Genomic DNA, 63,957 nt, shown 5'->3' on the forward strand with positions numbered 1-63,957 from the left:
GGGCCAGCTTAAAGGGCCAGCCTTAGAGGGCCAGCCTTAAGGGGCCAGCTTAAAGGGCCAGCCTTAAAGGGCCAGCCTTAGAGGGCCAGCTTAAAGGGCCAGCCTTAAAGGGCCAGCTTAAAGGGCCAGCCTTAGATGGCCAGCCTTAAGGGGCCAGCTTAAAGGGCCAGCCTTAAAGGGCCAGCCTTAAAGGGCCAGCTTTAAAGGGCCAGCTTAAAGGGCCAGCCTTAAAGGGCCAGCTTAAAGGGCCAGCCTTAAAGGGCCAGCTTAAAGGGCCAGCCTTAGAGGGCCAGCCCTAAGGGGCCAGCTTAAAGGGCCAGCCTTAAAGGGCCAGCCTTAAAGGGCCAGCCTTAAAGGGCCAGCCTTAGAGGGCCAGCTTAAAGGGCCAGCCTTAAAGGGCCAGCTTAAAAGGCCAGCCTTAGAGGGCCAGCTTAAAGGGCCAGCCTTAAAGGGCCAGCTTAAAGGGCCAGCCTTAGAGGGCCAGCTTAAAGGGCCAGCCTTAAGGGGCCAGCTTAAAGGGCCAGCCTTAAAGGGCAAGCCTTAAAGGGCCAGCCTTAGAGGGCCTGCCTTAAAGGGCAAGCCTTAAAGGGCCAGCCTTAAAAGGCCAGCCTTAAAGGGCCAGCCTTAGAGGGCCAGCCTTAAAGGGCCAGCTTAAAGGGCCAGCCTTAAAGGGCCAGCTTAAAGGGCCAGCTTAAAGGGCCAGCCTTAGATGGCCAGCCTTAAGGGGCCAGCTTAAAGGGCCAGCCTTAAAGGGCCAGCCTTAAAGGGCCAGCCTTAGAGGGCCAGCCTTAAAGGGCCAGCCTTAAAGGGCCAGCCTTAGAGGGCCAGCCTTAAAGGGCCAGCCTTAAAGGGCCAGCCTTAAAGGGCCAGCCTTAGAGGGCCAGCCTTAAAGGGCCAGCTTAAAGGGCCAGCCTTTGAGGTCCAGCCTTAGAGGCCCAGCCTTAAAGGGCCAGCTTAAAGGGCCAGCCTTAGAGGACCAGCTTAAAGGGCCAGCCTTAAGGGGCCAGCTTAAAGGGCCAGCTTTAAAGGGCCAGCTTAAAGGGCCAGCCTTAAAGGGCCAGCCTTAAAGGGCCAGCTTAAAGGGCCAGCCTTAAGGGGCCAGCTTAAAGGGCCAGCCTTAAAGGGCAAGCCTTAAAGGGCCAGCCTTAGAGGGCCAGCTTAAAGGGCCAGCCTTAGAGGGCCTGCTTAAAGGGCCAGCCTTAAGGGGCCAGCTTAAAGGGCCAGCCTTAAAGGGCCAGCCTTAAAGGGCCAGCTTAAAGGGCCAGCCTTAGATGGCCAGCCTTAAAGGGCCAGCTTAAAGGGCCAGCCTTAAAGGGCCAGCTTAAAGGGCCAGCCTTAAAGGGCAAGCCTTAAAGGGCCAGCCTTAAAGGGCCAGCCTTAGAGGGCCAGCTTAAAGGGCCAGCCTTAGAGGGCCAGCTTAAAGGGCCAGCCTTAAGGGGCCAGCTTAAAGGGCCAGCCTTAAAGGGCAAGCCTTAAAGGGCCAGCCTTAAAGGGCCAGCCTTAGAGGGCCAGCTTAAAGGGCCAGCCTTAGAGGGCCAGCTTAAAGGGCCAGCCTTAAGGGGCCAGCTTAAAGGGCCAGCCTTAAAGGGCCAGCCTTAAAAGGCCAGTCTTAAAGGGCCAGCCTTAGAGGGCCAGCCTTAAAGGGCCAGCTTAAAGGGCCAGCCTTAAAGGGCCAGCTTAAAGGGCCAGCCTTAAAGGGCCAGCTTAAAGGGCCAGCCTTAGATGGCCAGCCTTAAGGGGCCAGCTTAAAGGGCCAGCCTTAAAGGGCCAGCCTTAAAGGGCCAGCCTTAGAGGGCCAGCCTTAAAGGGCCAGCCTTAAAGGGCCAGCCTTAAAGGGCCAGCTTAAAGGGCCAGCCTTAGAGGGCCAGCTTAAAGGGCCAGCCTTAAGGGGCCAGCTTAAAGGGCCAGCCTTAAAGGGCAAGCCTTAAAGGGCCAGCCTTAGAGGGCCTGCCTTAAAGGGCAAGCCTTAAAGGGCCAGCCTTAAAGGGCCAGCCTTAGAGGGCCAGCTTAAAGGGCCAGCCTTAGAGGGCCAGCTTAAAGGGCCAGCCTTAAGGGGCCAGCTTAAAGGGCCAGCCTTAAAGGGCCAGCCTTAAAAGGCCAGTCTTAAAGGGCCAGCCTTAGAGGGCCAGCCTTAAAGGGCCAGCTTAAAGGGCCAGCCTTAAAGGGCCAGCTTAAAGGGCCAGCCTTAAAGGGCCAGCTTAAAGGGCCAGCCTTAGATGGCCAGCCTTAAGGGGCCAGCTTAAAGGGCCAGCCTTAAAGGGCCAGCCTTAAAGGGCCAGCCTTAGAGGGCCAGCCTTAAAGGGCCAACCTTAAAGGGCCAGCCTTAGAGGGCCAGCCTTAAAGGGCCAGCTTAAAGGGCCAGCCTTTGAGGTCCAGCCTTAGAGGCCCAGCCTTAAAGGGCCAGCTTAAAGGGCCAGCCTTAGAGGACCAGCTTAAAGGGCCAGCCTTAAGGGGCCAGCTTAAAGGGCCAGCCTTAAAGGGCCAGCCTTAAAGGGCCAGTCTTAAAGGGCCAGCCTTAGAGGACCAGCCTTAAAGGGCCAGCTTAAAGGGCCAGCCTTAAAGGGAAAGCTTAAAGGGCCAGCCTTAAAGGGCCAGCTTAAAGGGCCAGCCTTAGATGGCCAGCCTTAAGGGGCCAGCTTAAAGGGCCAGCCTTAAAGGGCCAGCCTTAAAGGGCCAGCTTAAAGGGCCAGCCTTAAGTGGCCAGCTTAGAGGGCCAGCCTTAAAGGGCCAGCCTTAAAGGGCAAGCCTTAAAGGGCCAGCCTTAGAGGGCCAGCTTAAAGGGCCAGCCTTAGAGGGCCAGCTTAAAGGGCCAGCCTTAAGGGGCCAGCTTAAAGGGCCAGCCTTAAAGGGCCAGCCTTAAAGGGCCAGCTTTAAAGGGCCAGCTTAAAGGGCCAGCCTTAAAGGGCCAGCCTTAAAGGGCCAGCTTAAAGGGCCAGCCTTAAGGGGCCAGCTTAAAGGGCCAGCCTTAAAGGGCAAGCCTTAAAGGGCCAGCCTTAGAGGGCCAGCTTAAAGGGCCAGCCTTAGAGGGCCTGCTTAAAGGGCCAGCCTTAAGAGGCCAGCCTTAAAGGGCCAGCCTTAAAGGGCCAGCCTTAAAGGGCCAGCTTAAAGGGCCAGCCTTAAAGGGCCAGCTTAAAGGGCCAGCCTTATAGGGCCAGCTTAAAGGGCCGGCCTTAAAGGGCCAGCCTTAAAGGGCCAGCTTAAAGGGCCAGCCTTAAAGGGCCAGCTTAAAGGGCCAGCCTTAGAGGGCCAGCCTTAAGGGGCCAGCTTAAAGGGCCAGCCTTAAAGGGCCAGCCTTAGAGGGCCAGCTTAAAGGGCCAGCCTTAAAGGGCCAGCTTAAAGGGCCAGCCTTAGAGGGCCAGCTTTACAGGGCCAGCTTAAAGGGCCAGCCTTAAAGGGCCAGCTTAAAGGGCCAGCCTTAGAGGGCCAGCTTAAAGGGCCAGCCTTAAGGGGCCAGCTTAAAGCGCCAGCCTTAAAGGGCAAGCCTTAAAGGGCCAGCCTTAGAGGGCCAGCCTTAGAGGGCCAGTTTAAAGGGCCAGCCTTAGAGGGCCAGCTTAAAGGGCCAGCCTTAAGGGGCCAGCTGAAAGGGCCAGCCTCAAAGGGCCAGCCTTAAAGGGCCAGCCTTAAAGGGCCAGCTTAAAGGGCCAGCCTTAAAGGGCCAGCTTAAAGGGCCAGCCTTAAAGGGCCAGCCTTAAAGGGCCAGCTTAAAGGGCCAGCCTTAAAGGGCAAGCCTTAAAGGGCCAGCCTTAAAGGGCCAGCCTTAGAGGGCCAGCTTAAAGGGCCAGCCTTAGAGGGCCAGCTTAAAGGGCCAGCCTTAAGGGGCCAGCTTAAAGGGCCAGCCTTAAAGGGCCAGCCTTAAAGGGCCAGTCTTAAAGGGCCAGCCTTAGAGGGCCAGCCTTAAAGGGCCAGCTTAAAGGGCCAGCCTTAAAGGGCCAGCTTAAAGGGCCAGCCTTAAAGGGCCAGCTTAAAGGGCCAGCTTAAAGGGCCAGCTTTATATGGCCAGCCTTAAGGGGCCAGCTTAAAGGGCCAGCCTTAAAGGGCCAGCCTTAAAGGGCCAGCCTTAAAGGGCCAGCCTTAAACGGCCAGCTTAAAGGGCCAGCCTTAAGGGGCCAGCTTAAAGGGCCAACCTTAAAGGGCAAGCCTTAAAGGGCCAGCCTTAGAGGGCCAGCTTAAAGGGCCAGCCTTAGAGGGCCAGCTTAAAGGGCCAGCCTTAAGGGGCCAGCTTAAAGGGCCAGCCTTAAAGGGCCAGCCTTAAAGGGCCAGCCTTAAAGGGCCAGCTTAAAGGGCCAGCCTTAAAGGGCCAGCCTTAAAGGGCCAGCTTAAAGGGCCAGCCTTAAAGGGCCAGCCTTAGAGGGCCAGCTTAAAGGGCCAGCTTTAAAGGGCCAGCCTTAAAGGGCCAGCCTTAAAGGGCCAGCCTTAAAGGGCCAGGTTAAAGGGCCAGCCTTAAAGGGCCAGCTTAAAGGGCCAGCCTTAAAGGGCCAGCCTTAAAGGGCCAGTTTAAAGGGCCGGCCTTAAAGGGCCAGCCTTAAAGGGCCAGCTTAAAGGGCCAGCCTTAAAGGGCCAGCTTAAAGGGCCAGCCTTAGAGGGCCAGCCTTAAGGGGCCAGCTTAAAGGGCCAGCCTTAAAGGGCCAGCCTTAAAGGGCCAGCCTTAGAGGGCCAGCTTAAAGGGCCAGCCTTAAAGGGCCAGCTTAAAGGTCCAGCCTTAGAGGGCCAACCTTAAGGGGCCAGCTTAAAGGGCCAGCCTTAAAGGGCCAGCCTTAAAGGGCCAGCCTTAAAGGGCCAGCCTTAGATGGCCAGCTTAAAGGGCCAGCCTTAGAGGGCCAGCTTAAAGGGCCAGCCTTAGAGGGCCAGCTTAAAGGGCCAGCCTTAAGGGGCCAGCTTAAAGGGCCAGCCTTAAAGGGCCAGCCTTAAAGGGCCAGTCTTAAAGGGCCAGCCTTAGAGGGCCAGCCTTAAAGGGCCAGCTTAAAGGGCCAGCCTTAAAGGGCCAGCTTAAAGGGCCAGCCTTAGATGGCCAGCCTTAAGGGGCCAGCTTAAAGGGCCAGCCTTAAAGGGCCAGCCTTAAAGGGCAAGCTTTAAAGGGCCAGCTTAAAGGGCCAGCCTTAAAGGGCCAGCTTAAAGGGCCAGCCTTAAAGGGCCAGCTTAAAGGGCCAGCCTTAGAGGGCCAGCCCTAAGGGGCCAGCTTAAAGGGCCAGCCTTAAAGGGCCAGCCTTAAAGGGCCAGCCTTAAAGGGCCAGCCTTAGAGGGCCAGCTTAAAGGGCCAGCCTTAAAGGGCCAGCTTAAAAGGCCAGCCTTAGAGGGCCAGCTTAAAGGGCCAGCCTTAAAGGGCCAGCTTAAAGGGCCAGCCTTAGAGGGCCAGCTTAAAGGGCCAGCCTTAAGGGGCCAGCTTAAAGGGCCAGCCTTAAAGGGCAAGCCTTAAAGGGCCAGCCTTAGAGGGCCTGCCTTAAAGGGCCAGCCTTAAAGGGCCAGCTTAAAGGGCCAGCCTTAAAGGGCCAGCTTAAAGGGCCAGCCTTAGATGGCCAGCCTTAAGGGGCCAGCTTAAAGGGCCAGCCTTAAAGGGCCAGCCTTAAAGGGCCAGCCTTAGAGGGCCAGCCTTAAAGGGCCAGCCTTAAAGGGCCAGCCTTAAAGGGCCAGCCTTAGAGGGCCAGCCTTAAAGGGCCAGCTTAAAGGGCCAGCCTTTGAGGTCCAGCCTTAGAGGACCAGCTTAAAGGGCCAGCCTTAAGGGGCCAGCTTAAAGAGCCAGCCTTAAAGGGCCAGCCTTAAAGGGCCAGCCTTAAAGGGCCAGCTTAAAGGGCCAGCCTTAAAGGGCCAGCTTAAAGGGCCAGCCTTAAAGGGCCAGCCTTAAAGGGCCAGCTTAAATGGCCAGCCTTAAAGGGCCAGCTTAAAGGGCCAGCCTTAAAGGGCAAGCCTTAAAGGGCCAGCCTTAAAGGGCCAGCCTTAGAGGGCCAGCTTAAAGGGCCAGCCTTAGAGGGCCAGCTTAAAGGGCCAGCCTTAAGGGGCCAGCTTAAAGGGCCAGCCTTAAAGGGCCAGCCTTAAAAGGCCAGTCTTAAAGGGCCAGCCTTAGAGGGCCAGCCTTAAAGGGCCAGCTTAAAGGGCCAGCCTTAAAGGGCCAGCTTAAAGGGCCAGCCTTAAAGGGCCAGCTTAAAGGGCCAGCCTTAGATGGCCAGCCTTAAGGGGCCAGCTTAAAGGGCCAGCCTTAAAGGGCCAGCCTTAAAGGGCCAGCCTTAGAGGGCCAGCCTTAAAGGGCCAGCCTTAAAGGGCCAGCCTTAAAGGGCCAGCCTTAGGGGGCCAGCCTTAAGGGGCCAGCTTAAAGAGCCAGCCTTAAAGGGCAAGCCTTAAAGGGCCAGCCTTAGAGGGCCAGCTTAAAGGGCCAGCCTTAGAGGGCCAGCTTAAAGGGCCATCCTTAAGGGGCCAGCTTAAAGGGCCAGCCTTAAAGGGCCAGCCTTAAAGGGCCAGCTTTAAAGGGCCAGCTTAAAGGGCCAGCCTTAAAGGGCCAGCCTTAAAGGGCCAGCTTAAAGGGCCAGCCTTAAGGGGCCAGCTTAAAGGGCCAGCCTTAAAGGGCCAGCCTTAGAGGGCCAGCTTAAAGGGCCAGCCTTAGAGGGCCAGCTTAAAGGGCCAGCCTTAAGGGGCCAGCTTAAAGGGCCAGCCTTAAAGGGCCAGCCTTAAAAGGCCAGTCTTAAAGGGCCAGCCTTAGAGGGCCAGCCTTAAAGGGCCAGCTTAAAGGGCCAGCCTTAAAGGGCCAGCTTAAAGGGCCAGCCTTAAAGGGCCAGCTTAAAGGGCCAGCCTTAGATGGCCAGCCTTAAGGGGCCAGCCTTAAAGGGCCAGCCTTAAAGGGCCAGCCTTAAAGGGCCAGCCTTAGAGGGCCAGCCTTAAAGGGCCAGCCTTAAAGGGCCAGCCTTAAAGGGCCAGCCTTAGGGGGCCAGCCTTAAGGGGCCAGCTTAAAGGGCCAGCCTTAAAGGGCAAGCCTTAAAGGGCCAGCCTTAGAGGGCCAGCTTAAAGGGCCAGCCTTAGAGGGCCAGCTTAAAGGGCCAGCCTTAAAGGGCCAGCCTTAAAGGGCCAGCTTTAAAGGGCCAGCTTAAAGGGCCAGCCTTAAAGGGCCAGCCTTAAAGGGCCAGCTTAAAGGGCCAGCCTTAAGGGGCCAGCTTAAAGGGCCAGCCTTAAAGGGCAAGCCTTAAAGGGCCAGCCTTAGAGGGCCAGCTTAAAGGGCCAGCCTTAGAGGGCCTGCTTAAAGGGCCAGCCTTAAGGGGCCAGCTTAAAGGGCCAGCCTTAAAGGGCCAGCCTTAAAGGGCCAGCTTAAAGGGCCAGCCTTAGATGGCCAGCCTTAAAGGGCCAGCTTAAAGGGCCAGCCTTAAAGGGCCAGCTTAAAGGGCCAGCCTTAAAGGGCAAGCCTTAAAGGGCCAGCCTTAAAGGGCCAGCCTTAGAGGGCCAGCTTAAAGGGCCAGCCTTAGAGGGCCAGCTTAAAGGGCCAGCCTTAAGGGGCCAGCTTAAAGGGCCAGCCTTAAAGGGCAAGCCTTAAAGGGCCAGCCTTAAAGGGCCAGCCTTAGAGGGCCAGCTTAAAGGGCCAGCCTTAGAGGGCCAGCTTAAAGGGCCAGCCTTAAGGGGCCAGCTTAAAAGGCCAGCCTTAAAGGGCCAGCCTTAAAAGGCCAGTCTTAAAGGGCCAGCCTTAAAGGGCCAGCTTAAAGGGCCAGCCTTAAAGGGCCAGCTTAAAGGGCCAGCCTTAAAGGGCCAGCTTAAAGGGCCAGCCTTAGATGGCCAGCCTTAAGGGGCCAGCTTAAAGGGCCAGAATTAAAGGGCCAGCCTTAAAGGGCCAGCCTTAGAGGGCCAGCCTTAAAGGGCCAGCCTTAAAGGGCCAGCCTTAAAGGGCCAGCCTTAGGGGGCCAGCCTTAAGGGGCCAGCTTAAAGGGCCAGCCTTAAAGGGCAAGCCTTAAAGGGCCAGCCTTAGAGGGCCAGCTTAAAGGGCCAGCCTTAGAGGGCCAGCTTAAAGGGCCAGCCTTAAGGGGCCAGCTTAAAGGGCCAGCCTTAAAGGGCCAGCCTTAAAGGGCCAGCTTTAAAGGGCCAGCTTAAAGGGCCAGCCTTAAAGGGCCAGCCTTAAAGGGCCAGCTTAAAGGGCCAGCCTTAAGGGGCCAGCTTAAAGGGCCAGCCTTAAAGGGCAAGCCTTAAAGGGCCAGCCTTAAAGGGCCAGCCTTAAAGGGCCAGCCTTAGAGGGCCAGCCTTAAAGGGCCAGCCTTAAAGGGCCAGCCTTAAAGGGCCAGCCTTAGGGGGCCAGCTTTAAAGGGCCAGCTTAAAGGGCCAGCCTTAAAGGGCCAGCCTTAAAGGGCCAGCTTAAAGGGCCAGCCTTAAGGGGCCAGCTTAAAGGGCCAGCCTTAAAGGGCAAGCCTTAAAGGGCCAGCCTTAGAGGGCCAGCTTAAAGGGCCAGCCTTAGAGGGCCTGCTTAAAGGGCCAGCCTTAAGGGGCCAGCTTAAAGGGCCAGCCTTAAAGGGCCAGCCTTAAAGGGCCAGCCTTAGAGGGCCAGCCTTAAAGGGCCAGCTTAAAGGGCCAGCCTTAAAGGGCCAGCTTAAAGGGCCAGCCTTAAAGGGCCAGCTTAAAGGGCCAGCCTTAGATGGCCAGCCTTAAGGGGCCAGCTTAAAGGGCCAGCCTTAAAGGGCCAGCCTTAAAGGGCCAGCCTTAGAGGGCCAGCCTTAAAGGGCCAGCCTTAAAGGGCCAGCCTTAAAGGGCCAGCCTTAGAGGGCCAGCCTTAAAGGGCCAGCTTAAAGGGCCAGCCTTTGAGGTCCAGCCTTAGAGGCCCAGCCTTAAAGGGCCAGCTTAAAGGGCCAGCCTTAGAGGACCAGCTTAAAGGGCCAGCCTTAAGGGGCCAGCTTAAAGAGCCAGCCTTAAAGGGCCAGCCTTAAAGGGCCAGCCTTAAAGGGCCAGCTTAAAGGGCCAGCCTTAAAGGGCCAGCTTAAAGGGCCAGCCTTAAAGGGCCAGCCTTAAAGGGCCAGCTTAAATGGCCAGCCTTAAAGGGCCAGCTTAAAGGGCCAGCCTTAAAGGGCAAGCCTTAAAGAGCCAGCCTTAAAGGGCCAGCCTTAGAGGGCCAGCTTAAAGGGCCAGCCTTAAAGGGCCAGCTTAAAGGGCCAGCCTTAGATGGCCAGCCTTAAGGGGCCAGCTTAAAGGGCCAGCCTTAAAGGGCCAGCCTTAAAGGGCCAGCCTTAGAGGGCCAGCCTTAAAGGGCCAGCCTTAAAGGGCCAGCCTTAAAGGGCCAGCCTTAGGGGGCCAGCCTTAAGGGGCCAGCTTAAAGGGCCAGCCTTAAAGGGCAAGCCTTAAAGGGCCAGCCTTAGAGGGCCAGCTTAAAGGCCAGCCTTAGAGGGCCAGCTTAAAGGGCCAGCCTTAAGGGGCCAGCTTAAAGGGCCAGCCTTAAAGGGCCAGCCTTAAAGGGCCAGCTTTAAAGGGCCAGCTTAAAGGGCCAGCCTTAAAGGGCCAGCCTTAAAGGGCCAGCTTAAAGGGCCAGCCTTAAGGGGCCAGCTTAAAGGGCCAGCCTTAAAGGGCAAGCCTTAAAGGGCCAGCCTTAGAGGGCCAGCTTAAAGGGCCAGCCTTAGAGGGCCTGCTTAAAGGGCCAGCCTTAAGGGGCCAGCTTAAAGGGCCAGCCTTAAAGGGCCAGCCATAAAGGGCCAGCCTTAAAGGGCCAGCTTAAAGGGCCAGCCTTAGATGGCCAGCCTTAAAGGGCCAGCTTAAAGGGCCAGCCTTAAAGGGCCAGCTTAAAGGGCCAGCCTTAAAGGGCAAGCCTTAAAGGGCCAGCCTTAAAGGGCCAGCCTTAGAGGGCCAGCTTAAAGGGCCAGCCTTAAGGGGCCAGCTTAAAGGGCCAGCCTTAAAGGGCAAGCCTTAAAGGGCCAGCCTTAAAGGGCCAGCCTTAAAGGGCCAGCTTAAAGGGCCAGCCTTAAAGGGCCAGCTTAAAGGGCCAGCCTTAAAGGGCAAGCCTTAAAGGGCCAGCTTAAAGGGCCAGCCTTAGAGGGCCAGCTTAAAGGGCCAGCCTTAAGGGGCCAGCTTAAAGGGCCAGCCTTAAAGGGCAAGCCTTAAAGGGCCAGCCTTAAAGGGCCAGCCTTAGAGGGCCAGCTTAAAGGGCCAGCCTTAGAGGGCCAGCTTAAAGGGCCAGCCTTAAGGGGCCAGCTTAAAGGGCCAGCCTTAAAGGGCCAGCCTTAAAAGGCCAGTCTTAAAGGGCCAGCCTTAGAGGGCCAGCCTTAAAGGGCCAGCTTAAAGGGCCAGCCTTAAAGGGCCAGCTTAAAGGGCCAGCCTTAAAGGGCCAGCTTAAAGGGCCAGCCTTAGATGGCCAGTCTTAAGGGGCCAGCTTAAAGGGCCAGCCTTAAAGGGCCAGCCTTAAAGGGCCAGCCTTAGAGGGCCAGCCTTAAAGGGCCAGCCTTAAAGGGCCAGCCTTAAAGGGCCAGCCTTAGGGGGCCAGCCTTAAGGGGCAAGCCTTAAAGGGCCAGCCTTAGAGGGCCAGCTTAAAGGGCCAGCCTTAGAGGGCCAGCTAAAAAGGGCCAGCCTTAAGGGGCCAGCTTAAAGGGCCAGCCTTAAAGGGCCAGCCTTAAAGGGCCAGCTTTAAAGGGCCAGCTTAAAGGGCCAACCTTAAAGGGCCAGCCTTAAAGGGCCAGCCTTAAAGGGCCAGTCTTAAAGGGCCAGCCTTAGAGGGCCAGCCTTAAAGGGCCAGCTTAAAGGGCCAGCCTTAAAGGGCCAGCTTAAAGGGCCAGCCTTAAAGGGCCAGCTTAAAGGGCCAGCTTAAAGGGCCAGCTTTAGATGGCCAGCCTTAAGGGGCCAGCTTAAAGGGCCAGCCTTAAAGGGCCAGCCTTAAAGGGCCAGCCTTAGAGGGCCAGCTTAAAGGGCCAGCCTTAGAGGGCCAGCTTAAAGGGCCAGCCTTAAGGGGCCAGCTTAAAGGGCCAGCCTTAAAGGGCCAGCCTTAAAGGGCCAGCCTTAAAGGGCCAGTTTAAAGGGCCAGCCTTAAAGGGCCAGCCTTAAAGGGCCAGCTTAAAGGGCCAGCCTTAAAGGGCCAGCCTTAGAGGGCCAGCTTAAAGGGCCAGCTTTAAAGGGCCAGCCTTAAAGGGCCAGCCTTAAAGGGCCAGCCTTAAAGGGCCAGCTTAAAGGGCCAGCCTTAAAGGGCCAGCCTTAAAGGGCCAGCTTAAAGGGCCAGCCTTAAAGGGCCAGCCTTAGAGGGCCAGCTTAAAGGGCCAGCTTTAAAGGGCCAGCCTTAAAGGGCCAGCCTTAAAGGGCCAGCCTTAGAGGGCCAGCTTAAAGGGCCAGCCTTAAAGGGCCAGCTTAAAAGGCCAGCCTTAGAGGGCCAGCTTAAAGGGCCAGTCTTAAACGGCCAGCTTAAAGGGCCAGCCTTAAGGGGCCAGCTTAAAGGGCCAGCCTTAAAGGGCAAGCCTTAAAGGGCCAGCCTTAGAGGGCCAGCTTAAAGGGCCAGCCTTAGAGGGCCAGCTTAAAGGGCCAGCCTTAAGGGGCCAGCTTAAAGGGCCAGCCTTAAAGGGCCAGCCTTAAAGGGCCAGCTTAAAGGGCCAGCCTTAAAGGGCCAGCCTTAAAGGGCCAGCTTAAAGGGCCAGCCTTAAAGGGCCAGCCTTAGAGGGCCAGCTTAAAGGGCCAGCTTTAAAGGGCCAGCCTTAAAGGGCCAGCCTTAAAGGGCCAGCCTTAAAGGGCCAGGTTAAAGGGCCAGCCTTAAAGGGCCAGCTTAAAGGGCCAGCCTTAAAGGGCCAGCCTTAAAGGGCCAGTTTAAAGGGCCGGCCTTAAAGGGCCAGCCTTAAAGGGCCAGCTTAAAGGGCCAGCCTTAAAGGGCCAGCTTAAAGGGTCAGCCTTAGAGGGCCAGCCTTAAGGGGCCAGCTTAAAGGGCCAGCCTTAAAGGGCCAGCCTTAGAGGGCCAGCTTAAAGGGCCAGCCTTAAAGGGCCAGCTTAAAGGGCCAGCCTTAGAGGGCCAGCCTTAAGGGGCCAGCTTAAAGGGCCAGCCTTAAAGGGCCAGCCTTAGAGGGCCAGCTTAAAGGGCCAGCCTTAAAGGGCCAGCTTAAAGGGCCAGCCTTAGATGGCCAGCCTTAAGGGGCCAGCTTAAAGGGCCAGCCTTAAAGGGCCAGCCTTAAAGGGCCAGCTTTAAAGGGCCAGCTTAAAGGGCCAGCCTTAAAGGGCCAGCTTAAAGGGCCAGCCTTAAAGGGCCAGCTTAAAGGGCCAGCCTTAGAGGGCCAGCCCTAAGGGGCCAGCTTAAAGGGCCAGCCTTAAAGGGCCAGCCTTAAAGGGCCAGCCTTAAAGGGCCAGCCTTAGAGGGCCAGCTTAAAGGGCCAGCCTTAAAGGGCCAGCTTAAAAGGCCAGCCTTAGAGGGCCAGCTTAAAGGGCCAGCCTTAAAGGGCCAGCTTAAAGGGCCAGCCTTAGAGGGCCAGCTTAAAGGGCCAGCCTTAAGGGGCCAGCTTAAAGGGCCAGCCTTAAAGGGCAAGCCTTAAAGGGCCAGCCTTAGAGGGCCTGCCTTAAAGGGCAAGCCTTAAAGGGCCAGCCTTAAAAGGCCAGCCTTAAAGGGCCAGCCTTAGAGGGCCAGCCTTAAAGGGCCAGCTTAAAGGGCCAGCCTTAAAGGGCCAGCTTAAAGGGCCAGCTTAAAGGGCCAGCCTTAGATGGCCAGCCTTAAGGGGCCAGCTTAAAGGGCCAGCCTTAAAGGGCCAGCCTTAAAGGGCCAGCCTTAGAGGGCCAGCCTTAAAGGGCCAGCCTTAAAGGGCCAGCCTTAGAGGGCCAGCCTTAAAGGGCCAGCCTTAAAGGGCCAGCCTTAAAGGGCCAGCCTTAGAGGGCCAGCCTTAAAGGGCCAGCTTAAAGGGCCAGCCTTTGAGGTCCAGCCTTAGAGGCCCAGCCTTAAAGGGCCAGCTTAAAGGGCCAGCCTTAGAGGACCAGCTTAAAGGGCCAGCCTTAAGGGGCCAGCTTAAAGGGCCAGCTTTAAAGGGCCAGCTTAAAGGGCCAGCCTTAAAGGGCCAGCCTTAAAGGGCCAGCTTAAAGGGCCAGCCTTAAGGGGCCAGCTTAAAGGGCCAGCCTTAAAGGGCAAGCCTTAAAGGGCCAGCCTTAGAGGGCCAGCTTAAAGGGCCAGCCTTAGAGGGCCTGCTTAAAGGGCCAGCCTTAAGGGGCCAGCTTAAAGGGCCAGCCTTAAAGGGCCAGCCTTAAAGGGCCAGCTTAAAGGGCCAGCCTTAGATGGCCAGCCTTAAAGGGCCAGCTTAAAGGGCCAGCCTTAAAGGGCCAGCTTAAAGGGCCAGCCTTAAAGGGCAAGCCTTAAAGGGCCAGCCTTAAAGGGCCAGCCTTAGAGGGCCAGCTTAAAGGGCCAGCCTTAGAGGGCCAGCTTAAAGGGCCAGCCTTAAGGGGCCAGCTTAAAGGGCCAGCCTTAAAGGGCAAGCCTTAAAGGGCCAGCCTTAAAGGGCCAGCCTTAGAGGGCCAGCTTAAAGGGCCAGCCTTAGAGGGCCAGCTTAAAGGGCCAGCCTTAAGGGGCCAGCTTAAAGGGCCAGCCTTAAAGGGCCAGCCTTAAAAGGCCAGTCTTAAAGGGCCAGCCTTAGAGGGCCAGCCTTAAAGGGCCAGCTTAAAGGGCCAGCCTTAAAGGGCCAGCTTAAAGGGCCAGCCTTAAAGGGCCAGCTTAAAGGGCCAGCCTTAGATGGCCAGCCTTAAGGGGCCAGCTTAAAGGGCCAGCCTTAAAGGGCCAGCCTTAAAGGGCCAGCCTTAGAGGGCCAGCCTTAAAGGGCCAGCCTTAAAGGGCCAGCCTTAAAGGGCCAGCCTTAGGGGGCCAGCCTTAAGGGGCCAGCTTAAAGGGCCAGCCTTAAAGGGCAAGCCTTAAAGGGCCAGCCTTAGAGGGCCAGCTTAAAGGGCCAGCCTTAGAGGGCCAGCTTAAAGGGCCAGCCTTAAGGGGCCAGCTTAAAGGGCCAGCCTTAAAGGGCCAGCCTTAAAGGGCCAGCTTTAAAGGGCCAGCTTAAAGGGCCAGCCTTAAAGGGCCAGCCTTAAAGGGCCAGCTTAAAGGGCCAGCCTTAAGGGGCCAGCTTAAAGGGCCAGCCTTAAAGGGCAAGCCTTAAAGGGCCAGCCTTAGAGGGCCAGCTTAAAGGGCCAGCCTTAGAGGGCCTGCTTAAAGGGCCAGCCTTAAGGGGCCAGCTTAAAGGGCCAGCCTTAAAGGGCCAGCCTTAGAGGGCCAGCCTTAAAGGGCCAGCTTAAAGGGCCAGCCTTAGATGGCCAGCCTTAAAGGGCCAGCTTAAAGGGCCAGCCTTAAAGGGCCAGCTTAAAGGGCCAGCCTTAAAGGGCCAGCTTAAAGGGCCAGCCTTAAGGGGCCAGCTTAAAGGGCCAGCCTTAAAGGGCCAGCCTTAAAGGGCCAGCCTTAGAGGGCCAGCCTTAAAGGGCCAGCCTTAAAGGGCCAGCCTTAAAGGGCCAGCCTTAGGGGGCCAGCTTTAAAGGGCCAGCTTAAAGGGCCAGCCTTAAAGGGCCAGCCTTAAAGGGCCAGCTTAAAGGGCCAGCCTTAAGGGGCCAGCTTAAAGGGCCAGCCTTAAAGGGCAAGCCTTAAAGGGCCAGCCTTAGAGGGCCAGCTTAAAGGGCCAGCCTTAGAGGGCCTGCTTAAAGGGCCAGCCTTAAGGGGCCAGCTTAAAGGGCCAGCCTTAAAGGGCCAGCCTTAGAGGGCCAGCCTTAAAGGGCCAGCTTAAAGGGCCAGCCTTAAAGGGCCAGCCTTAAAGGGCCAGCTTAAAGGGCCAGCCTTAAAGGGCCAGCTTAAAGGGCCAGCCTTAGATGGCCAGCCTTAAGGGGCCAGCTTAAAGGGCCAGCCTTAAAGGGCCAGCCTTAAAGGGCCAGCCTTAGAGGGCCAGCCTTAAAGGGCCAGCCTTAAAGGGCCAGCCTTAAAGGGCCAGCCTTAGAGGGCCAGCCTTAAAGGGCCAGCTTAAAGGGCCAGCCTTAAGGGGCCAGCTTAAAGGGCCAGCCTTAAGGGGCCAGCTTAAAGGGCCAGCCTTAAAGGGCCAGCCTTAAAGGGCCAGCCTTAGATGGCCAGCCTTAAGGGGCCAGCTTAAAGGGCCAGCCTTAAAGGGCCAGCCTTAAAGGGCCAGCCTTAAAGGGCCAGCCTTAAAGGGCCAGCCTTAAAGGGCCAGCTTAAAGGGCCAGCCTTAAGGGGCCAGCTTAAAGGGCCAGCCTTAAAGGGCAAGCCTTAAAGGGCCAGCCTTAGAGGGCCAGCTTAAAGGGCCAGCCTTAAGGGGCCAGCTTAAAGGGCCAGCCTTAAAGGGCCAGCCTTAAAGGGCCAGCTTTAAAGGGCCAGCTTAAAGGGCCAGCCTTAAAGGGCCAGCCTTAAAGGGCCAGCTTAAAGGGCCAGCCTTAAGGGGACAGCTTAAAGGGCCAGCCTTAAAGGGCAAGCCTTAAAGGGCCAGCCTTAGAGGGCCAGCTTAAAGGGCCAGCCTCAGAGGGCCTGCTTAAAGGGCCAGCCTTAAGGGGCCAGCTTAAAGGGCCAGCCTTAAAGGGCCAGCCTTAAAGGGCCAGCCTTAAAGGGCCAGCTTAAAGGGCCAGCCTTAAAGGGCCAGCTTAAAGGGCCGGCCTTAAAGGGCCAGCCTTAAAGGGCCAGCTTAAAGGGCCAGCCTTAAAGGGCCAGCTTAAAGGGCCAGCCTTAGAGGGCCAGCCTTAAGGGGCCAGCTTAAAGGGCCAGCCTTAAAGGGCCAGCCTTAGAGGGCCAGCTTAAAGGGCCAGCCTTAAGGGGCCAGCTTAAAGGGCCAGCCTTAGAGGGCCAGCTTTACAGGGCCAGCTTAAAGGGCCAGCCTTAAAGGGCCAGCTTAAAGGGCCAGCCTTAGAGGGCCAGCTTAAAGGGCCAGCCTTAAGGGGCCAGCTTAAAGGGCCAGCCTTAAAGGGCAAGCCTTAAAGGGCCAGCCTTAGAGGGCCAGCCTTAGAGGGCCAGCTTAAAGGGCCAGCCTTAGAGGGCCAGCTTAAAGGGCCAGCCTTAAGGGGCCAGCTTAAAGGGCCAGCCTCAAAGGGCCAGCCTTAAAGGGCCAGCCTTAAAGGGCCAGCTTAAAGGGCCAGCCTTAAAGGGCCAGCTTAAAGGGCCAGCCTTAAAGGGCCAGCCTTAAAGGGCCAGCTTAAAGGGCCAGCCTTAAAGGGCCAGCTTAAAGGGCCAGCCTTAAAGGGGAAGCCTTAAAGGGCCAGCCTTAAAGGGCCAGCCTTAGAGGGCCAGCTTAAAGGGCCAGCCTTAGAGGGCCAGCTTAAAGGGCCAGCCTTAAGGGGCCAGCTTAAAGGGCCAGCCTTAAAGGGCCAGCCTTAAAGGGCCAGTCTTAAAGGGCCAGCCTTAGAGGGCCAGCCTTAAAGGGCCAGCTTAAAGGGCCAGCCTTAAAGGGCCAGCTTAAAGGGCCAGCCTTAAAGGGCCAGCTTAAAGGGCCAGCTTTAGATGGCCAGCCTTAAGGGGCCAGCTTAAAGGGCCAGCCTTAAAGGGCCAGCCTTAAAGGGCCAGCCTTAAAGGGCCAGCTTAAAGGGCCAGCCTTAAGGGGCCAGCTTAAAGGGCCAGCCTTAAAGGGCAAGCCTTAAAGGGCCAGCCTTAAAGGGCCAGCTTAAAGGGCCAGCCTTAGAGGGCCAGCTTAAAGGGCCAGCCTTAAGGGGCCAGCTTAAAGGGCCAGCCTTAAAGAGCCAGCCTTAAAGGGCCAGCCTTAAAGGGCCAGCTTAAAGGGCCAGCCTTAAAGGGCCAGCCTTAAAGGGCCAGCTTAAAGGGCCAGCCTTAAAGGGCCAGCCTTAGAGGGCCAGCTTAAAGGGCCAGCTTTAAAGGGCCAGCCTTAAAGGGCCAGCCTTAAAGGGCCAGCCTTAAAGGGCCAGCTTAAAGGGCCAGCCTTAAAGGGCCAGCTTAAAGGGCCAGCCTTAAAGGGCCAGCCTTAAAGGGCCAGCTTAAAGGGCCAGCCTTAAGGGGCCAGCTTAAAGGGCCAGCCTTAAAGGGCAAGCCTTAAAGGGCCAGCCTTAGAGGGCCAGCTTAAAGGGCCAGCCTTAGAGGGCCAGCTTAAAGGGCCAGCCTTAAGGGGCCAGCTTAAAGGGCCAGCCTTAAAGGGCCAGCTTAAAGGGCCAGCCTTAAAGGGCCAGCCTTAAAGGGCCAGCCTTAGATGGCCAGCCTTAAGGGGCCAGCTTAAAGGGCCAGCCTTAAAGGGCCAGCCTTAAAGGGCCAGCCTTAAAGGGCCAGCCTTAAAGGGCCAGCCTTAAAGGGCCAGCTTAAAGGGCCAGCCTTAAGGGGCCAGCTTAAAGGGCCAGCCTTAAAGGGCAAGCCTTAAAGGGCCAGCCTTAGAGGGCCAGCTTAAAGGGCCAGCCTTAAGGGGCCAGCTTAAAGGGCCAGCCTTAAAGGGCCAGCCTTAAAGGGCCAGCTTTAAAGGGCCAGCTTAAAGGGCCAGCCTTAAAGGGCCAGCCTTAAAGGGCCAGCTTAAAGGGCCAGCCTTAAGGGGCCAGCTTAAAGGGCCAGCCTTAAAGGGCAAGCCTTAAAGGGCCAGCCTTAGAGGGCCAGCTTAAAGGGCCAGCCTCAGAGGGCCTGCTTAAAGGGCCAGCCTTAAGGGGCCAGCTTAAAGGGCCAGCCTTAAAGGGCCAGCCTTAAAGGGCCAGCCTTAAAGGGCCAGCTTAAAGGGCCAGCCTTAAAGGGCCAGCTTAAAGGGCCGGCCTTAAAGGGCCAGCCTTAAAGGGCCAGCTTAAAGGGCCAGCCTTAAAGGGCCAGCTTAAAGGGCCAGCCTTAGAGGGCCAGCCTTAAGGGGCCAGCTTAAAGGGCCAGCCTTAAAGGGCCAGCCTTAGAGGGCCAGCTTAAAGGGCCAGCCTTAAGGGGCCAGCTTAAAGGGCCAGCCTTAGAGGGCCAGCTTTACAGGGCCAGCTTAAAGGGCCAGCCTTAAAGGGCCAGCTTAAAGGGCCAGCCTTAGAGGGCCAGCTTAAAGGGCCAGCCTTAAGGGGCCAGCTTAAAGGGCCAGCCTTAAAGGGCAAGCCTTAAAGGGCCAGCCTTAGAGGGCCAGCCTTAGAGGGCCAGCTTAAAGGGCCAGCCTTAGAGGGCCAGCTTAAAGGGCCAGCCTTAAGGGGCCAGCTTAAAGGGCCAGCCTCAAAGGGCCAGCCTTAAAGGGCCAGCCTTAAAGGGCCAGCTTAAAGGGCCAGCCTTAAAGGGCCAGCTTAAAGGGCCAGCCTTAAAGGGCCAGCCTTAAAGGGCCAGCTTAAAGGGCCAGCCTTAAAGGGCCAGCTTAAAGGGCCAGCCTTAAAGGGCAAGCCTTAAAGGGCCAGCCTTAAAGGGCCAGCCTTAGAGGGCCAGCTTAAAGGGCCAGCCTTAGAGGGCCAGCTTAAAGGACCAGCCTTAAGGGGCCAGCTTAAAGGGCCAGCCTTAAAGGGCCAGCCTTAAAGGGCCAGTCTTAAAGGGCCAGCCTTAGAGGGCCAGCCTTAAAGGGCCAGCTTAAAGGGCCAGCCTTAAAGGGCCAGCTTAAAGGGCCAGCCTTAAAGGGCCAGCTTAAAGGGCCAGCTTTAGATGGCCAGCCTTAAGGGGCCAGCTTAAAGGGCCAGCCTTAAAGGGCCAGCCTTAAAGGGCCAGCCTTAAAGGGCCAGCTTAAAGGGCCAGCCTTAAGGGGCCAGCTTAAAGGGCCAGCCTTAAAGGGCAAGCCTTAAAGGGCCAGCCTTAAAGGGCCAGCTTAAAGGGCCAGCCTTAGAGGGCCAGCTTAAAGGGCCAGCCTTAAGGGGCCAGCTTAAAGGGCCAGCCTTAAAGAGCCAGCCTTAAAGGGCCAGCCTTAAAGGGCCAGCTTAAAGGGCCAGCCTTAAAGGGCCAGCCTTAAAGGGCCAGCTTAAAGGGCCAGCCTTAAAGGGCCAGCCTTAGAGGGCCAGCTTAAAGGGCCAGCTTTAAAGGGCCAGCCTTAAAGGGCCAGCCTTAAAGGGCCAGCCTTAAAGGGCCAGCTTAAAGGGCCAGCCTTAAAGGGCCAGCTTAAAGGGCCAGCCTTAAAGGGCCAGCCTTAAAGGGCCAGCTTAAAGGGCCAGCCTTAAGGGGCCAGCTTAAAGGGCCAGCCTTAAAGGGCAAGCCTTAAAGGGCCAGCCTTAGAGGGCCAGCTTAAAGGGCCAGCCTTAGAGGGCCAGCTTAAAGGGCCAGCCTTAAGGGGCCAGCTTAAAGGGCCAGCCTTAAAGGGCCAGCTTAAAGGGCCAGCCTTAAAGGGCCAGCTTAAAGGGCCAGCCTTAGATGGCCAGCCTTAAAGGGCCAGCTTAAAGGGCCAGCCTTAAAGGGCCAGCTTAAAGGGCCAGCCTTAAAGGGCAAGCCTTAAAGGGCCAGCCTTAAAGGGCCAGCCTTAGAGGGCCAGCTTAAAGGGCCAGCCTTAGAGGGCCAGCTTAAAGGGCCGGCCTTAAGGGGCCAGCTTAAAGGGCCAGCCTTAAAGGGCCAGCCTTAAAAGGCCAGCTTAAAGGGCCAGCCTTAAGGGGCCAGCTTAAAGGGCCAGCCTTAAAGGGCCAGCCTTAAAGGGCCAGCTTAAAGGGCCAGCCTTAAAGGGCCAGCTTAAAGGGCCGGCCTTAAAGGGCCAGCCTTAAAGGGCCAGCTTAAAGGGCCAGCCTTAAAGGGCCAGCTTAAAGGGCCAGCCTTAGAGGGCCAGCCTTAAGGGGCCAGCTTAAAGGGCCAGCCTTAAAGGGCCAGCCTTAGAGGGCCAGCTTAAAGGGCCAGCCTTAAGGGGCCAGCTTAAAGGGCCAGCCTTAGAGGGCCAGCTTTACAGGGCCAGCTTAAAGGGCCAGCCTTAAAGGGCCAGCTTAAAGGGCCAGCCTTAGAGGGCCAGATTAAAGGGCCAGCCTTAAGGGGCCAGCTTAAAGGGCCAGCCTTAAAGGGCAAGCCTTAAAGGGCCAGCCTTAGAGGGCCAGCCTTAGAGGGCCAGCTTAAAGGGCCAGCCTTAGAGGGCCAGCTTAAAGGGCCAGCCTTAAGGGGCCAGCTTAAAGGGCCAGCCTCAAAGGGCCAGCCTTAAAGGGCCAGCCTTAAAGGGCCAGCTTAAAGGGCCAGCCTTAAAGGGCCAGCTTAAAGGGCCAGCCTTAAAGGGCCAGCCTTAAAGGGCCAGCTTAAAGGGCCAGCCTTAAAGGGCCAGCTTAAAGGGCCAGCCTTAAAGGGCAAGCCTTAAAGGGCCAGCCTTAAAGGGCCAGCCTTAGAGGGCCAGCTTAAAGGGCCAGCCTTAGAGGGCCAGCTTAAAGGGCCAGCCTTAAGGGGCCAGCTTAAAGGGCCAGCCTTAAAGGGCCAGCCTTAAAGGGCCAGTCTTAAAGGGCCAGCCTTAGAGGGCCAGCCTTAAAGGGCCAGCTTAAAGGGCCAGCCTTAAAGGGCCAGCTTAAAGGGCCAGCCTTAAAGGGCCAGCTTAAAGGGCCAGCTTTAGATGGCCAGCCTTAAGGGGCCAGCTTAAAGGGCCAGCCTTAAAGGGCCAGCCTTAAAGGGCCAGCCTTAAAGGGCCAGCTTAAAGGGCCAGCCTTAAGGGGCCAGCTTAAAGGGCCAGCCTTAAAGGGCAAGCCTTAAAGGGCCAGCCTTAAAGGGCCAGCTTAAAGGGCCAGCCTTAGAGGGCCAGCTTAAAGGGCCAGCCTTAAGGGGCCAGCTTAAAGGGCCAGCCTTAAAGAGCCAGCCTTAAAGGGCCAGCCTTAAAGGGCCAGCTTAAAGGGCCAGCCTTAAAGGGCCAGCCTTAAAGGGCCAGCTTAAAGGGCCAGCCTTAAAGGGCCAGCCTTAGAGGGCCAGCTTAAAGGGCCAGCTTTAAAGGGCCAGCCTTAAAGGGCCAGCCTTAAAGGGCCAGCCTTAAAGGGCCAGCTTAAAGGGCCAGCCTTAAAGGGCCAGCTTAAAGGGCCAGCCTTAAAGGGCCAGCCTTAAAGGGCCAGCTTAAAGGGCCAGCCTTAAGGGGCCAGCTTAAAGGGCCAGCCTTAAAGGGCAAGCCTTAAAGGGCCAGCCTTAGAGGGCCAGCTTAAAGGGCCAGCCTTAGAGGGCCAGCTTAAAGGGCCAGCCTTAAGGGGCCAGCTTAAAGGGCCAGCCTTAAAGGGCCAGCTTAAAGGGCCAGCCTTAAAGGGCCAGCTTAAAGGGCCAGCCTTAGATGGCCAGCCTTAAAGGGCCAGCTTAAAGGGCCAGCCTTAAAGGGCCAGCTTAAAGGGCCAGCCTTAAAGGGCAAGCCTTAAAGGGCCAGCCTTAAAGGGCCAGCCTTAGAGGGCCAGCTTAAAGGGCCAGCCTTAGAGGGCCAGCTTAAAGGGCCAGCCTTAAGGGGCCAGCTTAAAGGGCCAGCCTTAAAGGGCCAGCCTTAAAAGGCCAGCTTAAAGGGCCAGCCTTAAGGGGCCAGCTTAAAGGGCCAGCCTTAAAGGGCCAGCCTTAAAGGGCCAGCTTAAAGGGCCAGCCTTAAAGGGCCAGCTTAAAGGGCCGGCCTTAAAGGGCCAGCCTTAAAGGGCCAGCTTAAAGGGCCAGCCTTAAAGGGCCAGCTTAAAGGGCCAGCCTTAGAGGGCCAGCCTTAAGGGGCCAGCTTAAAGGGCCAGCCTTAAAGGGCCAGCCTTAGAGGGCCAGCTTAAAGGGCCAGCCTTAAGGGGCCAGCTTAAAGGGCCAGCCTTAGAGGGCCAGCTTTACAGGGCCAGCTTAAAGGGCCAGCCTTAAAGGGCCAGCTTAAAGGGCCAGCCTTAGAGGGCCAGATTAAAGGGCCAGCCTTAAGGGGCCAGCTTAAAGGGCCAGCCTTAAAGGGCAAGCCTTAAAGGGCCAGCCTTAGAGGGCCAGCCTTAGAGGGCCAGCTTAAAGGGCCAGCCTTAGAGGGCCAGCTTAAAGGGCCAGCCTTAAGGGGCCAGCTTAAAGGGCCAGCCTCAAAGGGCCAGCCTTAAAGGGCCAGCCTTAAAGGGCCAGCTTAAAGGGCCAGCCTTAAAGGGCCAGCTTAAAGGGCCAGCCTTAAAGGGCCAGCCTTAAAGGGCCAGCTTAAAGGGCCAGCCTTAAAGGGCCAGCTTAAAGGGCCAGCCTTAAGGGGCCAGCTTAAAGGGCCAGCCTTAAAGGGCCAGCCTTAAAGGGCCAGTCTTAAAGGGCCAGCCTTAGAGGGCCAGCCTTAAAGGGCCAGCTTAAAGGGCCAGCCTTAAAGGGCCAGCTTAAAGGGCCAGCCTTAAAGGGCCAGCTTAAAGGGCCAGCTTTAGATGGCCAGCCTTAAGGGGCCAGCTTAAAGGGCCAGCCTTAAAGGGCCAGCCTTAAAGGGCCAGCCTTAAAGGGCCAGCTTAAAGGGCCAGCCTTAAGGGGCCAGCTTAAAGGGCCAGCCTTAGAGGGCCAGCTTAAAGGGCCAGCCTTAAAGGGCAAGCCTTAAAGGGCCAGCCTTAGAGGGCCAGCTTAAAGGGCCAGCCTTAGAGGGCCTGCTTAAAGGGCCAGCCTTAAGGGGCCAGCTTAAAGGGCCAGCCTTAAAGGGCCAGCCTTAAAGGGCCAGCCTTAGAGGGCCAGCCTTAAAGGGCCAGCTTAAAGGGCCAGCCTTAAAGGGCCAGCTTAAAGGGCCAGCCTTAAAGGGCCAGCTTAAAGGGCCAGCCTTAGATGGCCAGCCTTAAGGGGCCAGCTTAAAGGGCCAGCCTTAAAGGGCCAGCCTTAAAGGGCCAGCCTTAGAGGGCCAGCCTTAAAGGGCCAGCCTTAAAGGGCCAGCCTTAGAGGGCCAGCCTTAAAGGGCCAGCTTAAAGGGCCAGCCTTTGAGGTCCAGCCTTAGAGGCCCAGCCTTAAAGGGCCAGCTTAAAGGGCCAGCCTTAGAGGACCAGCTTAAAGGGCCAGCCTTAAGGGGCCAGCTTAAAGGGCCAGCCTTAAGGGGCCAGCTTAAAGGGCCAGCCTTAAAGGGCCAGCCTTAGATGGCCAGCCTTAAGGGGCCAGCTTAAAGGGCCAGCCTTAAAGGGCCAGCCTTAAAGGGCCAGCCTTAAAAGGCCAGCCTTAAAGGGCCAGCCTTAAAGGGCCAGCTTAAAGGGCCAGCCTTAAGGGGCCAGCTTAAAGGGCCAGCCTTAAAGGGCAAGCCTTAAAGGGCCAGCCTTAGAGGGCCAGCTTAAAGGGCCAGCCTTAAGGGGCCAGCTTAAAGGGCCAGCCTTAAAGGGCCAGCCTTAAAGGGCCAGCTTTAAAGGGCCAGCTTAAAGGGCCAGCCTTAAAGGGCCAGCCTTAAAGGGCCAGCTTAAAGGGCCAGCCTTAAGGGGCCAGCTTAAAGGGCCAGCCTTAAAGGGCAAGCCTTAAAGGGCCAGCCTTAGAGGGCCAGCTTAAAGGGCCAGCCTTAGAGGGCCTGCTTAAAGGGCCAGCCTTAAGGGGCCAGCTTAAAGGGCCAGCCTTAAAGGGCCAGCCTTAAAGGGCCAGCCTTAAAGGGCCAGCTTAAAGGGCCAGCCTTAAAGGGCCAGCTTAAAGGGCCGGCCTTAAAGGGCCAGCCTTAAAGGGCCAGCTTAAAGGGCCAGCCTTAAAGGGCCAGCTTAAAGGGCCAGCCTTAGAGGGCCAGCCTTAAAGGGCCAGCCTTAAAGGGCCAGCTTAAAGGGCCAGCCTTAAAGGGCCAGCCTTAGAGGGCCAGCTTAAAGGGCCAGCCTTAAGGGGCCAGCTTAAAGGGCCAGCCTTAAAGAGCCAGCCTTAAAGGGCCAGCCTTAAAGGGCCAGCTTAAAGGGCCAGCCTTAAAGGGCCAGCCTTAAAGGGCCAGCTTAAAGGGCCAGCCTTAAAGGGCCAGCCTTAGAGGGCCAGCTTAAAGGGCCAGCTTTAAAGGGCCAGCCTTAAAGGGCCAGCCTTAAAGGGCCAGCCTTAAAGGGCCAGCTTAAAGGGCCAGCCTTAAAGGGCCAGCTTAAAGGGCCAGCCTTAAAGGGCCAGCCTTAAAGGGCCAGCTTAAAGGGCCAGCCTTAAGGGGCCAGCTTAAAGGGCCAGCCTTAAAGGGCAAGCCTTAAAGGGCCAGCCTTAGAGGGCCAGCTTAAAGGGCCAGCCTTAGAGGGCCAGCTTAAAGGGCCAGCCTTAAGGGGCCAGCTTAAAGGGCCAGCCTTAAAGGGCCAGCCTTAAAGGGCCAGCCTTAAAGGGCCAGCTTAAAGGGCCAGCCTTAAAGGGCCAGCCTTAAAGGGCCAGCTTAAAGGGCCAGCCTTAAAGGGCCAGCCTTAGAGGGCCAGCTTAAAGGGCCAGCTTTAAAGGGCCAGCCTTAAAGGGCCAGCCTTAAAGGGCCAGCCTTAAAGGGCCAGCCTTAAAGGGCCAGCCTTAAAGGGCCAGCTTAAAGGGCCAGCCTTAAAGGGCCAGCCTTAAAGGGCCAGTTTAAAGGGCCGGCCTTAAAGGGCCAGCCTTAAAGGGCCAGCTTAAAGGGCCAGCCTTAAAGGGCCAGCTTAAAGGGCCAGCCTTAGAGGGCCAGCCTTAAGGGGCCAGCTTAAAGGGCCAGCCTTAAAGGGCCAGCCTTAAAGGGCCAGCCTTAGAGGGCCAGCTTAAAGGGCCAGCCTTAAAGGGCCAGCTTAAAGGGCCAGCCTTAGAGGGCCAGCCTTAAGGGGCCAGCTTAAAGGGCCAGCCTTAAAGGGCCAGCCTTAAAGGGCCAGCCTTAGATGGCCAGCTTAAAGGGCCAGCCTTAGAGGGCCAGCTTAAAGGGCCAGCCTTAAAGGGCCAGCTTAAAGGGCCAGCCTTAGATGGCCAGCCTTAAGGGGCCAGCTTAAAGGGCCAGCCTTAAAGGGCCAGCCTTAAAGGGCCAGCTTTAAAGGGCCAGCTTAAAGGGCCAGCCTTAAAGGGCCAGCTTAAAGGGCCAGCCTTAAAGGGCCAGCTTAAAGGGCCAGCCTTAGAGGGCCAGCCCTAAGGGGCCAGCTTAAAGGGCCAGCCTTAAAGGGCCAGCTTAAAAGGCCAGCCTTAGAGGACCAGCTTTACAGGGCCAGCTTAAAGGGCCAGCCTTAAAGGGCCAGCTTAAAGGGCCAGCCTTAGAGGGCCAGCTTAAAGGGACAGCCTTAAGGGGCCAGCTTAAAGGGCCAGCCTTAAAGGGCAAGCCTTAAAGGGCCAGCCTTAGAGGGCCTGCCTTAAAGGGCAAGCCTTAAAGGGCCAGCCTTAAAGGGCCAGCCTTAGAGGGCCAGCTTAAAGGGCCAGCCTTAGAGGGCCAGCTTAAAGGGCCAGCCTTAAGGGGCCAGCTTAAAGGGCCAGCCTTAAAGGGCCAGCCTTAAAAGGCCAGTCTTAAAGGGCCAGCCTTAGAGGGCCAGCCTTAAAGGGCCAGCTTAAAGGGCCAGCCTTAAAGGGCCAGCTTAAAGGGCCAGCCTTAAAGGGCCAGCTTAAAGGGCCAGCCTTAGATGGCCAGCCTTAAGGGGCCAGCTTAAAGGGCCAGCCTTAAAGGGCCAGCCTTAAAGGGCCAGCCTTAGAGGGCCAGCCTTAAAGGGCCAGCCTTAAAGGGCCAGCCTTAGAGGGCCAGCCTTAAAGGGCCAGCTTAAAGGGCCAGCCTTTGAGGTCCAGCCTTAGAGGCCCAGCCTTAAAGGGCCAGTTTAAAGGGCCAGCCTTAGAGGACCAGCTTAAAGGGCCAGCCTTAAGGGGCCAGCTTAAAGAGCCAGCCTTAAAGGGCCAGCCTAAAAGGGCCAGCCTTAAAGGGCCAGCTTAAAGGGCCAGCCTTAAAGGGCCAGCTTAAAGGGCCAGCTTTAAAGGGCCAGCTTAAAGGGCCAGCCTTAAAGGGCCAGCTTAAAGGGCCAGCCTTAAAGGGCCAGCTTAAAGGGCCAGCCTTAGAGGGCCAGCCCTAAGGGGCCAGCTTAAAGGGCCAGCCTTAAAGGGCCAGCTTAAAAGGCCAGCCTTAGAGGGCCAGCTTTACAGGGCCAGCTTAAAGGGCCAGCCTTAAAGGGCCAGCTTAAAGGGCCAGCCTTAGAGGGCCAGCTTAAAGGGACAGCCTTAAGGGGCCAGCTTAAAGGGCCAGCCTTAAAGGGCAAGCCTTAAAGGGCCAGCCTTAGAGGGCCTGCCTTAAAGGGCAAGCCTTAAAGGGCCAGCCTTAAAGGGCCAGCCTTAGAGGGCCAGCTTAAAGGGCCAGCCTTAGAGGGCCAGCTTAAAGGGCCAGCCTTAAGGGGCCAGCTTAAAGGGCCAGCCTTAAAGGGCCAGCCTTAAAAGGCCAGTCTTAAAGGGCCAGCCTTAGAGGGCCAGCCTTAAAGGGCCAGCTTAAAGGGCCAGCCTTAAAGGGCCAGCTTAAAGGGCCAGCCTTAAAGGGCCAGCTTAAAGGGCCAGCCTTAGATGGCCAGCCTTAAGGGGCCAGCTTAAAGGGCCAGCCTTAAAGGGCCAGCCTTAAAGGGCCAGCCTTAGAGGGCCAGCCTTAAAGGGCCAGCCTTAAAGGGCCAGCCTTAAAGGGCCAGCCTTAGAGGGCCAGCCTTAAAGGGCCAGCTTAAAGGGCCAGCCTTTGAGGTCCAGCCTTAGAGGCCCAGCCTTAAAGGGCCAGCTTAAAGGGCCAGCCTAAGAGGACCAGCTTAAAGGGCCAGCCTTAAGGGGCCAGCTTAAAGAGCCAGCCTTAAAGGGCCAGCCTAAAAGGGCCAGCCTTAAAGGGCCAGCTTAAAGGGCCAGCCTTAAAGGGCCAGCTTAAAGGGCCAGCCTTAAAGGGCCAGCCTTAAAGGGCCAGCTTAAATGGCCAGCCTTAAAGGGCCAGCCTTAAAGGGCCAGTTTAAAGGGCCGGCCTTAAAGGGCCAGCCTTAAAGGGCCAGCTTAAAGGGCCAGCCTTAAAGGGCCAGCTTAAAGGGCCAGCCTTAGAGGGCCAGCCTTAAGGGGCCAGCTTAAAGGGCCAGCCTTAAAGGGCCAGCCTTAAAGGGCCAGCCTTAGAGGGCCAGCTTAAAGGGCCAGCCTTAAAGGGCCAGCTTAAAGGGCCAGCCTTAGAGGGCCAGCCTTAAGGGGCCAGCTTAAAGGGCCAGCCTTAAAGGGCCAGCCTTAAAGGGCCAGCCTTAGATGGCCAGCTTAAAGGGCCAGCCTTAGAGGGCCAGCTTAAAGGGCCAGCCTTAGAGGGCCAGCTTAAAGGGCCAGCCTTAAGGGGCCAGCTTAAAGGGCCAGCCTTAAAGGGCCAGCCTTAAAGGGCCAGTCTTAAAGGGCCAGCCTTAGAGGGCCAGCCTTAAAGGGCCAGCTTAAAGGGCCAGCCTTAAAGGGCCAGCTTAAAGGGCCAGCCTTAGATGGCCAGCCTTAAGGGGCCAGCTTAAAGGGCCAGCCTTAAAGGGCCAGCTTTAAAGGGCCAGCTTAAAGGGCCAGCCTTAAAGGGCCAGCTTAAAGGGCCAGCCTTAAAGGGCCAGCTTAAAGGGCCAGCCTTAGAGGGCCAGCCCTAAGGGGCCAGCTTAAAGGGCCAGCCTTAAAGGGCCAGCTTAAAAGGCCAGCCTTAGAGGGCCAGCTTTACAGGGCCAGCTTAAAGGGCCAGCCTTAAAGGGCCAGCTTAAAGGGCCAGCCTTAGAGGGCCAGCTTAAAGGGACAGCCTTAAGGGGCCAGCTTAAAGGGCCAGCCTTAAAGGGCAAGCCTTAAAGGGCCAGCCTTAGAGGGCCTGCCTTAAAGGGCAAGCCTTAAAGGGCCAGCCTTAAAGGGCCAGCCTTAGAGGGCCAGCTTAAAGGGCCAGCCTTAGAGGGCCAGCTTAAAGGGCCAGCCTTAAGGGGCCAGCTTAAATGGCCAGCCTTTAAGGGCCAGCCTTAAAAGGCCAGTCTTAAAAGGCCAGCCTTAGAGGGCCAGCCTTAAAGGGCCAGCTTAAAGGGCCAGCCTTAAAGGGCCAGCTTAAAGGGCCAGCCTTAAAGGGCCAGCTTAAAGGGCCAGCCTTAGATGGCCAGCCTTAAGGGGCCAGCTTAAAGGGCCAGCCTTAAAGGGCCAGCCTTAGAGGGCCAGCCTTAAAGGGCCAGCCTTAAAGGGCCAGCCTTAAAGGGCCAGCCTTAGAGGGCCAGCCTTAAAGGGCCAGCTTAAAGGGCCAGCCTTTGAGGTCCAGCCTTAGAGGCCCAGCCTTAAAGGGCCAGCTTAAAGGGCCAGCCTTAGAGGACCAGCTTAAAGGGCCAGCCTTAAGGGGCCAGCTTAAAGAGCCAGCCTTAAAGGGCCAGCCTTAAAGGGCCAGCCTTAAAGGGCCAGCTTAAAGGGCCAGCCTTAAAGGGCCAGCTTAAAGGGCCAGCCTTAAAGGGCCAGCCTTAAAGGGCCAGCTTAAATGGCCAGCCTTAAAGGGCCAGCTTAAAGGGCCAGCTTAAAGGGCCAGCCTTAAAGGGCCAGCCTTAAAGGGCCAGCTTAAATGGCCAGCCTTAAAGGGCCAGCTTAAAGGGCCAGCCTTAAAGGGCAAGCCTTAAAGGGCCAGCCTTAAAGGGCCAGCCTTAGAGGGCCAGCTTAAAGGGCCAGCCTTAGAGGGCCAGCTTAAAGGGCCAGCCTTAAGGGGCCAGCTTAAAGGGCCAGCCTTAAAGGGCCAGCCTTAAAAGGCCAGTCTTAAAGGGCCAGCCTTAGAGGGCCAGCCTTAAAGGGCCAGCTTAAAGGGCCAGCCTTAAAGGGCCAGCTTAAAGGGCCAGCCTTAAAGGGCCAGCTTAAAGGGCCAGCCTTAGATGGCCAGCCTTAAGGGGCCAGCTTAAAGGGCCAGCCTTAAAGGGCCAGCCTTAAAGGGCCAGCCTTAGAGGGCCAGCCTTAAAGGGCCAGCCTTAAAGGGCCAACCTTAGGGGGCCAGCCTTAAAGGGCCAGCTTAAAGGGCCAGCCTTTGAGGTCCAGCCTTAGAGGCCCAGCCTTAAAGGGCCAGTTTAAAGGGCCAGACTTAGATGGCCAGGCTTAAAGGGCCAGCTTAAAGGGCCAGCCTTAAAGGGCCAGCTTAAAGGGCCAGCCTTAAAGGGCAAGCCTTAAAAGGCCAGCTTAAAGGGCCAGCCTTAAAGGGCCAGCCTTAAAGGGCCAGTCTTAAAGGGCCAGCCTTAAGGGGCCAGATTAAAGGGCCAGCCTTAAAGGGCCAGCCTTAGAGGGCCAGCTTAAAGGGCCAGCCTTAGAGGGCCAGCTTAAAGGGCCAGCCTTAAGGGGCCAGCTTAAAGGGCCAGCCTCAAAGGGCCAGCCTTAAAGGGCCAGCCTTAAAGGGCCAGCCTTAAAGGGCCAGCCTTAAAGGGCCAGCCTTAAAGGGCCAGCCTTAAAGGGCCAGCCTTAAAGGGCCAGCTTAAAGGGCCAGCCTTAAGGGGCCAGCTTAAAGGGCCAGCCTTAAAGGGCAAGCCTTAAAGGGCCAGCCTTAGAGGGCCAGCTTAAAGGGCCAGCCTTAGAGGGCCAGCTTAAAGGGCCAGCCTTAAGGGGCCAGCTTAAAGGGCCAGCCTTAAAGGGCAAGCCTTAAAGGGCCAGCCTTAGAGGGCCAGCTTAAAGGGCCAGCCTTAGAGGGCCTGCTTAAAGGGCCAGCCTTAAGGGGCCAGCTTAAAGGGCCAGCCTTAAAGGGCCAGCCTTAAAGGGCCAGCCTTAAAGGGCCAGCTTAAAGGGCCAGCCTTAGATGGCCAGCCTTAAAGGGCCAGCCTTAAAGGGCCAGCTTAAAGGGCCAGCCTTAAAGGGCAAGCCTTAAAGGGCCAGCCTTAAAGGGCCAGCTTAAAGGGCCAGCCTTAAAGGGCAAGCCTTAAAGGGCCAGCCTTAAAGGGCCAGCCTTAGAGGGCCAGCTTAAAGGGCCAGCCTTAGAGGGCCAGCTTAAAGGGCCAGCCTTAAGGGGCCAGCTTAAAGGGCCAGCCTTAAAGGGCCAGCCTTAAAGGGCCAGTCTTAAAGGGCCAGCCTTAGAGGGCCAGCCTTAAAGGGCCAGCTTAAAGGGCCAGCCTTAAAGGGCCAGCTTAAAGGGCCAGCCTTAAAGGGCCAGCTTAAAGGGCCAGCCTTAAAGGGCCAGCTTAAAGGGCCAGCCTTAAAGGGCCAGCCTTAAAGGGCCAGCTTAAAGGGCCAGCCTTAGAGGGCCAGCTTAAAGGGCCAGCCTTAAGGGGCCAGCTTAAAGGGCCAGCCTTAAAGGGCAAGCCTTAAAGGGCCAGCCTTAGAGGGCCAGCTTAAAGGGCCAGCCTTAGAGGGCCAGCTTAAAGGGCCAGCCTTAAGGGGCCAGCTTAAAGGGCCAGCCTCAAAGGGCCAGCCTTAAAGGGCCAGCTTAAAGGGCCAGCCTTAAAGGGCCAGCTTAAAGGGCCAGCCTTAAAGGGCCAGCCTTAAAGGGCCAGCTTAAAGGGCCAGCCTTAAAGGGTCAGCTTAAAGGGCCAGCCTTAAAGGGCAAGCCTTAAAGGGCCAGCCTTAAAGGGCCAGCCTTAGAGGGCCAGCTTAAAGGGCCAGCCTTAGAGGGCCAGCTTAAAGGGCCAGCCTTAAGGGGCCAGCTTAAAGGGCCAGCCTTAAAGGGCCAGCCTTAAAGGGCCAGTCTTAAAGGGCCAGCCTTAGAGGACCAGCCTTCAAGGGCCAGCTTAAAGGGCCAGCCTTAGAGGGCCAGCTTAAAGGGCCAGCCTTAAAGGGCCAGCTTAAAGGGCCAGCCTTAGATGGCCAGCCTTAAGGGGCCAGCTTAAAGGGCCAGCCTTAAAGGGCCAGCCTTAAAGGGCCAGCCTTAAAGGGCCAGCCTTAAAGGGCCAGCCTTAAAGGGCCAGCCTTAAAGGGCCAGCTTAAAGGGCCAGCCTTAAGGGGCCAGCTTAAAGGGCCAGCCTTAAAGGGCAAGCCTTAAAGGGCCAGCCTTAGAGGGCCAGCTTAAAGGGCCAGCCTTAGAGGGCCAGCTTAAAGGGCCAGCCTTAAGGGGCCAGCTTAAAGGGCCAGCCTTAAAGGGCCAGCCTTAAAGGGCCAGCTTTAAAGGGCCAGCTTAAAGGGCCAGCCTTAAAGGGCCAGCCTTAAAGGGCCAGCTTAAAGGGCCAGCCTTAAGGGGCCAGCTTAAAGGGCCAGCCTTAAAGGGCAAGCCTTAAAGGGCCAGCCTTAGAGGGCCTGCTTAAAGGGCCAGCCTTAAGGGGCCAGCTTAAAGGGCCAGCCTTAAAGGGCCAGCCTTAAAGGGCCAGCTTAAAGGGCCAGCCTTAAAGGGCCAGCTTAAAGGGCCAGCCTTAAAGGGCCAGCTTAAAGGGCCGGCCTTAAAGGGCCAGCCTTAAAGGGCCAGCTTAAAGGGCCAGCCTTAAAGGGCCAGCTTAAAGGGCCAGCCTTAGAGGGCCAGCCTTAAGGGGCCAGCTTAAAGGGCCAGCCTTAAAGGGCCAGCCTTAGAGGGCCAGCTTAAAGGGCCAGCCTTAAGGGGCCAGCTTAAAGGGCCAGCCTTAGAGGGCCAGCTTTACAGGGCCAGCTTAAAGGGCCAGCCTTAAAGGGCCAGCTTAAAGGGCCAGCCTTAGAGGGCCAGCTTAAAGGGCCAGCCTTAAGGGGCCAGCTTAAAGGGCCAGCCTTAAAGGGCCAGCTTAAAGGGCCAGCCTTAGAGGGCCAGCTTAAAGGGCCAGCCTTAAGGGGCCAGCTTAAAGGGCCAGCCTTAAAGGGCAAGCCTTAAAGGGCCAGTCTTAGAGGGCCAGCCTTAGAGGGCCAGCTTAAAGGGCCAGCCTTAGAGGGCCAGCTTAAAGGGCCAGCCTTAAGGGGCCAGCTTAAAGGGCCAGCCTCAAAGGGCCAGCCTTAAAGGGCCAGCCTTAAAGGGCCAGCTTAAAGGGCCAGCCTTAAAGGGCCAGCTTAAAGGGCCAGCCTTAAAGGGCCAGCCTTAAAGGGCCAGCTTAAAGGGCCAGCCTTAAAGGGCCAGCTTAAAGGGCCAGCCTTAAAGGGCAAGCCTTAAAGGGCCAGCCTTAAAGGGCCAGCCTTAGAGGGCCAGCTTAAAGGGCCAGCCTTAGAGGGCCAGCTTAAAGGGCCAGCCTTAAGGGGCCAGCTTAAAGGGCCAGCCTTAAAGGGCCAGCCTTAAAGGGCCAGCCTTAAAGGGCCAGCTTAAAGGGCCAGCCTTAAAGGGCCAGCTTAAAGGGCCAGCTTTAGATGGCCAGCCTTAAGGGGCCAGCTTAAAGGGCCAGCCTTAAAGGGCCAGCTTAAAGGGCCAGCCTTAAAGGGCCAGCTTAAAGGGCCAGCTTTAGATGGCCAACCTTAAGGGGCCAGATTAAAGGGCCAGCCTTAAAGGGCCAGCCTTAAAGGGCCAGCCTTAAAGGGCCAGCTTAAAGGGCCAGCCTTAAGGGGCCAGCTTAAAGGGCCAGCCTTAAAGGGCAAGCCTTAAAGGGCCAGCCTTAGAGGGCCAGCTTAAAGGGCCAGCCTTAGAGGGCCAGCTTAAAGGGCCAGCCTTAAGGGGCCAGCTTAAAGGGCCAGCCTTAAAGAGCCAGCCTTAAAGGGCCAGCCTTAAAGGGCCAGCTTAAAGGGCCAGCCTTAAAGGGCCAGCCTTAGAGGGCCAGCTTAAAGGGCCAGCTTTAAAGGGCCAGCCTTAAAGGGCCAGCCTTAAAGGGCCAGCTTAAAGGGCCAGCCTTAAAGGGCCAGCCTTAAAGGGCCAGTTTAAAGGGCCGGCCTTAAAGGGCCAGCCTTAAAGGGCCAGCTTAAAGGGCCAGCCTTAAAGGGCCAGTCTTAAAGGGCCAGCCTTAGAGGGCCAGCCTTAAAGGGCCAGCTTAAAGGGCCAGCCTTAAAGGGCCAGCTTAAAGGGCCAGCCTTAAAGGGCCAGCTTAAAGGGCCAGCTTTAGATGGCCAGCCTTAAGGGGCCAGCTTAAAGGGCCAGCCTTAAAGGGCCAGCCTTAAAGGGCCAGCCTTAAAGGGCCAGCTTAAAGGGCCAGCCTTAAGGGGCCAGCTTAAAGGGCCAGCCTTAAAGGGCAAGCCTTAAAGGGCCAGCCTTAGAGGGCCAGCTTAAAGGGCCAGCCTTAGAGGGCCAGCTTAAAGGGCCAGCCTTAAGGGGCCAGCTTAAAGGGCCAGCCTTAAAGAGGCAGCCTTAAAGGGCCAGCCTTAAAGGGCCAGCTTAAAGGGCCAGCCTTAAAGGGCCAGCCTTAAAGGGCCAGCTTAAAGGGCCAGCCTTAAAGGGCCAGCCTTAGAGGGCCAGCTTAAAGGGCCAGCTTTAAAGGGCCAGCCTTAAAGGGCCAGCCTTAAAGGGCCAGCCTTAAAGGGCCAGCCTTAAAGGGCCAGCTTAAAGGGCCAGCCTTAAAGGGCCAGCTTAAAGGGCCAGCCTTAAAGGGCCAGCCTTAAAGGGCCAGCTTAAAGGGCCAGCCTTAAGGGGCCAGCTTAAAGGGCCAGCCTTAAAGGGCAAGCCTTAAAGGGCCAGCCTTAGAGGGCCAGCTTAAAGGGCCAGCCTTAGAGGGCCAGCTTAAAGGGCCAGCCTTAAGGGGCCAGCTTAAAGGGCCAGCCTTAAAGGGCCAGCCTTAAAGGGCCAGCCTTAAAGGGCCAGCTTAAAGGGCCAGCCTTAGAGGGCCAGCCTTAAGGGGCCAGCTTAAAGGGCCAGCCTTAAAGGGCCAGCCTTAAAGGGCCAGCCTTAGATGGCCAGCTTAAAGGGCCAGCCTTAGAGGGCCAGCTTAAAGGGCCAGCCTTAGAGGGCCAGCTTAAAGGGCCAGCCTTAAGGGGCCAGCTTAAAGGGCCAGCCTTAAAGGGCCAGCCTTAAAGGGCCAGTCTTAAAGGGCCAGCCTTAGAGGGCCAGCCTTAAAGGGCCAGCTTAAAGGGCCAGCCTTAAAGGGCCAGCTTAAAGGGCCAGCCTTAGATGGCCAGCCTTAAGGGGCCAGCTTAAAGGGCCAGCCTTAAAGGGCCAGCCTTAAAGGGCCAGCTTTAAAGGGCCAGCTTAAAGGGCCAGCCTTAAAGGGCCAGCTTAAAGGGCCAGCCTTAAAGTACCAGCTTAAAGGGCCAGCCTTAGTGGGCCAGCCCTAAGGGGCCAGCTTAAAGGGCCAGCCTTAAAGGGCCAGCTTAAAAGGCCAGCCTTAGAGGGCCAGCTTTACAGGGCCAGCTTAAAGGGCCAGCCTTAAAGGGCCAGCTTAAAGGGCCAGCCTTAGAGGGCCAGCTTAAAGGGACAGCCTTAAGGGGCCAGCTTAAAGGGCCAGCCTTAAAGGGCAAGCCTTAAAGGGCCAGCCTTAGAGGGCCTGCCTTAAAGGGCAAGCCTTAAAGGGCCAGCCTTAAAGGGCCAGCCTTAGAGGGCCAGCTTAAAGGGCCAGCCTTAGAGGGCCAGCTTAAAGGGCCAGCCTTAAGGGGCCAGCTTAAAGGGCCAGCCTTAAAGGGCCAGCCTTAAAAGGCCAGTCTTAAAGGGCCAGCCTTAGAGGGCCAGCCTTAAAGGGCCAGCTTAAAGGGCCAGCCTTAAAGGGCCAGCTTAAAGGGCCAGCCTTAAAGGGCCAGCTTAAAGGGCCAGCCTTAGATGGCCAGCCTTAAGGGGCCAGCTTAAAGGGCCAGCCTTAAAGGGCCAGCCTTAAAGGGCCAGCCTTAGAGGGCCAGCCTTAAAGGGCCAGCCTTAAAGGGCCAGCCTTAAAGGGCCAGCCTTAGAGGGCCAGCCTTAAAGGGCCAGCTTAAAGGGCCAGCCTTTGAGGTCCAGCCTTAGAGGCCCAGCCTTAAAGGGCCAGCTTAAAGGGCCAGCCTTAGAGGACCAGCTTAAAGGGCCAGCCTTAAGGGGCCAGCTTAAAGAGCCAGCCTTAAAGGGCCAGCTTTAAAGGGCCAGCCTTAAAGGGCCAGCTTAAAGGGCCAGCCTTAAAGGGCCAGCTTAAATGGCCAGCCTTAAAGGGCCAGCTTAAAGGGCCAGCCTTAAAGGGCAAGCCTTAAAGGGCCAGCCTTAAAGGGCCAGCCTTAGAGGGCCAGCCTTAAAGGGCCAGCTTAAAGGGCCAGCCTTAAAGGGCCAGCTTAAAGGGCCAGCCTTAAAGGGCCAGCTTAAAGGGCCAGCCTTAGATGGCCAGCCTTAAGGGGCCAGCTTAAAGGGCCAGCCTTAAAGGGCCAGCCTTAAAGGGCCAGCCTTAGAGGGCCAGCCTTAAAGGGCCAGCCTTAGAGGGCCAGCCTTAAAGGGCCAGCTTAAAGGGCCAGCCTTAAAGGGCCAGCTTAAAGGGCCAGCCTTAAAGGGCCAGCTTAAAGGGCCAGCCTTAGATGGCCAGCCTTAAGGGGCCAGCTTAAAGGGCCAGCCTTAAAGGGCCAGCCTTAAAGGGCCAGCCTTAGAGGGCCAGCCTTAAAGGGCCAGCCTTAAAGGGCCAGCCTTAAAGGGCCAGCCTTAGAGGGCCAGCCTTAAAGGGCCAGCTTAAAGGGCCAGCCTTTGAGGTCCAGCCTTAGAGGCCCAGCCTTAAAGGGCCAGCTTAAAGGGCCAGCCTTAGAGGACCAGCTTAAAGGGCCAGCCTTAAGGGGCCAGCTTAAAGAGCCAGCCTTAAAGGGCCAGCCTTAAAGGGCCAGCCTTAAAGGGCCAGCTTAAAGGGCCAGCCTTAAAGGGCCAGCTTAAATGGCCAGCCTTAAAGGGCCAGCTTAAAGGGCCAGCCTTAAAGGGCAAGCCTTAAAGGGCCAGCCTTAAAGGGCCAGCCTTAGAGGGCCAGCTTAAAGGGCCAGCCTTAAAGGGCCAGCCTTAAAGGGCCAGCTTAAATGGCCAGCCTTAAAGGGCCAGCTTAAAGGGCCAGCCTTAAAGGGCAAGCCTTAAAGGGCCAGCCTTAAAGGGCCAGCCTTAGAGGGCCAGCTTAAAGGGCCAGCCTTAGAGGGCCAGCTTAAAGGGCCAGCCTTAAGGGGCCAGCTTAAAGGGCCAGCCTTAAAGGGCCAGCCTTAAAAGGCCAGTCTTAAAGGGCCAGCCTTAGAGGGCCAGCCTTAAAGGGCCAGCTTAAAGGGCCAGCCTTAAAGGGCCAGCTTAAAGGGCCAGCCTTAAAGGGCCAGCCTTAAAGGGCCAGCTTAAAGGGTCAGCCTTAAGGGGCCAGCTTAAAGGGCCAGCCTTAAAGGGCAAGCCTTAAAGGGCCAGCCTTAGAGGGCCAGCTTAAAGGGCCAGCCTTAGAGGGCCAGCTTAAAGGGCCAGCCTTAAGGGGCCAGCTTAAAGGGCCAGCCTTAAAGGGCCAGCCTTAAAGGGCCAGCCTTAGAGGGCCAGCTTAAAGGGCCAGCTTTAAAGGGCCAGCCTTAAAGGGCCAGCCTTAAAGGGCCAGCCTTAAAGGGCCAGCCTTAAAGGGCCAGCCTTAAAGGGCCAGCTTAAAGGGCCAGCCTTAAAGGGCCAGCCTTAAAGGGCCAGTTTAAAGGGCCGGCCTTAAAGGGCCAGCCTTAAAGGGCCAGCTTAAAGGGCCAGCCTTAAAGGGCCAGCTTAAAGGGCCAGCCTTAGAGGGCCAGCCTTAAGGGGCCAGCTTAAAGGGCCAGCCTTAAAGGGCCAGCCTTAAAGGGCCAGCCTTAGAGGGCCAGCTTAAAGGGCCAGCCTTAAAGGGCCAGCTTAAAGGGCCAGCCTTAGAGGGCCAGCCTTAAGGGGCCAGCTTAAAGGGCCAGCCTTAAAGGGCCAGCCTTAAAGGGCCAGCCTTAGATGGCCAGCTTAAAGGGCCAGCCTTAGAGGGCCAGCTTAAAGGGCCAGCCTTAGAGGGCCAGCTTAAAGGGCCAGCCTTAAGGGGCCAGCTTAAAGGGCCAGCCTTAAAGGGCCAGCCTTAAAGGGCCAGTCTTAAAGGGCCAGCCTTAGAGGGCCAGCCTTAAAGGGCCAGCTTAAAGGGCCAGCCTTAAAGGGCCAGCTTAAAGGGCCAGCCTTAGATGGCCAGCCTTAAGGGGCCAGCTTAAAGGGCCAGCCTTAAAGGGCCAGCTTTAAAGGGCCAGCTTAAAGGGCCAGCCTTAAAGGGCCAGCTTAAAGGGCCAGCCTTAAAGGGCCAGCTTAAAGGGCCAGCCTTAGAGGGCCAGCCCTAAGGGGCCAGCTTAAAGGGCCAGCCTTAAAGAGCCAGCTTAAAAGGCCAGCCTTAGAGGGCCAGCTTTACAGGGCCAGCTTAAAGGGCCAGCCTTAAAGGGCCAGCTTAAAGGGCCAGCCTTAGAGGGCCAGCTTAAAGGGACAGCCTTAAGGGGCCAGCTTAAAGGGCCAGCCTTAAAGGGCAAGCCTTAAAGGGCCAGCCTTAGAGGGCCTGCCTTAAAGGGCAAGCCTTAAAGGGCCAGCCTTAAAGGGCCAGCCTTAGAGGGCCAGCTTAAAGGGCCAGCCTTAGAGGGCCAGCTTAAAGGGCCAGCCTTAAGGGGCCAGCTTAAAGGGCCAGCCTTTAAGGGCCAGCCTTAAAAGGCCAGTCTTAAAGGGCCAGCCTTAGAGGGCCAGCCTTAAAGGGCCAGCTTAAAGGGCCAGCCTTAAAGGGCCAGCTTAAAGGGCCAGCCTTAAAGGGCCAGCTTAAAGGGCCAGCCTTAGATGGCCAGCCTTAAGGGGCCAGCTTAAAGGGCCAGCCTTAAAGGGCCAGCCTTAGAGGGCCAGCCTTAAAGGGCCAGCCTTAAAGGGCCAGCCTTAAAGGGCCAGCCTTAGAGGGCCAGCCTTAAAGGGCCAGCTTAAAGGGCCAGCCTTTGAGGTCCAGCCTTAGAGGCCCAGCCTTAAAGGGCCAGCTTAAAGGGCCAGCCTTAGAGGACCAGCTTAAAGGGCCAGCCTTAAGGGGCCAGCTTAAAGAGCCAGCCTTAAAGGGCCAGCCTTAAAGGGCCAGCCTTAAAGGGCCAGCTTAAAGGGCCAGCCTTAAAGGGCCAGCTTAAAGGGCCAGCCTTAAAGGGCCAGCCTTAAAGGGCCAGCTTAAATGGCCAGCCTTAAAGGGCCAGCTTAAAGGGCCAGCCTTAAAGGGCAAGCCTTAAAGGGCCAGCCTTAAAGGGCCAGCCTTAGAGGGCCAGCTTAAAGGGCCAGCCTTAAAGGGCCAGCCTTAAAGGGCCAGCTTAAATGGCCAGCCTTAAAGGGCCAGCTTAAAGGGCCAGCCTTAAAGGGCAAGCCTTAAAGGGCCAGCCTTAAAGGGCCAGCCTTAGAGGGCCAGCTTAAAGGGCCAGCCTTAGAGGGCCAGCTTAAAGGGCCAGCCTTAAGGGGCCAGCTTAAAGGGCCAGCCTTAAAGGGCCAGCCTTAAAAGGCCAGTCTTAAAGGGCCAGCCTTAGAGGGCCAGCCTTAAAGGGCCAGCTTAAAGGGCCAGCCTTAAAGGGCCAGCTTAAAGGGCCAGCCTTAAAGGGCCAGCTTAAAGGGCCAGCCTTAGATGGCCAGCCTTAAGGGGCCAGCTTAAAGGGCCAGCCTTAAAGGGCCAGCCTTAAAGGGCCAGCCTTAGAGGGCCAGCCTTAAAGGGCCAGCCTTAAAGGGCCAACCTTAGGGGGCCAGCCTTAAAGGGCCAGCTTAAAGGGCCAGCCTTTGAGGTCCAGCCTTAGAGGCCCAGCCTTAAAGGGCCAGTTTAAAGGGCCAGACTTAGATGGCCAGGCTTAAAGGGCCAGCTTAAAGGGCCAGCCTTAAAGGGCCAGCTTAAAGGGCCAGCCTTAAAGGGCAAGCCTTAAAGGGCCAGCTTAAAGGGCCAGCCTTAAAGGGCCAGTCTTAAAGGGCCAGCCTTAAGGGGCCAGCTTAAAGGGCCAGCCTTAAAGGGCCAGCCTTAGAGGGCCAGCTTAAAGGGCCAGCCTTAGAGGGCCAGCTTAAAGGGCCAGCCTTAAGGGGCCAGCTTAAAGGGCCAGCCTCAAAGGGCCAGCCTTAAAGGGCCAGCCTTAAAGGGCCAGCCTTAAAGGGCCAGCCTTAAAGGGCCAGCCTTAAAGGGCCAGCCTTAAAGGGCCAGCCTTAAAGGGCCAGCTTAAAGGGCCAGCCTTAAGGGGCCAGCTTAAAGGGCCAGCCTTAAAGGGCAAGCCTTAAAGGGCCAGCCTTAGAGGGCCAGCTTAAAGGGCCAGCCTTAGAGGGCCAGCTTAAAGGGCCAGCCTTAAGGGGCCAGCTTAAAGGGCCAGCCTTAAAGGGCCAGCCTTAAAGGGCCAGCTTTAAAGGGCCAGCTTAAAGGGCCAGCCTTAAAGGGCCAGCCTTAAAGGGCCAGCTTAAAGGGCCAGCCTTAAGGGGCCAGCTTAAAGGGCCAGCCTTAAAGGGCAAGCCTTAAAGGGCCAGCCTTAGAGGGCCAGCTTAAAGGGCCAGCCTTAGAGGGCCTGCTTAAAGGGCCAGCCTTAAGGGGCCAGCTTAAAGGGCCAGCCTTAAAGGGCCAGCCTTAAAGGGCCAGCCTTAAAGGGCCAGCCTTAGATGGCCAGCCTTAAAGGGCCAGCCTTAAAGGGCCAGCTTAAAGGGCCAGCCTTAAAGGGCAAGCCTTAAAGGGCCAGCCTTAAAGGGCCAGCTTAAAGGGCCAGCCTTAAAGGGCAAGCCTTAAAGGGCCAGCCTTAAAGGGCCAGCCTTAGAGGGCCAGCTTAAAGGGCCAGCCTTATAGGGCCAGCTTAAAGGGCCAGCCTTAAGGGGCCAGCTTAAAGGGCCAGCCTTAAAGGGCCAGCCTTAAAGGGCCAGTCTTAAAGGGCCAGCCTTAGAGGGCCAGCCTTAAAGGGCCAGCTTAAAGGGCCAGCCTTAAAGGGCCAGCTTAAAGGGCCAGCCTTAAAGGGCCAGCTTAAAGGGCCAGCCTTAAAGGGCCAGCTTAAAGGGCCAGCCTTAAAGGGCCAGCCTTAAAGGGCCAGCTTAAAGGGCCAGCCTTAGAGGGCCAGCTTAAAGGGCCAGCCTTAAGGGGCCAGCTTAAAGGGCCAGCCTTAAAGGGCAAGCCTTAAAGGGCCAGCCTTAGAGGGCCAGCTTAAAGGGCCAGCCTTAGAGGGCCAGCTTAAAGGGCCAGCCTTAAGGGGCCAGCTTAAAGGGCCAGCCTCAAAGGGCCAGCCTTAAAGGGCCAGCTTAAAGGGCCAGCCTTAAAGGGCCAGCTTAAAGGGCCAGCCTTAAAGGGCCAGCCTTAAAGGGCCAGCTTAAAAAGCCAGCCTTAAAGGGTCAGCTTAAAGGGCCAGCCTTAAAGGGCAAGCCTTAAAGGGCCAGCCTTAAAGGGCCAGCCTTAGAGGGCCAGCTTAAAGGGCCAGCCTTAGAGGGCCAGCTTAAAGGGCCAGCCTTAAGGGGCCAGCTTAAAGGGCCAGCCTTAAAGGGCCAGCCTTAAAGGGCCAGTCTTAAAGGGCCAGCCTTAGAGGACCAGCCTTCAAGGGCCAGCTTAAAGGGCCAGCCTTAAAGGGCCAGCTTAAAGGGCCAGCCTTAAAGGGCCAGCTTAAAGGGCCAGCCTTAGATGGCCAGCCTTAAGGGGCCAGCTTAAAGGGCCAGCCTTAAAGGGCCAGCCTTAAAGGGCCAGCCTTAAAGGGCCAGCCTTAAAGGGCCAGCCTTAAAAGGCCAGCCTTAAAGGGCCAGCTTAAAGGGCCAGTCTTAAGGGGCCAGCTTAAAGGGCCAGCCTTAAAGGGCAAGCCTTAAAGGGCCAGCCTTAGAGGGCCAGCTTAAAGGGCCAGCCTTAGAGGGCCAGCTTAAAGGGCCAGCCTTAAGGGGCCAGCTTAAAGGGCCAGCCTTAAAGGGCCAGCCTTAAAGGGCCAGCTTTAAAGGGCCAGCTTAAAGGGCCAGCCTTAAAGGGCCAGCCTTAAAGGGCCAGCTTAAAGGGCCAGCCTTAAGGGGGCAGCTTAAAGGGCCAGCCTTAAAGGGCAAGCCTTAAAGGGCCAGCCTTAGAGGGCCTGCTTAAAGGGCCAGCCTTAAGGGGCCAGCTTAAAGGGCCAGCCTTAAAGGGCCAGCCTTAAAGGGCCAGCCTTAAAGGGCCAGCTTAAAGGGCCAGCCTTAAAGGGCCAGCTTAAAGGGCCAGCCTTAAAGGGCCAGCTTAAAGGGCCGGCCTTAAAGGGCCAGCCTTAAAGGGCCAGCTTAAAGGGCCAGCCTTAAAGGGCCAGCTTAAAGGGCCAGCCTCAAGGGGCCAGCTTAAAGGGCCAGCCTTAAAGGGCCAGCCTTAGAGGGCCAGCTTAAAGGGCCAGCCTTAAGGGGCCAGCTTAAAGGGCCAGCCTTAGAGGGCCAGCTTTACAGGGCCAGCTTAAAGGGCCAGCCTTAAAGGGCCAGCTTAAAGGGCCAGCCTTAGAGGGCCAGCTTAAAGGGCCAGCCTTAAGGGGCCAGCTTAAAGGGCCAGCCTTAAAGGGCAAGCCTTAAAGGGCCAGTCTTAGAGGGCCAGCCTTAGAGGGCCAGCTTAAAGGGCCAGCCTTAGAGGGCCAGCTTAAAGGGCCAGCCTTAAGGGGCCAGCTTAAAGGGCCAGCCTCAAAGGGCCAGCCTTAAAGGGCCAGCCTTACAGGGCCAGCTTAAAGGGCCAGCCTTAAAGGGCCAGCTTAAAGGGCCAGCCTTAAAGGGCCAGCCTTAAAGGGCCAGCTTAAAGGGCCAGCCTTAAAGGGCCAGCTTAAAGGGCCAGCCTTAAAGGGCAAGCCTTAAAGGGCCAGCCTTAAAGGGCCAGCCTTAGAGGGCCAGCTTAAAGGGCCAGCCTTAGAGGGCCAGCTTAAAGGGCCAGCCTTAAGGGGCCAGCTTAAAGGGCCAGCCTTAAAGGGCCAGCCTTAAAGGGCCAGCCTTAAAGGGCCAGCTTAAAGGGCCAGCCTTAAAGGGCCAGCTTAAAGGGCCAGCTTTAGATGGCCAGCCTTAAGGGGCCAGCTTAAAGGGCCAGCCTTAAAGGGCCATCTTAAAGGGCCAGCCTTAAAGGGCCAGCTTAAAGGGCCAGCTTTAGATGGCCAGCCTTAAGGGGCCAGCTTAAAGGGCCAGCCTTAAAGGGCCAGCCTTAAAGGGCCAGCCTTAAAGGGCCAGCTTAAAGGGCCAGCCTTAAGGGGCCATCTTAAAGGGCCAGCCTTAAAGGGCAAGCCTTAAAGGGCCAGCCTTAGAGGGCCAGCTTAAAGGGCCAGCCTTAGAGGGCCAGCTTAAAGGGCCAGCCTTAAGGGGCCAGCTTAAAGGGCCAGCCTTAAAGAGCCAGCCTTAAAGGGCCAGCCTTAAAGGGCCAGCTTAAAGGGCCAGCCTTAAAGGGCCAGCCTTAAAGGGCCAGCTTAAAGGGCCAGCCTTAAAGGGCCAGCCTTAGAGGGCCAGCTTAAAGGGCCAGCTTTAAAGGGCCAGCCTTAAAGGGCCAGCCTTAAAGGGCCAGCTTAAAGGGCCAGCCTTAAAGGGCCAGCCTTAAAGGGCCAGTTTAAAGGGCCGGCCTTAAAGGGCCAGCCTTAAAGGGCCAGCTTAAAGGGCCAGCCTTAAAGGGCCAGCTTAAAGGGCCAGCCTTAGAGGGCCAGCCTTAAGGGGCCAGCTTAAAGGGCCAGCCTTAAAGGGCCAGCCTTAAAGGGCCAGCCTTAGAAGGCCAGCTTAAAGGGCCAGCCTTAAAGGGCCAGCTTAAAGGGCCAGCCTTAGAGGGCCAGCCTTAAGGGGCCAGCTTAAAGGGCCAGCCTTAAAGGGCCAGCCTTAAAGGGCCAGCCTTAGATGGCCAGCTTAAAGGGCCAGCCTTAGAGGGCCAGCTTAAAGGGCCAGCCTTAGAGGGCCAGCTTAAAGGGCCAGCCTTAAGGGGCCAGCTTAAAGGGCCAGCCTTAAAGGGCCAGCCTTAAAGGGCCAGTCTTAAAGGGCCAGCCTTAGAGGGCCAGCCTTAAAGGGCCAGCTTAAAGGGCCAGCCTTAAAGGGCCAGCTTAAAGGGCCAGCCTTAGATGGCCAGCCTTAAGGGGCCAGCTTAAAGGGCCAGCCTTAAAGGGCCAGCCTTAAAGGGCCAGCTTTAAAGGGCCAGCTTAAAGGGCCAGCCTTAAAGGGCCAGCTTAAAGGGCCAGCCTTAAAGGGCCAGCTTAAAGGGCCAGCCTTAGAGGGCCAGCCCTAAGGGGCCAGCTTAAAGGGCCAGCCTTAAAGGGCCAGCCTTAAAGGGCCAGCCTTAGAGGGCCAGCTTAAAGGGCCAGCCTTAAAGGGCCAGCTTAAAAGGCCAGCCTTAGAGGGCCAGCTTTACAGGGCCAGCTTAAAGGGCCAGCCTTAAAGGGCCAGCTTAAAGGGCCAGCCTTAGAGGGCCAGCTTAAAGGGCCAGCCTTAAGGGGCCAGCTTAAAGGGCCAGCCTTAAAGGGCAAGCCTTAAAGGGCCAGCCTTAAAGGGCCAGCCTTAGAGGGCCAGCTTAAAGGGCCAGCCTTAGAGGGCCAGCTTAAAGGGCCAGCCTTAAGGGGCCAGCTTAAAGGGCCAGCCTTAAAGGGCCAGCCTTAAAAGGCCAGTCTTAAAGGGCCAGCCTTAGAGGGCCAGCCTTAAAGGGCCAGCTTAAAGGGCCAGCCTTAAAGGGCCAGCTTAAAGGGCCAGCCTTAAAGGGCCAGCTTAAAGGGCCAGCCTTAGATGGCCAGCCTTAAGGGGCCAGCTTAAAGGGCCAGCCTTAAAGGGCCAGCTTAAAGGGCCAGCCTTAAAGGGCAAGCCTTAAAGGGCCAGCCTTAAAGGGCCAGCCTTAGAGGGCCAGCTTAAAGGGCCAGCCTTAGAGGGCCAGCTTAAAGGGCCAGCCTTAAGGGGCCAGCTTAAAGGGCCAGCCTTAAAGGGCCAGCCTTAAAGGGCCAGTCTTAAAGGGCCAGCCTTAGAGGGCCAGCCTTAAAGGGCCAGCTTAAAGGGCCAGCCTTAAAGGGCCAGCTTAAAGGGCCAGCCTTAAAGGGCCAGCCTTAAAGGGCCAGCCTTAAAGGGCCAGCCTTAAAGGGCCAGCCTTAAAGGGCCAGCTTAAAGGGCAAGCCTTAAGGGGCCAGCTTAAAGGGCCAGCCTTAAAGGGCAAGCCTTAAAGGGCCAGCCTTAAAGGGCCAGCCTTAAAGGGCCAGCTTAAAGGGCCAGCCTTAAAGGGCCAGCTTAAAGGGCCAGCCTTAAAGGGCCAGCCTTAAAGGGCCAGCTTAAAGGGTCAGCCTTAAGGGGCCAGCTTAAAGGGCCAGCCTTAAAGGGCAAGCCTTAAAGGGCCAGCCTTAGAGGGCCAGCTTAAAGGGCCAGCCTTAGAGGGCCAGCTTAAAGGGCCAGCCTTAAGGGGCCAGCTTAAAGGGCCAGCCTTAAAGGGCCAGCCTTAAAGCGCCAGCTTTAAAGGGCCAGCTTAAAGGGCCAGCCTTAAAGGGCCAGCCTTAAAGGGCCAGCTTAAAGGGCCAGCCTTAAGGGGCCAGCTTAAAGGGCCAGCCTTAAAGGGCAAGCCTTAAAGGGCCAGCCTTAGAGGGCCAGCTTAAAGGGCCAGCCTTAGAGGGCCTGCTTAAAGGGCCAGCCTTAAGGGGCCAGCTTAAAGGGCCAGCCTTAAAGGGCCAGCCTTAAAGGGCCAGCCTTAAAGGGCCAGCTTAAAGGGCCAGCCTTAGATGGCCAGCCTTAAAGGTCCAGCTTAAAGGGCCAGCCTTAAAGGGCCAGCTTAAAGGGCCAGCCTTAAAGGGCAAGCCTTAAAGGGCCAGCCTTAAAGGGCCAGCCTTAGAGGGCCAGCTTAAAGGGCCAGCCTTAGAGTGCCAGCTTAAAGGGCCAGCCTTAAGGGGCCAGCTTAAAGGGCCAGCCTTAAAGGGCCAGCCTTAAAGGGCCAGTCTTAAAGGGCCAGCCTTAGAGGGCCAGCCTTAAAGGGCCAGCTTAAAGGGCCAGCCTTAAAGGGCCAGCTTAAAGGGCCAGCCTTAAAGGGCCAGCTTAAAGGGCCAGCCTTAAAGGGCCAGCCTTAAAGGGCCAGCTTAAAGGGCCAGCCTTAAAGGGCCAGCTTAAAGGGCCAGCCTTAAAGGGCAAGCCTTAAAGGGCCAGCCTTAAAGGGCCAGCCTTAGAGGGCCAGCTTAAAGGTCCAGCCTTAGAGGGCCAGCTTAAAGGGCCAGCCTTAAGGGGCCAGCTTAAAGGGCCAGCCTTAAAGGGCCAGCCTTAAAGGGCCAGTCTTAAAGGGCCAGCCTTAGAGGACCAGCCTTAAAGGGCCAGCTTAAAGGGCCAGCCTTAAAGGGCCAGCTTAAAGGACCAGCCTTAAAGGGCCAGCTTAAAGGGCCAGCCTTAGATGGCCAGCCTTAAGGGGCCAGCTTAAAGGGCCAGCCTTAAAGGGCCAGCCTTAAAGGGCCAGCCTTAAAGGGCCAGCCTTAAAGGGCCAGCCTTAAAGGGCCAGCCTTAAAGGGCCAGCCTTAAAGGGCCAGCTTAAAGGGCCAGCCTTAAGGGGCCAGCTTAAAGGGTCAGCCTTAAAGGGCAAGCCTTAAAGGGCCAGCCTTAGAGGGCCAGCTTAAAGGGCCAGCCTTAGAGGGCCAGCTTAAAGGGCCAGCCTTAAGGGGCCAGCTTAAAGGGCCAGCCTTAAAGGGCCAGCTTTAAAGGGCCAGCTTAAAGGGCCAGCCTTAAAGGGCCAGCCTTAAAGGTCCAGCTTAAAGGGCCAGCCTTAAGGGGCCAGCTTAAAGGGCCAGCCTTAAAGGGCAAGCCTTAAAGGGCCAGCCTTAGAGGGCCAGCTTAAAGGGCCAGCCTTAGAGGGCCTGCTTAAAGGGCCAGCCTTAAGGGGCCAGCTTAAAGGGCCAGCCTTAAAGGGCCAGCCTTAAAGGGCCAGCCTTAAAGGGCCAGCTTAAAGGGCCAGCCTTAAAGGGCCAGCTTAAAGGGCCAGCCTTAAAGGGCCAGCTTAAAGGGCCGGCCTTAAAGGGCCAGCCTTAAAGGGCCAGCCTTAAAGGGCCAGCCTTAAAGGGCCAGCCTTAGAGGGCCAGCCTTAAAGGGCCAGCCTTAAAGGGCCAGCCTTAAAGGGCCAGCCTTAGAGGGCCAGCCTTAAAGGGCCAGCTTAAAGGGCCAGCCTTTGAGGTCCAGCCTTAGAGGCCCAGCCTTAAAGGGCCAGCTTAAAGGGCCAGCCTTAGAGGACCAGCTTAAAGGGCCAGCCTTAAGGGGCCAGCTTAAAGGGCCAGCCTTAAAGGGCCTGCCTTAAAGGAACAGCCTTAAAGGGCCAGCTTAAAGGGCCAGCTTAAAGGGCCAGCCTTAAAGGGCCAGCTTAAAGGGCCAGCCTTAAAGGGCCAGCTTAAAGGGCCAGCCTTAGATGGCCAGCCTTAAGGGGCCAGCTTAAAGGGCCAGCCTTAAAGGGCCAGCCTTAAAGGGCCAGCCTTAGAGGGCCAGCCTTAAAGGGCCAGCCTTAAAGGGCCAGCCTTAAAGGGCCAGCCTTAGGGGGCCAGCCTTAAAGGGCCAGCTTAAAGGGCCAGCCTTTGAGGTCCAGCCTTAGAGGCCCAGCCTTAAAGGGCCAGTTTAAAGGGCCAGCCTTAGAGGGCCAGCTTAAAGGGCCAGCCTTAAGGGGCCAGCTTAAAGGGCCAGCCTTAAAGGGCCAGCCTTAAAGGGCCAGTCTTAAAGGGCCAGCGTTAGAGGGCCAGCCTTAAAGGGCCAGCTTAAAGGGCCAGCCTTAAAGGGCCAGTTTAAAGGGCCAGCCTTAGAGGGCCAGCTTTACAGGGCCAGCTTAAAGGGCCAGCCTTAAAGGGCCAGCTTAAAGGGCCAGCCTTAGAGGGCCAGCTTAAAGGGCCAGCCTTAAGGGGCCAGCTTAAAGGGCCAGCCTTAAAGGGCAAGCCTTAAAGGGCCAGCCTTAGAGGGCCAGCCTTAGAGGGCCAGCTTAAAGGGCCAGCCTTAGAGGGCCAGCTTAAAGGGCCAGCCTTAAGGGGCCAGCTTAAAGGGCCAGCCTCAAAGGGCCAGCCTTAAAGGGCCAGCCTTCAAGGGCCAGCTTTAAAGGGCCAGCTTAAAGGGCCAGCCTTAAAGGGCCAGCTTAAAGGGCCAGCCTTAAAGGGCCAGCTTAAAGGGCCAGCCTTAGAGGGCCAGCCCAAAGGGGCCAGCTTAAAGGGCCAGCCTTAAAGGGCCAGCCTTAAAGGGCCTGCCTTAGAGGGCCAGCTTAAAGGGCCAGCCTTAAAGGGCCAGCTTAAAAGGCCAGCCTTAGAGGGCCAGCTTTACAGGGCCAGCTTAAAGGGCCAGCCTTAGAGGGCCAGCTTAAAGGGCCAGCCTTAGAGGGCCAGCTTAAAGGGCCAGCCTTAAGGGGCCAGTTTAAAGGGCCAGCCTTAAAGGGCAAGCCTTAAAGGGCCAGCCTTAGAGGGCCTGCCTTAAAGGGCAAGCCTTAAAGGGCCAGCCTTAAAGGGCCAGCCTTAGAGGGCCAGCTTAAAGGGCCAGCCTTAGAGGGCCAGCTTAAAGGGCCAGCCTTAAGGGGCCAGCTTAAAGGGCCAGCCTTAAAGGGCCAGCCTTAAAAAGCCAGTCTTAAAGGGCCAGCCTTAGAGGGCCAGCCTTAAAGGGCCAGCTTAAAGGGCCAGCCTTAAAGGGCCAGCTTAAAGGGCCAGCCTTAAAGGGCCAGCTTAAAGGGCCAGCCTTAGATGGCCAGCCTTAAGGGGCCAGCTTAAAGGGCCAGCCTTAAAGGGCCAGCCTTAAAGGGCCAGCCTTAGAGGGCCAGCCTTAAAGGGCCAGCCTTAAAGGGCCAGCCTTAGAGGGCCAGCCTTAAAGGGCCAGCTTAAAGGGCCAGCCTTTGAGGTCCAGCCTTAGAGGCCCAGCCTTAAAGGGCCAGCCTTAGAGTGCCAGCTTAAAGGGCCAGCCTTAAGGGGCCAGCTTAAAGGGCCAGCCTTAAAGGGCCAGCCTTAAAGGGCCAGTCTTAAAGGGCCAGCCTTAGAGGGCCAGCCTTAAAGGGCCAGCTTAAAGGGCCAGCCTTAAAGGGCCAGCTTAAAGGGCCAGCCTTAAAGGGCCAGCTTAAAGGGCCAGCCTTAAAGGGCCAGCCTTAAAGGGCCAGCTTAAAGGGCCAGCCTTAAAGGGCCAGCTTAAAGGGCCAGCCTTAAAGGGCAAGCCTTAAAGGGCCAGCCTTAAAGGGCCAGCCTTAGAGGGCCAGCTTAAAGGTCCAGCCTTAGAGGGCCAGCTTAAAGGGCCAGCCTTAAGGGGCCAGCTTAAAGGGCCAGCCTTAAAGGGCCAGCCTTAAAGGGCCAGTCTTAAAGGGCCAGCCTTAGAGGACCAGCCTTAAAGGGCCAGCTTAAAGGGCCAGCCTTAAAGGGCCAGCTTAAAGGACCAGCCTTAAAGGGCCAGCTTAAAGGGCCAGCCTTAGATGGCCAGCCTTAAGGGGCCAGCTTAAAGGGCCAGCCTTAAAGGGCCAGCCTTAAAGGGCCAGCCTTAAAGGGCCAGCCTTAAAGGGCCAGCCTTAAAGGGCCAGCCTTAAAGGGCCAGCTTAAAGGGCCAGCCTTAAGGGGCCAGCTTAAAGGGTCAGCCTTAAAGGGCAAGCCTTAAAGGGCCAGCCTTAGAGGGCCAGCTTAAAGGGCCAGCCTTAGAGGGCCAGCTTAAAGGGCCAGCCTTAAGGGGCCAGCTTAAAGGGCCAGCCTTAAAGGGCCAGCTTTAAAGGGCCAGCTTAAAGGGCCAGCCTTAAAGGGCCAGCCTTAAAGGTCCAGCTTAAAGGGCCAGCCTTAAGGGGCCAGCTTAAAGGGCCAGCCTTAAAGGGCAAGCCTTAAAGGGCCAGCCTTAGAGGGCCAGCTTAAAGGGCCAGCCTTAGAGGGCCTGCTTAAAGGGCCAGCCTTAAGGGGCCAGCTTAAAGGGCCAGCCTTAAAGGGCCAGCCTTAAAGGGCCAGCCTTAAAGGGCCAGCTTAAAGGGCCAGCCTTAAAGGGCCAGCTTAAAGGGCCAGCCTTAAAGGGCCAGCTTAAAGGGCCGGCCTTAAAGGGCCAGCCTTAAAGGGCCAGCCTTAAAGGGCCAGCCTTAAAGGGCCAGCCTTAGAGGGCCAGCCTTAAAGGGCCAGCCTTAAAGGGCCAGCCTTAAAGGGCCAGCCTTAGAGGGCCAGCCTTAAAGGGCCAGCTTAAAGGGCCAGCCTTTGAGGTCCAGCCTTAGAGGCCCAGCCTTAAAGGGCCAGCTTAAAGGGCCAGCCTTAGAGGACCAGCTTAAAGGGCCAGCCTTAAGGGGCCAGCTTAAAGGGCCAGCCTTAAAGGGCCTGCCTTAAAGGAACAGCCTTAAAGGGCCAGCTTAAAGGGCCAGCTTAAAGGGCCAGCCTTAAAGGGCCAGCTTAAAGGGCCAGCCTTAAAGGGCCAGCTTAAAGGGCCAGCCTTAGATGGCCAGCCTTAAGGGGCCAGCTTAAAGGGCCAGCCTTAAAGGGCCAGCCTTAAAGGGCCAGCCTTAGAGGGCCAGCCTTAAAGGGCCAGCCTTAAAGGGCCAGCCTTAAAGGGCCAGCCTTAGGGGGCCAGCCTTAAAGGGCCAGCTTAAAGGGCCAGCCTTTGAGGTCCAGCCTTAGAGGCCCAGCCTTAAAGGGCCAGTTTAAAGGGCCAGCCTTAGAGGGCCAGCTTAAAGGGCCAGCCTTAAAGGGCCAGCCTTAAAGGGCCAGTCTTAAAGGGCCAGCGTTAGAGGGCCAGCCTTAAAGGGCCAGCTTAAAGGGCCAGCCTTAAAGGGCCAGTTTAAAGGGCCAGCCTTAGAGGGCCAGCTTTACAGGGCCAGCTTAAAGGGCCAGCCTTAAAGGGCCAGCTTAAAGGGCCAGCCTTAGAGGGCCAGCTTAAAGGGCCAGCCTTAAGGGGCCAGCTTAAAGGGCCAGCCTTAAAGGGCAAGCCTTAAAGGGCCAGCCTTAGAGGGCCAGCCTTAGAGGGCCAGCTTAAAGGGCCAGCCTTAGAGGGCCAGCTTAAAGGGCCAGCCTTAAGGGGCCAGCTTAAAGGGCCAGCCTCAAAGGGCCAGCCTTAAAGGGCCAGCCTTCAAGGGCCAGCTTTAAAGGGCCAGCTTAAAGGGCCAGCCTTAAAGGGCCAGCTTAAAGGGCCAGCCTTAAAGGGCCAGCTTAAAGGGCCAGCCTTAGAGGGCCAGCCCAAAGGGGCCAGCTTAAAGGGCCAGCCTTAAAGGGCCAGCCTTAAAGGGCCTGCCTTAGAGGGCCAGCTTAAAGGGCCAGCCTTAAAGGGCCAGCTTAAAAGGCCAGCCTTAGAGGGCCAGCTTTACAGGGCCAGCTTAAAGGGCCAGCCTTAGAGGGCCAGCTTAAAGGGCCAGCCTTAGAGGGCCAGCTTAAAGGGCCAGCCTTAAGGGGCCAGTTTAAAGGGCCAGCCTTAAAGGGCAAGCCTTAAAGGGCCAGCCTTAGAGGGCCTGCCTTAAAGGGCAAGCCTTAAAGGGCCAGCCTTAAAGGGCCAGCCTTAGAGGGCCAGCTTAAAGGGCCAGCCTTAGAGGGCCAGCTTAAAGGGCCAGCCTTAAGGGGCCAGCTTAAAGGGCCAGCCTTAAAGGGCCAGCCTTAAAAGGCCAGTCTTAAAGGGCCAGCCTTAGAGGGCCAGCCTTAAAGGGCCAGCTTAAAGGGCCAGCCTTAAAGGGCCAGCTTAAAGGGCCAGCCTTAAAGGGCCAGCTTAAAGGGCCAGCCTTAGATGGCCAGCCTTAAGGGGCCAGCTTAAAGGGCCAGCCTTAAAGGGCCAGCCTTAAAGGGCCAGCCTTAGAGGGCCAGCCTTAAAGGGCCAGCCTTAAAGGGCCAGCCTTAGAGGGCCAGCCTTAAAGGGCCAGCTTAAAGGGCCAGCCTTTGAGGTCCAGCCTTAGAGGCCCAGCCTTAAAGGGCCAGCTTAAAGGGCCAGCCTTAGAGGACCAGCTTAAAGGGCCAGCCTTAAGGGGCCAGCTTAAAGGGCCAGCCTTAAAGGGCCAGCCTTAAAGGGCCAGCCTTAAAGGGCCACCTTAAAGGGCCAGCCTTAAAGGGCCAGCTTAAAGGGCCAGCCTTAAAGGGCCAGCTTAAATGGCCAGCCTTAAAGGGCCAGCTTAAAGGGCCAGCCTTAAAGGGCAAGCCTTAAAGGGCCAGCCTTAAAGGGCCAGCCTTAGAGGGCCAGCTTAAAGGGCCAGCCTTAGAGGGCCAGCTTAAAGGGCCAGCCTTAAGGGGCCAGCTTAAAGGGCCAGCCTTAAAGGGCCAGCCTTAAAAGGCCAGTCTTAAAGGGCCAGCCTTAGAGGGCCAGCCTTAAAGGGCCAGCTTAAAGGGCCAGCCTTAAAGGGCCAGCTTAAAGGGTCAGCCTTAAAGGGCCAGCTTAAAGGGCCAGCCTTAGATGGCCAGCCTTAAGGGGCCAGCTTAAAGGGCCAGCCTTAAAGGGCCAGCCTTAAAGGGCCAGCCTTAGAGGGCCAGCCTTAAAGGGCCAGCCTTAAAGGGCCAGCCTTAAAGGGCCAGCCTTAGGGGGCCAGCCTTAAAGGGCCAGCTTAAAGGGCCAGCCTTTGAAGTCCAGCCTTAGAGGCCCAGCCTTAAAGGGCCAGTTTAAAGGGCCAGACTTAGATGGCCAGGCTTAAAGGGCCAGCTTAAAGGGCCAGCCTTAAAGGGCCAGCTTAAAGGGCCAGCCTTAAAGGGCAAGCGTTAAAGGGCCAGCCTTAAAGGGCCAGCCTTAGAGGGCCAGCTTAAAGGGCCAGCCTTAAGGGGCCAGCTTAAAGGGCCAGCCTTAAAGGGCCAGCCTTAAAGGGCCAGTCTTAAAGGGCCAGCCTTAGAGGACCAGCCTTAAAGGGCCAGCTTAAAGGGCCAGCCTTAAAGGGCCAGCTTAAAGGGCCAGCCTTAAAGGGCCAGCTTAAAGGGCCAGCCTTAGATGGCCAGCCTTAAGGGGCTAGCTTAAAGGGCCAGCCTTAAAGGGCCAGCCTTAAAGGGCCAGCCTTAAAGGGCCAGCCTTAAAGGGCCAGCCTTAAAGGGCCAGCCTTAAAGGGCCAGCTTAAAGGGCCAGCCTTAAGGGGCCAGCTTAAAGGGCCAGCCTTAAAGGGCAAGCCTTAAAGGGCCAGCCTTAAAGGGCCAGCCTTAAAGGGCCAGCTTAAAGGGCCAGCCTTAAAGGGCCAGCTTAAAGGGCCAGCCTTAAAGGGCCAGCCTTAAAGGGCCAGCTTAAAGGGCCAGCCTTAGAGGGCCAGCTTAAAGGGCCAGCCTTAAGGGGCCAGCTTAAAGGGCCAGCCTTAAAGGGCAAGCCTTAAAGGGCCAGCCTTAGAGGGCCAGCTTAAAGGGCCAGCCTTAGAGGGCCAGCTTAAAGGGCCAGCCTTAAGGGGCCAGCTTAAAGGGCCAGCCTCAAAGGGCCAGCCTTAAAGGGCCAGCTTAAAGGGCCAGCCTTAAAGGGCCAGCTTAAAGGGCCAGCCTTAAAGGGCCGGCCTTAAAGGGCCAGCTTAAAGGGCCATCCTTAAAGGGCCAGCTTAAAGGGCCAGCCTTAAAGGGCAAGCCTTAAAGGGCCAGCCTTAAAGGGCCAGCCTTAGAAGGCCAGCTTAAAGGGCCAGCCTTAGAGGGCCAGCTTAAAGGGCCAGCCTTAAGGGGCCAGCTTAAAGGGCCAGCCTTAAAGGGCCAGCCTTAAAGGGCCAGCTTTAAAGGGCCAGCTTAAAGGGCCAGCCTTAAAGGGCCAGCCTTAAAGGTCCAGCTTAAAGGGCCAGCCTTAAGGGGCCAGCTTAAAGGGCCAGCCTTAAAGGGCAAGCCTTAAAGGGCCAGTCTTAGAGGGCCAGCTTAAAGGGCCAGCCTTAGAGGGCCTGCTTAAAGGGCCAGCCTTAAGGGGCCAGCTTAAAGGGCCAGCCTTAAAGGGCCAGCCTTAAAGGGCCAGCCTTAAAGGGCCAGCTTAAAGGGCCAGCCTTAAAGGGCCAGCTTAAAGGGCCAGCCTTAAAGGGCCAGCTTAAAGGGCCGGCCTTAAAGGGCCAGCCTTAAAGGGCCAGCTTAAAGGGCCAGCCTTAAAGGGCCAGCTTAAAGGGCCAGCCTTAGAGGGCCAGCCTTAAGGGGCCAGCTTAAAGGGCCAGCCTTAAAGGGCCAGCCTTAGAGGGCCAGCTTAAAGGGCCAGCCTTAAAGGGCCAGTTTAAAGAGCCAGCCTTAGAGGGCCAGCTTTACAGGGCCAGCTTAAAGGGCCAGCCTTAAAGGGCCAGCTTAAAGGGCCAGCCTTAGAGGGCCAGCTTAAAGGGCCAGCCTTAAGGGGCCAGCTTAAAGGGCCAGCCTTAAAGGGCAAGCCTTAAAGGGCCAGCCTTAGAGGGCCAGCCTTAGAGGGCCAGCTTAAAGGGCCAGCCTTAGAGGGCCAGCTTAAAGGGCCAGCCTTAAGGGGCCAGCTTAAAGGGCCAGCCTCAAAGGGCCAGCCTTCAAGGGCCAGCTTTAAAGGGCCAGCTTAAAGGGCCAGCCTTAAAGGGCCAGCTTAAAGGGCCAGCCTTAAAGGGCCAGCTTAAAGGGCCAGCCTTAGAGGGCCAGCCCAAAGGGGCCAGCTTAAAGGGCCAGCCTTAAAGGGCCAGCCTTAAGGGGCCAGCTTAAAGGGCCAGCCTTAAAGGGCCAGCCTTAAGGGGCCAGCTTAAAGGGCCAGCCTTAAAGGGCCAGCCTTAAAGGGCCAGCCTTAAAGGGCCAGCTTAAAGGGCCAGCCTTAAAGGGCCAGCTTAAAGGGCCAGCCTTAAAGGGCCAGCTTAAAGGGCCGGCCTTAAAGGGCCAGCCTTAAAGGGCCAGCTTAAAGGGCCAGCCTTAAAGGGCCAGCTTAAAGGGCCAGCCTTAGAGGGCCAGCCTTAAGGGGCCAGCTTAAAGGGCCAGCCTTAAAGGGCCAGCCTTAGAGGGCCAGCTTAAAGGGCCAGCCTTAAAGGGCCAGTTTAAAGAGCCAGCCTTAGAGGGCCAGCTTTACAGGGCCAGCTTAAAGGGCCAGCCTTAAAGGGCCAGCTTAAAGGGCCAGCCTTAGAGGGCCAGCTTAAAGGGCCAGCCTTAAGGGGCCAGCTTAAAGGGCCAGCCTTAAAGGGCAAGCCTTAAAGGGCCAGCCTTAGAGGGCCAGCCTTAGAGGGCCAGCTTAAAGGGCCAGCCTTAGAGGGCCAGCTTAAAGGGCCAGCCTTAAGGGGCCAGCTTAAAGGGCCAGCCTCAAAGGGCCAGCCTTCAAGGGCCAGCTTTAAAGGGCCAGCTTAAAGGGCCAGCCTTAAAGGGCCAGCTTAAAGGGCCAGCCTTAAAGGGCCAGCTTAAAGGGCCAGCCTTAGAGGGCCAGCCCAAAGGGGCCAGCTTAAAGGGCCAGCCTTAAAGGGCCAGCCTTAAGGGGCCAGCTTAAAGGGCCAGCCTTAAAGGGCCAGCCTTAAGGGGCCAGCTTAAAGGGCCAGCCTTAAAGGGCCAGCCTTAAAGGGCCAGCCTTAAAGGGCCAGCTTAAAGGGCCAGCCTTAAAGGGCCAGCTTAAAGGGCCAGCCTTAAAGGGCCAGCTTAAAGGGCCGGCCTTAAAGGGCCAGCCTTAAAGGGCCAGCTTAAAGGGCCAGCCTTAAAGGGCCAGCTTAAAGGGCCAGCCTTAGAGGGCCAGCCTTAAGGGGCCAGCTTAAAGGGCCAGCCTTAAAGGGCCAGCCTTAGAGGGCCAGCTTAAAGGGCCAGCCTTAAAGGGCCAGTTTAAAGAGCCAGCCTTAGAGGGCCAGCTTTACAGGGCCAGCTTAAAGGGCCAGCCTTAAAGGGCCAGCTTAAAGGGCCAGCCTTAGAGGGCCAGCTTAAAGGGCCAGCCTTAAGGGGCCAGCTTAAAGGGCCAGCCTTAAAGGGCAAGCCTTAAAGGGCCAGCCTTAGAGGGCCAGCCTTAGAGGGCCAGCTTAAAGGGCCAGTCTTAGAGGGCCAGCTTAAAGGGCCAGCCTTAAGGGGCCAGCTTAAAGGGCCAGCCTCAAAGGGCCAGCCTTAAAGGGCCAGCCTTCAAGGGCCAGCTTTAAAGGGCCAGCTTAAAGGGCCAGCCTTAAAGGGCCAGCTTAAAGGGCCAGCCTTAAAGGGCCAGCTTAAAGGGCCAGCCTTAGAGGGCCAGCCCAAAGGGGCCAGCTTAAAGGGCCAGCCTTAAAGGGCCAGCCTTAAAGGGCCTGCCTTAGAGGGCCAGCTTAAAGGGCCAGCCTTAAAGGGCCAGCTTAAAAGGCCAGCCTTAGAGGGCCAGCTTTACAGGGCCAGCTTAAAGGGCCAGCCTTAGAGGGCCAGCTTAAAGGGCCAGCCTTAGAGGGCCAGCTTAAAGGGCCAGCCTTAAGGGGCCAGTTTAAAGGGCCAGCCTTAAAGGGCAAGCCTTAAAGGGCCAGCCTTAGAGGGCCTGCCTTAAAGGGCAAGCCTTAAAGGGCCAGCCTTAAAGGGCCAGCCTTAGAGGGCCAGCTTAAAGGGCCAGCCTTAGAGGGCCAGCTTAAAGGGCCAGCCTTAAGGGGCCAGCTTAAAGGGCCAGCCTTAAAGGGCCAGCCTTAAAAGGCCAGTCTTAAAGGGCCAGCCTTAGAGGGCCAGCCTTAAAGGGCCAGCTTAAAGGGCCAGCCTTAAAGGGCCAGCTTAAAGGGCCAGCCTTAAAGGGCCAGCTTAAAGGGCCAGCCTTAGATGGCCAGCCTTAAGGGGCCAGCTTAAAGGGCCAGCCTTAAAGGGCCAGCCTTAAAGGGCCAGCCTTAGAGGGCCAGCCTTAAAGGGCCAGCCTTAAAGGGCCAGCCTTAGAGGGCCAGCCTTAAAGGGCCAGCTTAAAGGGCCAGCCTTTGAGGTCCAGCCTTAGAGGCCCAGCCTTAAAGGGCCAGCTTAAAGGGCCAGCCTTAGAGGACCAGCTTAAAGGGCCAGCCTTAAGGGGCCAGCTTAAAGGGCCAGCCTTAAAGGGCCAGCCTTAAAGGGCCAGCCTTAAAGGGCCACCTTAAAGGGCCAGCCTTAAAGGGCCAGCTTAAAGGGCCAGCCTTAAAGGGCCAGCTTAAATGGCCAGCCTTAAAGGGCCAGCTTAAAGGGCCAGCCTTAAAGGGCAAGCCTTAAAGGGCCAGCCTTAAAGGGCCAGCCTTAGAGGGCCAGCTTAAAGGGCCAGCCTTAGAGGGCCAGCTTAAAGGGCCAGCCTTAAGGGGCCAGCTTAAAGGGCCAGCCTTAAAGGGCCAGCCTTAAAAGGCCAGTCTTAAAGGGCCAGCCTTAGAGGGCCAGCCTTAAAGGGCCAGCTTAAAGGGCCAGCCTTAAAGGGCCAGCTTAAAGGGTCAGCCTTAAAGGGCCAGCTTAAAGGGCCAGCCTTAGATGGCCAGCCTTAAGGGGCCAGCTTAAAGGGCCAGCCTTAAAGGGCCAGCCTTAAAGGGCCAGCCTTAGAGGGCCAGCCTTAAAGGGCCAGCCTTAAAGGGCCAGCCTTAAAGGGCCAGCCTTAGGGGGCCAGCCTTAAAGGGCCAGCTTAAAGGGCCAGCCTTTGAAGTCCAGCCTTAGAGGCCCAGCCTTAAAGGGCCAGTTTAAAGGGCCAGACTTAGATGGCCAGGCTTAAAGGGCCAGCTTAAAGGGCCAGCCTTAAAGGGCCAGCTTAAAGGGCCAGCCTTAAAGGGCAAGCGTTAAAGGGCCAGCCTTAAAGGGCCAGCCTTAGAGGGCCAGCTTAAAGGGCCAGCCTTAAGGGGCCAGCTTAAAGGGCCAGCCTTAAAGGGCCAGCCTTAAAGGGCCAGTCTTAAAGGGCCAGCCTTAGAGGACCAGCCTTAAAGGGCCAGCTTAAAGGGCCAGCCTTAAAGGGCCAGCTTAAAGGGCCAGCCTTAAAGGGCCAGCTTAAAGGGCCAGCCTTAGATGGCCAGCCTTAAGGGGCTAGCTTAAAGGGCCAGCCTTAAAGGGCCAGCCTTAAAGGGCCAGCCTTAAAGGGCCAGCCTTAAAGGGCCAGCCTTAAAGGGCCAGCCTTAAAGGGCCAGCTTAAAGGGCCAGCCTTAAGGGGCCAGCTTAAAGGGCCAGCCTTAAAGGGCAAGCCTTAAAGGGCCAGCCTTAAAGGGCCAGCCTTAAAGGGCCAGCTTAAAGGGCCAGCCTTAAAGGGCCAGCTTAAAGGGCCAGCCTTAAAGGGCCAGCCTTAAAGGGCCAGCTTAAAGGGCCAGCCTTAGAGGGCCAGCTTAAAGGGCCAGCCTTAAGGGGCCAGCTTAAAGGGCCAGCCTTAAAGGGCAAGCCTTAAAGGGCCAGCCTTAGAGGGCCAGCTTAAAGGGCCAGCCTTAGAGGGCCAGCTTAAAGGGCCAGCCTTAAGGGGCCAGCTTAAAGGGCCAGCCTCAAAGGGCCAGCCTTAAAGGGCCAGCTTAAAGGGCCAGCCTTAAAGGGCCAGCTTAAAGGGCCAGCCTTAAAGGGCCGGCCTTAAAGGGCCAGCTTAAAGGGCCATCCTTAAAGGGCCAGCTTAAAGGGCCAGCCTTAAAGGGCAAGCCTTAAAGGGCCAGCCTTAAAGGGCCAGCCTTAGAAGGCCAGCTTAAAGGGCCAGCCTTAGAGGGCCAGCTTAAAGGGCCAGCCTTAAGGGGCCAGCTTAAAGGGCCAGCCTTAAAGGGCCAGCCTTAAAGGGCCAGCTTTAAAGGGCCAGCTTAAAGGGCCAGCCTTAAAGGGCCAGCCTTAAAGGTCCAGCTTAAAGGGCCAGCCTTAAGGGGCCAGCTTAAAGGGCCAGCCTTAAAGGGCAAGCCTTAAAGGGCCAGTCTTAGAAGGCCAGCTTAAAGGGCCAGCCTTAGAGGGCCTGCTTAAAGGGCCAGCCTTAAGGGGCCAGCTTAAAGGGCCAGCCTTAAAGGGCCAGCCTTAAAGGGCCAGCCTTAAAGGGCCAGCTTAAAGGGCCAGCCTTAAAGGGCCAGCTTAAAGGGCCAGCCTTAAAGGGCCAGCTTAAAGGGCCGGCCTTAAAGGGCCAGCCTTAAAGGGCCAGCTTAAAGGGCCAGCCTTAAAGGGCCAGCTTAAAGGGCCAGCCTTAGAGGGCCAGCCTTAAGGGGCCAGCTTAAAGGGCCAGCCTTAAAGGGCCAGCCTTAGAGGGCCAGCTTAAAGGGCCAGCCTTAAAGGGCCAGTTTAAAGAGCCAGCCTTAGAGGGCCAGCTTTACAGGGCCAGCTTAAAGGGCCAGCCTTAAAGGGCCAGCTTAAAGGGCCAGCCTTAGAGGGCCAGCTTAAAGGGCCAGCCTTAAGGGGCCAGCTTAAAGGGCCAGCCTTAAAGGGCAAGCCTTAAAGGGCCAGCCTTAGAGGGCCAGCCTTAGAGGGCCAGCTTAAAGGGCCAGCCTTAGAGGGCCAGCTTAAAGGGCCAGCCTTAAGGGGCCAGCTTAAAGGGCCAGCCTCAAAGGGCCAGCCTTCAAGGGCCAGCTTTAAAGGGCCAGCTTAAAGGGCCAGCCTTAAAGGGCCAGCTTAAAGGGCCAGCCTTAAAGGGCCAGCTTAAAGGGCCAGCCTTAGAGGGCCAGCCCAAAGGGGCCAGCTTAAAGGGCCAGCCTTAAAGGGCCAGCCTTAAGGGGCCAGCTTAAAGGGCCAGCCTTAAAGGGCCAGCCTTAAGGGGCCAGCTTAAAGGGCCAGCCTTAAAGGGCCAGCCTTAAAGGGCCAGCCTTAAAGGGCCAGCTTAAAGGGCCAGCCTTAAAGGGCCAGCTTAAAGGGCCAGCCTTAAAGGGCCAGCTTAAAGGGCCGGCCTTAAAGGGCCAGCCTTAAAGGGCCAGCTTAAAGGGCCAGCCTTAAAGGGCCAGCTTAAAGGGCCAGCCTTAGAGGGCCAGCCTTAAGGGGCCAGCTTAAAGGGCCAGCCTTAAAGGGCCAGCCTTAGAGGGCCAGCTTAAAGGGCCAGCCTTAAAGGGCCAGTTTAAAGAGCCAGCCTTAGAGGGCCAGCTTTACAGGGCCAGCTTAAAGGGCCAGCCTTAAAGGGCCAGCTTAAAGGGCCAGCCTTAGAGGGCCAGCTTAAAGGGCCAGCCTTAAGGGGCCAGCTTAAAGGGCCAGCCTTAAAGGGCAAGCCTTAAAGGGCCAGCCTTAGAGGGCCAGCCTTAGAGGGCCAGCTTAAAGGGCCAGCCTTAGAGGGCCAGCTTAAAGGGCCAGCCTTAAGGGGCCAGCTTAAAGGGCCAGCCTCAAAGGGCCAGCCTTAAAGGGCCAGCCTTCAAGGGCCAGCTTTAAAGGGCCAGCTTAAAGGGCCAGCCTTAAAGGGCCAGCTTAAAGGGCCAGCCTTAAAGGGCCAGCTTAAAGGGCCAGCCTTAGAGGGCCAGCCCAAAGGGGCCAGCTTAAAGGGCCAGCCTTAAAGGGCCAGCCTTAAAGGGCCTGCCTTAGAGGGCCAGCTTAAAGGGCCAGCCTTAAAGGGCCAGCTTAAAAGGCCAGCCTTAGAGGGCCAGCTTTACAGGGCCAGCTTAAAGGGCCAGCCTTAGAGGGCCAGCTTAAAGGGCCAGCCTTAGAGGGCCAGCTTAAAGGGCCAGCCTTAAGGGGCCAGTTTAAAGGGCCAGCCTTAAAGGGCAAGCCTTAAAGGGCCAGCCTTAGAGGGCCTGCCTTAAAGGGCAAGCCTTAAAGGGCCAGCCTTAAAGGGCCAGCCTTAGAGGGCCAGCTTAAAGGGCCAGCCTTAGAGGGCCAGCTTAAAGGGCCAGCCTTAAGGGGCCAGCTTAAAGGGCCAGCCTTAAAGGGCCAGCCTTAAAAGGCCAGTCTTAAAGGGCCAGCCTTAGAGGGCCAGCCTTAAAGGGCCAGCTTAAAGGGCCAGCCTTAAAGGGCCAGCTTAAAGGGCCAGCCTTAAAGGGCCAGCTTAAAGGGCCAGCCTTAAAGGGCCAGCTTAAAGGGCCAGCCTTAGATGGCCAGCCTTAAGGGGCCAGCTTAAAGGGCCAGCCTTAAAGGGCCAGCCTTAAAGGGCCAGCCTTAGAGGGCCAGCCTTAAAGGGCCAGCCTTAAAGGGCCAGCCTTAGAGGGCCAGCCTTAAAGGGCCAGCTTAAAGGGCCAGCCTTTGAGGTCCAGCCTTAGAGGCCCAGCCTTAAAGGGCCAGCTCAAAGGGCCAGCCTTAGAGGACCAGCTTAAAGGGCCAGCCTTAAGGGGCCAGCTTAAAGGGCCAGCCTTAAAGGGCCAGCCTTAAAGGGCCAGCCTTAAAGGGCCAGCTTAAAGGGCCAGCCTTAAAGGGCCAGCTTAAAGGGCCAGCCTTAAAGGGCCAGCTTAAATGGCCAGCCTTAAAGGGCCAGCTTAAAGGGCCAGCCTTAAAGGGCAAGCCTTAAAGGGCCAGCCTTAAAGGGCCAGCCTTAGAGGGCCAGCTTAAAGGGCCAGCCTTAGAGGGCCAGCTTAAAGGGCCAGCCTTAAGGGGCCAGCTTAAAGGGCCAGCCTTAAAGGGCCAGCCTTAAAGGGCCAGCCTTAGAGGGCCAGCCTTAAAGGGCCAGCTTAAAGGGCCAGCCTTAAAGGGCCAGCTTAAAGGGCCAGCCTTAGATGGCCAGCCTTAAGGGGCCAGCTTAAAGGGCCAGCCTTAAAGGGCCAGCCTTAAAGGGCCAGCCTTAGATGGCCAGCCTTAAGGGGCCAGCTTAAAGGGCCAGCCTTAAAAGGCCAGCCTTAAAGGGCCAGCCTTAGAGGGCCAGCCTTAAAGGGCCAGCCTTAAAGGGCCAGCCTTAGAGGGCCAGCCTTAAAGGGCCAGCTTAAAGGGCCAGCCTTTGAGGTCCAGCCTTAGAGGCCCAGCCTTAAAGGGCCAGCTTAAAGGGCCAGCCTTAGAGGACCAGCTTAAAGGGCCAGCCTTAAGGGGCCAGCTTAAAGGGCCAGCCTTAAAGGGCCAGCCTTAAAGGGCCAGCCTTAAAGGGCCAGCTTAAAGGGCCAGCCTTAAAGGGCCAGCTTAAAGGGCCAGCCTTAAAGGGCCAGCCTTAAAGGGCCAGCTTAAATGGCCAGCCTTAAAGGGCCAGCTTAAAGGGCCAGCCTTAAAGGGCAAGCCTTATAGGGCCAGCCTTAAAGGGCCAGCCTTAGAGGGCCAGCTTAAAGGGCCAGCCTTAGAGGGCCAGCTTAAAGGGCCAGCCTTAAGGGGCCAGCTTAAAGGGCCAGCCTTAAAGGGCCAGCCTTAAAAGGCCAGTCTTAAAGGGCCAGCCTTAGAGGGCCAGCCTTAAAGGGCCAGCTTAAAGGGCCAGCCTTAAAGGGCCAGCTTAAAGGGCCAGCCTTAAAGGGCCAGCTTAAAGGGCCAGCCTTAGATGGCCAGCCTTAAGGGGCCAGCCTTAAAGGGCCAGCCTTAAAGGGCCAGCCTTAAAGGGCCAGCCTTAGGGGGCCAGCCTTAAAGGGCCAGCTTAAAGGGCCAGCCTTTGAAGTCCAGCCTTAGAGGCCCAGCCTTAAAGGGCCAGTTTAAAGGGCCAGACTTAGATGGCCAGGCTTAAAGGGACAGCTTAAAGGGCCAGCCTTAAAGGGCCAGCTTAAAGGGCCAGCCTTAAAGGGCAAGCCTTAAAGGGCCAGCCTTAAAGGGCCAGCCTTAGAGGGCCAGCTTAAAGGGCCAGCCTTAGAGGGCCAGCTTAAAGGGCCAGCCTTAAGGGGCCAGCTTAAAGGGCCAGCCTTAAAGGGCCAGCCTTAAAGGGCCAGTCTTAAAGGGCCAGCCTTAGAGGACCAGCCTTAAAGGGCCAGCTTAAAGGGCCAGCCTTAAAGGGCCAGCTTAAAGGGCCAGCCTTAAAGGGCCAGCTTAAAGGGCCAGCCTTAGATGGCCAGCCTTAAGGGGCCAGCTTAAAGGGCCAGCCTTAAAGGGCCAGCCTTAAAGGGCCAGCCTTAAAGGGCCAGCCTTAAAGGGCCAGCCTTAAAGGGCCAGCCTTAAGGGGCCAGCTTAAAGGGCCAGCCTTAAAGGGCAAGCCTTAAAGGGCCAGCCTTAGAGGGCCGCCTTAAAGGGCCAGCCTTAAAGGGCCAGCCTTAAGGGGCCAGCTTAAAGGGCCAGCCTTAAAGGGCAAGCCTTAAAGGGCCAGCCTTAGAGGGCCAGCTTAAAGGGCCAGCCTTAGAGGGCCAGCTTAAAGGGCCAGCCTTAAGGGGCCAGCTTAAAGGGCCAGCCTTAAAGGGCCAGCCTTAAAGGGCCAGCTTTAAAGGGCCAGCTTAAAGGGCCAGCCTTAAAGGGCCAGCCTTAAAGGGCCAGCTTAAAGGGCCAGCCTTAAGGGGCCAGCTTAAAGGGCCAGCCTTAAAGGGCAAGCCTTAAAGGGCCAGCCTTAGAGGGCCAGCCTTAGAGGGCCAGCTTAAAGGGCCAGCCTTAGAGGGCCAGCTTAAAGGGCCAGCCTTAAGGGGCCAGCTTAAAGGGCCAGCCTCAAAGGGCCAGCCTTAAAGGGCCAGCCTTCAAGGGCCAGCTTTAAAGGGCCAGCTTAAAGGGCCAGCCTTAAAGGGCCAGCTTAAAGGGCCAGCCTTAAAGGGCCAGCTTAAAGGGCCAGCCTTAAAGGGCCAGCTTAAAGGGCCAGCCTTAGATGGCCAGCCTTAAGGGGCCAGCTTAAAGGGCCAGCCTTAAAGGGCCAGCCTTAAACGCCAGCCTTAGAGGGCCAGCCTTAAAGGGCCAGCCTTAAAGGGCCAGCCTTAGAGGGCCAGCCTTAAAGGGCCAGCTTAAAGGGCCAGCCTTTGAGGTCCAGCCTGAGAGGCCCAGCCTTAAAGGGCCAGCTCAAAGGGCCAGCCTTAGAGGACCAGCTTAAAGGGCCAGCCTTAAGGGGCCAGCTTAAAGGGCCAGCCTTAAAGGGCCAGCCTTAAAGGGCCAGCCTTAAAGGGCCAGCTTAAAGGGCCAGCCTTAAAGGGCCAGCTTAAAGGGCCAGCCTTAAAGGGCCAGCTTAAATGGCCAGCCTTAAAGGGCCAGCTTAAAGGGCCAGCCTTAAAGGGCAAGCCTTAAAGGGCCAGCCTTAAAGGGCCAGCCTTAGAGGGCCAGCTTAAAGGGCCAGCCTTAGAGGGCCAGCTTAAAGGGCCAGCCTTAAGGGGCCAGCTTAAAGGGCCAGCCTTAAAGGGCCAGCCTTAAAGGGCCAGCCTTAGAGGGCCAGCCTTAAAGGGCCAGCTTAAAGGGCCAGCCTTAAAGGGCCAGCTTAAAGGGCCAGCCTTAGATGGCCAGCCTTAAGGGGCCAGCTTAAAGGGCCAGCCTTAAAGGGCCAGCCTTAAAGGGCCAGCCTTAGATGGCCAGCCTTAAGGGGCCAGCTTAAAGGGCCAGCCTTAAAAGGCCAGCCTTAAAGGGCCAGCCTTAGAGGGCCAGCCTTAAAGGGCCAGCCTTAAAGGGCCAGCCTTAGAGGGCCAGCCTTAAAGGGCCAGCTTAAAGGGCCAGCCTTTGAGGTCCAGCCTTAGAGGCCCAGCCTTAAAGGGCCAGCTTAAAGGGCCAGCCTTAGAGGACCAGCTTAAAGGGCCAGCCTTAAGGGGCCAGCTTAAAGGGCCAGCCTTAAAGGGCCAGCCTTAAAGGGCCAGCCTTAAAGGGCCAGCCTTAAAGGGCCAGCTTAAAGGGCCAGCCTTAAAGGGCCAGCTTAAAGGGCCAGCCTTAAAGGGCCAGCCTTAAAGGGCCAGCTTAAATGGCCAGCCTTAAAGGGCCAGCTTAAAGGGCCAGCCTTAAAGGGCAAGCCTTATAGGGCCAGCCTTAAAGGGCCAGCCTTAGAGGGCCAGCTTAAAGGGCCAGCCTTAGAGGGCCAGCTTAAAGGGCCAGCCTTAAGGGGCCAGCTTAAAGGGCCAGCCTTAAAGGGCCAGCCTTAAAAGGCCAGTCTTAAAGGGCCAGCCTTAGAGGGCCAGCCTTAAAGGGCCAGCTTAAAGGGCCAGCCTTAAAGGGCCAGCTTAAAGGGCCAGCCTTAAAGGGCCAGCTTAAAGGGCCAGCCTTAGATGGCCAGCCTTAAGGGGCCAGCCTTAAAGGGCCAGCCTTAAAGGGCCAGCCTTAAAGGGCCAGCCTTAGGGGGCCAGCCTTAAAGGGCCAGCTTAAAGGGCCAGCCTTTGAAGTCCAGCCTTAGAGGCCCAGCCTTAAAGGGCCAGTTTAAAGGGCCAGACTTAGATGGCCAGGCTTAAAGGGACAGCTTAAAGGGCCAGCCTTAAAGGGCCAGCTTAAAGGGCCAGCCTTAAAGGGCAAGCCTTAAAGGGCCAGCCTTAAAGGGCCAGCCTTAGAGGGCCAGCTTAAAGGGCCAGCCTTAGAGGGCCAGCTTAAAGGGCCAGCCTTAAGGGGCCAGCTTAAAGGGCCAGCCTTAAAGGGCCAGCCTTAAAGGGCCAGTCTTAAAGGGCCAGCCTTAGAGGACCAGCCTTAAAGGGCCAGCTTAAAGGGCCAGCCTTAAAGGGCCAGCTTAAAGGGCCAGCCTTAAAGGGCCAGCTTAAAGGGCCAGCCTTAGATGGCCAGCCTTAAGGGGCCAGCTTAAAGGGCCAGCCTTAAAGGGCCAGCCTTAAAGGGCCAGCCTTAAAGGGCCAGCCTTAAAGGGCCAGCCTTAAGGGGCCAGCTTAAAGGGCCAGCCTTAAAGGGCAAGCCTTAAAGGGCCAGCCTTAGAGGGCCGCCTTAAAGGGCCAGCCTTAAAGGGCCAGCCTTAAGGGGCCAGCTTAAAGGGCCAGCCTTAAAGGGCAAGCCTTAAAGGGCCAGCCTTAGAGGGCCAGCTTAAAGGGCCAGCCTTAGAGGGCCAGCTTAAAGGGCCAGCCTTAAGGGGCCAGCTTAAAGGGCCAGCCTTAAAGGGCCAGCCTTAAAGGGCCAGCTTTAAAGGGCCAGCTTAAAGGGCCAGCCTTAAAGGGCCAGCCTTAAAGGGCCAGCTTAAAGGGCCAGCCTTAAGGGGCCAGCTTAAAGGGCCAGCCTTAAAGGGCAAGCCTTAAAGGGCCAGCCTTAGAGGGCCAGCCTTAGAGGGCCAGCTTAAAGGGCCAGCCTTAGAGGGCCAGCTTAAAGGGCCAGCCTTAAGGGGCCAGCTTAAAGGGCCAGCCTCAAAGGGCCAGCCTTAAAGGGCCAGCCTTCAAGGGCCAGCTTTAAAGGGCCAGCTTAAAGGGCCAGCCTTAAAGGGCCAGCTTAAAGGGCCAGCCTTAAAGGGCCAGCTTAAAGGGCCAGCCTTAGAGGGCCAGCCCAAAGGGGCCAGCTTAAAGGGCCAGCCTTAAAGGGCCAGCCTTAAGGGGCCAGCTTAAAGGGCCAGCCTTAAAGGGCCAGCCTTAAGGGGCCAGCTTAAAGGGCCAGCCTTAAAGGGC

This window comes from Doryrhamphus excisus, linkage group LG3 (assembly GCF_037039965.1).
Source record: "Doryrhamphus excisus strain RoL-2023G ecotype Guam linkage group LG3, RoL_Dexc_Guam_v1.1, whole genome shotgun sequence".
NCBI classification, from domain to species: Eukaryota; Metazoa; Chordata; class Actinopteri; order Syngnathiformes; family Syngnathidae; genus Doryrhamphus; species Doryrhamphus excisus.